This window comes from Telmatherina bonti, assembly GCF_933228915.1.
Source record: "Telmatherina bonti genome assembly, chromosome: 9".
NCBI classification, from domain to species: Eukaryota; Metazoa; Chordata; class Actinopteri; order Atheriniformes; family Telmatherinidae; genus Telmatherina; species Telmatherina bonti.
The window spans coordinates 24,201,282-24,273,370 of record NC_136627.1 but is presented as its reverse complement, the minus strand read 5'-3'; the positions used below and the strand labels follow the sequence as shown (position 1 = coordinate 24,273,370).

General features: G+C 38.4%; 5 protein-coding genes across 7 annotated transcripts in view; 1 reads left to right on the top strand and 4 right to left on the bottom strand.

Moving 5' to 3' along the window:
* Positions 1-5,152, top strand: part of relb (v-rel avian reticuloendotheliosis viral oncogene homolog B) — a 6,251-nt gene extending 1,099 nt beyond the window's left edge. Inside the window, exons 2-8 of the mRNA XM_079246279.1 lie at positions 89-255; positions 358-449; positions 540-671; positions 783-887; positions 1,955-2,170; positions 2,282-2,356; positions 4,033-5,152. Of these exons, the coding sequence (XP_079102405.1) occupies positions 89-255; positions 358-449; positions 540-671; positions 783-887; positions 1,955-2,170; positions 2,282-2,356; positions 4,033-4,424 (1,179 nt within the window). The 3' untranslated portion in view covers positions 4,425-5,152. The remainder of the gene's footprint in view (positions 1-88; positions 256-357; positions 450-539; positions 672-782; positions 888-1,954; positions 2,171-2,281; positions 2,357-4,032) is intronic.
* Positions 5,153-7,543: 2,391 nt separating this feature from the next.
* Positions 7,544-12,032, bottom strand: mrpl28 (mitochondrial ribosomal protein L28). 2 transcript variants are annotated; one of them, XM_079246768.1, is made up of 7 exons: positions 11,930-12,032; positions 11,184-11,342; positions 10,207-10,510; positions 9,847-9,999; positions 9,628-9,762; positions 9,408-9,494; positions 7,546-9,161 (listed from the first exon to the last, which is right to left on the bottom strand). In XM_079246768.1, exons 3-7 carry the CDS (start codon positions 10,489-10,491, stop codon positions 9,066-9,068), a joined length of 756 nt encoding a protein of 251 aa, XP_079102894.1. In that variant the 5' UTR covers positions 10,492-10,510; positions 11,184-11,342; positions 11,930-12,032; the 3' UTR covers positions 7,546-9,065. The 2 variants fall into 2 exon arrangements, with proteins under 2 accessions (XP_079102895.1, XP_079102894.1); XM_079246769.1 differs by lacking the exon at positions 11,184-11,342 and having other exon boundaries at positions 7,544-9,161; positions 11,930-12,012.
* A 1,608-nt stretch (positions 12,033-13,640) lies between these two features.
* LOC306760173 (uncharacterized protein) lies at positions 13,641-17,267 on the bottom strand (the record flags this gene model as incomplete). Its single annotated transcript, XM_079245966.1, has 5 exons — positions 13,641-13,950; positions 15,225-15,412; positions 15,536-15,783; positions 16,057-16,200; positions 16,595-17,267. 5 exons carry the CDS (start codon positions 17,265-17,267, stop codon positions 13,641-13,643), a joined length of 1,563 nt encoding a protein of 520 aa, XP_079102092.1.
* Positions 17,268-24,897: 7,630 nt separating this feature from the next.
* ppp1r37 (protein phosphatase 1, regulatory subunit 37) lies at positions 24,898-58,697 on the bottom strand. Of its 2 annotated transcripts, XM_079246898.1 has the most exons (14): positions 58,552-58,697; positions 56,904-58,467; positions 41,680-41,777; positions 36,975-37,020; positions 36,788-36,888; positions 33,938-34,057; positions 32,067-32,217; positions 31,801-31,956; positions 31,459-31,571; positions 29,890-30,031; positions 29,396-29,562; positions 27,031-28,651; positions 26,839-26,934; positions 24,898-26,041 (listed from the first exon to the last, which is right to left on the bottom strand). In XM_079246898.1, the coding sequence occupies exons 2-13, from the start codon at positions 57,649-57,651 to the stop codon at positions 26,858-26,860; spliced, it is 3,540 nt and encodes a 1,179-aa protein (XP_079103024.1). In that variant the 5' UTR covers positions 57,652-58,467; positions 58,552-58,697; the 3' UTR covers positions 24,898-26,041; positions 26,839-26,857. The 2 variants fall into 2 exon arrangements, with proteins under 2 accessions (XP_079103024.1, XP_079103025.1); XM_079246899.1 differs by having other exon boundaries at positions 26,854-26,934; positions 56,904-58,697.
* Positions 58,698-59,779: 1,082 nt separating this feature from the next.
* On the bottom strand, positions 59,780-60,196 carry LOC306760415 (histone H2A.J-like; the record flags this gene model as incomplete). Its single annotated transcript, XM_079246245.1, has 1 exon — positions 59,780-60,196. One exon carries the CDS (start codon positions 60,194-60,196, stop codon positions 59,780-59,782), a length of 417 nt encoding a protein of 138 aa, XP_079102371.1.
* Between the last annotated feature and the right edge of the window lie 11,893 nt (positions 60,197-72,089).

Below are 72,089 nucleotides of genomic sequence, written 5' to 3'. Positions count from 1 at the left end.
CAGCGAGTTGCAAAACAGTTTGTTCATAGTTCACGGCCCTCGTTTCGATTCCTGATCATTTATCTTTCTGTCTTGTTCTTCCTGTCAGATTCAAGGTCCTATTGATAATCTAAAGAGGGTCACAGTCACTGTCTCCTTGGTGACCAAAGACCTCCCATATCGGCCTCACCCCCACTGCCTTGTTGGTAAAGACTGCCCCGCCGGTTCGGGAATCTGCGTGGTCTCATTCAATCCTAAATGCAACAGATGTCACAGGTGCCCATTAATCTTATGTCTCAATTCTTTTTTCCTTTTTTCTTTTCTCAAATGTTCCAAAAAAGTTCAGCTGTTTGTTTCATATCTTGTCTCAACTTGCAGCTTTGCAAATCTTGGAATCCAGTGTGTGAGACGGAAAGAAATAGAAGTTTCACTTGAAAACAGGAGGCGGCAGAATATTGATCCCTTTCAAAGTGAGCTGAGCGCAAGCAGACACGCCAAGATATTTTAATAACTCCATAAATCACACACCAGGCCTAACATTGTGTCTTTCTGTTCATCAGCTGGTCACTCGAAGGGGATCGAAGACATGGACATGAATGCGGTGCGTCTTTGTTTTCAGTGTGAGCTTGAATGGGAAAACGGCAGGAAAGACTCCCTTGGCCCAGTTGTCTCCAAACCAGTTTATGACAAGAGTAAGACATTGCCAAATGCTGAGTTTCTGACTGTGACAGCATAACCACCTGCATCAAGTGTAATAAATATACTTCTCGACTCTCATGCTTTGCCACGTTTGGCTTTTAAAGAGGCTACAACCACATCGGAGCTGAAGATCTGCACTCTGAACTGCTACAGAGGCTCCTGCATGGGCGGTGTGGAGATCTTCATGTTGTGCGACAAGGTGCAAAAAGGTGAGTAAAGGCTTTCAGTGGAGTGTTTCAGTTAAGTCAACATTATTCCCAGAAGTTGCTATCCTGAATTTCTCTTTGGTAAATGATTCATTATTTACTCAGAACTAGTTCTGTCTTTACAACCACACTTATTTATAAGAGGACGATATTATGTGAGGGTTTGATCAACTCAATTTGAAGTGGATAAAGCAGCATGAAGCACTTTGATGTAAAACAATATCATGTATTTTATATGGAGAAGAAATTAATAATGGGGGAAAAAAAGGGGGGGAAATATCAGAGCTGGAGAGGAAAGAAACCCTGGGAGGGCTTATCCAGACCCTCACCATATTCTGGAAATAAAATATATCTTAATAACAACAAAGGCAATAGTTCAAATAACAGTATATAGATGGTATGAAAATAAAACAAAGTAACCAACCTTAATTAATAATGCATACATCAGAGGACACCAACTACAATAGCAACAGAATAACAGAAATGTACACAACTCCACTGAGCACAGATGTTCTTTCACTTTCCTTTGTCGACTGGTAAGACGGGCGTGGGGGGTGGTGTGGTGGGGGGTTGTTTGTCAGTCAGGTAGATAAACTTTTTCCATAAAATAACACTTTTTGTATGTGATGAATAACTGATCTCTGCTAGTACGACAAAATGGAACATTAAAGGAGCATAAATTATCTAGTAGTTATAGAGTTTGAGTTATGAATAAAATGTTTCTGATACTGAACCTCGAAAAGAAAAATACATTTCCACCTTGTTAATGAAATGTTAAAAACATGAATGAAATGTTAAAAACAGTTCATTTTTTCAGTTTAAGAAAATGTTACATATTGTGTAGGTATGTAGGGATACGTACTAGCTCATATGATATTGCAAAAAGTCAGATATGGACATACAGGACTATAATATAATGTTAATAAACTCGATCTGTTGAGATTTTTGTGGACTTCTCGCTTCTCATAGACTCTCAGGATAAAGACATGGACTGGTAATAACTTCTAAGTATTTTTTTTTCCTTTTTATGGAGTAATAAAGTTTTTGTTTTGTTTTTTTAATATCCACAGATGACATAGAGGTCATCTTCAAGCGAGATTCGTGGAAGGCGAACGGGGTGTTTGCCCAGACAGATGTCCACCGGCAGATCGCCATCGTATTCAAGACTCCACCCTACCAGGACCAAGACATCAAGGAGGAGGTTGACGTCAAAGTCTCCCTACGCCGCATCTCGGACCAGATGGAGAGCGAGTCGGTTACTTTTACTTACCTGCCGCGCAATTGGGGTCAGTCCTGACTAAACTATCACCACGTGTCGGTTAATTGTTGAACAGAGAACAGGTTCAACAGGAAAAGCTGGATGTTAATCAAAGTGTGTCTGAACGATTTAATTTTAGATGTGTATGAGGTGAAGCGGAAGAAAGCGACAATAAAGAGAGACAACAGCTTCTCAGAGAAACCTTGTGCAACAGGTAAGGCTTCATCTTTTGGTTATGTTTGTTTTCTGGTTTTCAATGCCAGAATTATCCCTTGTGATACTGAACATGTATTCAGTATGAAAGATGTGCAAACATTGTGTTGTATAAAACAAATAGGCTATTATAAACTTTATTTACTATAAACTGCTTATCTTTGTTCTGCAATGCAAGAAAAAACCGTTTCATTCAACTTTCATTGTGTAGTAATAACAAGCTACCTACAGTTTATAACACATATGTAACACAATGATTCAAGCTATTTACTTTTCTGATTGTAGTCAATCTCATATAAATTCATCAAAATACGTTGGGGTAGCACTTAGCCTCAGTTGTTTTAGGGATAATAAACAGACACATATTAAGACCAGACTGTATTATGGGTGTGGTTATGCTTTTCTTTGCCAGTGTATTTAGATCAGATATTCTTTCATCGAAAATAAGTGCATTAAAGAAAGAGGACAGACTAGAGCTACTTTGGTAGAGGCACCGTGACGTAACCTGAAATGTTTTATTTTTTAGCAACATTTTAACTCAAATCTTATCACATGCAAAAAGAAAGAAAAGGAAAAAAACAAAATCTACACCAGTAAGCCACAGTATTCCTGCCTGGCTGTAGATTTCAGTCATGGCGATAATCCATCAGGCAGAATACAGACCCCAGCTGACGTTTATTTATCTTCTGACACTATCAGCTCATGGCTGAAAAGCTTACTGTAAATGTTTGCTCACTGATGAGAAGTTAGCATGTAACAATGTTATCTTTAACCACACCTGTGCTCTAACAAACCAACATGCACAGGTCTCCCAAGTCCTCACTTCAGGCTTTGATATTATCTTTAATACACCCCAACAAATTAAATCTTCCTTTTTTTTCTTCATCCTTTTATGATGAGCAGAACACGTGACAGCACAACATTTACCGAAAGTAAAAAGTGGAATGTACAGAAATGTAAATGAAGAAGTCATAAATTGCCACAGTTCATACGATATTACGCTTTGAGGGCTTTTTATGGGAACATAACTGATCATGTACATATGCACGAACAAAAACTCTGCCTCTTGATGTTAAGGATCAAGTTTTTTTTTTTTTAAAAGAAAAAAAAATCTAATTCATATTAAATTTCATACTAAGATAAGGGGTTAAAACAGGGTTAAAAATATGAAAGGGAAGTTAAAGTGCATTGTTTATTTCATGCAAATCTTTAAAAAAAAATTACATTGAGTATGTCATCCTGTAGTCAAACTTTTATTTGCACTCATTGTGTACCACGCACCCTCTCGCATATATTTATCTTATGCAAACAGTAAATATGAGAATATAAAATATAATTAAATATTCCTTTTGCAGGCTTTAGTTTCTGTTTAACTTCACTGCAGATAAAATGTTCCTGTCAAACTACAGCTAACATAAAAAATAAAAATTCTTAAATAAAACAAATATAAAAACAGCACAATAATGATAAACTTGCCTGATTAAAATAAACTTAATTGTGAAGCACATTTCATGCATAAATCAATTCAGTGCGCTTTGTGCAAATAATTGGACACAAAATTGTATTTAATTAAAATGATTACAAGTAATCAACCGTAGATAATGGAAGACAAACCATCACAATTATGTATTTTCTTTGTAACATGACCAGTTCCTCCTCCTCTTTCTTCTTCTGCAGAGGGGGCATCTGCATCAGACTACAACTTCTCTTTCTTCCAAGACATTAGAACCATGTCATCTGACGAAAGGCAATACACTACCCAGGCCATGGCGGAAAGGTTGTACAGCGATCTCGGGGACTCAAACATTGACGAGGAGATGACCGTGGATCAGTTGCTGAACTTGCCTATAATTTCTAACATCCTGTCTGACCCAAACATTGTTGCATCAATGCCCAGCGCCTTCGACCAGGTGCCCGACATCGGCTCCGCCTTTCCTTTTGGCTCATACTCACAAGACTTTGCACAGTATAGCGACTTACAGTTCAACATGCTAGTAAACGAGAACCAGAATTCTCAATCGGAGCCAAAGGAGGGGCTGGTGCAGGTGAAAACAGAGGAGGAACTATGAGGTCCGGTGGACAGAGGTCACTTCTCACCTCTGTTGGATCCAGCTTTGTGTTTTGCATGTGGACATCAGATTGTAAACGACTGTCGTATGCAAGCGACATGTCACATATCACGAAGAAGCAAAATGTCTCACTTGCAACCGCTGCTAGCATTGTGTAATGTATTTTTTTAGACTTTTGTAGTTTTACACATCAAATCTTCTTTCTTCCTAGTAAACCTGTCTCCTTTGTTTGAAAGCCTTGCTGGTCAAGGCAGCAACATTCCTTCATATTTCCCATAAATGCAGACAGCATTAATTCTAAGACTTGGGAGTAAGAGAAAAAAAATATTCTTACAGTCAGCATGGAGTTAAAAAAAAACAGTTATCAATTTCTTTATTTAAACTGGGGAAAATTGGAAAACCACAATTGGAGGAAATTATTGGTGACTGTTTCTGTAAGGTCTGCTTTTTTTGCTTCCGTGTAATTTTGGGAAAATGACCCAACTTCCTACTGAAGTTCTGGGCAGCATGAAAGGTGTGTTTTGTTTTTTTTGTTTTTTTTTATTACAGTCTTTATGACGAGCTACCAATTACATGTCTAATTGCTGTTTTGATGTGGCCGATACACTTGTTTAATATTTAATCTGCTTAAATATAATAGAAACTATTCTTCCTTCTGCTCTTTGCTCTGTGTTTGTTCCTCTTGTCCATAGTTTCACTCGTGCTCAGCGTGTACATGTCAAACTGTGCCTTCCTGGCTCCAAGTATGTGAAAATTATAATAAACCGTCAGCGCTTCGGTTTTGTTGTATCATTGCTTCCTGTGACAAAAGCAAGAGTGAAATAAGGGAAGTAGGCATTTCTGAATATGATCTGTGTTTAGCGACTACCCACACACATTCCTAACCTGCTCTCTCACTTGTAAAAACAACGATTCTTGGCAGCAAGAAAAAAATGCCCCCCCTCCTCCCTTCACATTGCAGCTTTTAATGTCATCAGCATTGTAAGGAAATCTTGAATAACCCATCAGAGAAATAAGAGACATACTATAAATCAGTCTGTTTAACCTCACAAAAACCAACAATTTCATGTTTACAAAAGATTGCAACATCGTGAGAAAATGCTATTTCTGCTTTTCCTCATAAGCTTGTCGGCTCTCGGCTGAGTCGATTAGTCTTTTGTAACCTCTGCCTGTTTTTGCAGAAACTTGCAGATTAGGAAAAAATGGAAAAATAAAATTTTTTTTGATTTCTTAATATGTTTTATATTTCAAAATACTAAAGTTAAGTTAAAGTTGGTAGATTAGGCTTTGAATAAAATTGAATAATTTATTTCAAGGTCAATACTACAAATAAATGACTTCTAAAGAAATGTATCACCAACCGCACCACATATTAGAGAGCAATTATGTTTCTAACCTTTTCACAGCCTGGAAAGCTGTTTTCACTCAGCGGTACACAGCTGTCGCAGTGCAGTGCAGACCATGCTGGCAGTAACTACTATGTTAAACACGCGTTGCCTGCATATGATAGGACAGGTGTCGACTTCAAGCTCCTGCCCTTGATGATATGAACTGAATCCACTCCTTCAAGCCTCTGGGAAACTCCACACCGGGCTCATTTCCAAGACCTTTGATCTGGTGTAAAGAGAGATATGCACTTTATTTTTTTCTTGTGAAATGGTACTAGTGTACCCGATGGCCAATGCCTGCCTGGACATGTCCACACGAACAACTTTCTGCCCTGGTCATCCCCTCTGCTTATTGCACTAAAAAAGATGAGCATTAAAACCTTCATACTTGATGTGCTATAAATGTTAAACAACTACTGTGGCTGATTTAAAGAGACTCGTTTCTCTTCTATGATAGATCAGTTTTTCTTTTAGCTAATCCACATTTAGCTTTTTCCAAGATTAAAGCAAAAGCAGTAGACATTATCAACACAAGTAAATGAATCATGTATTATAAGAAAAGTGACATTTCTTTTGTATTCTGACATTTAGGCTAAACTGGTTAAATGAGCAATTTTACCAGTATTTTCAATCTTTATGTTAAACTGACCAGCCTGACCTTTTGCACCTATTGTTAGCCTCTTTTTTTTAAATTTTACTAACTTGGCTAATTATTTACATTTTATTCTGTCTTAATGGTAGAGAGATTTATCTTTAAACCATTTATTTATTCTTTATTATTAATGCTATGCAAACTGGAGTAGTTCTGAGAAATATAACCATTAGGTTTAAATTTCTTCACGCAGATATACAGATAACTTGTTTTACACTAAACTTTCAACTGTACAAAGCCTTTTCTCGTAAGTGATTCCTCTCCAGATGCCCCTGCAATGTTGGTCCGATTTTGTATTAATCTGACTAACTATATAATAGTAAAATGGCCGTTTCTAAACTGTTCAAGTGCTTTAAAATAAAATCCTTTTCTTCACTTTGTTTTTCAAAGTTTCTCCCTTAAAACACAACTTAGCTTTTCTCAACTGAACAGAACAAAACAAAAATAAAAATAAAATAAAGCTGGGCTGGAAGGGATGTCTAGAGATGGCCCAGAAACAAGGAACCCTGATTTCTGCACTTTATTTTGTTTTTGACAGGTTCTATAAAACCGATTAAAAATATTTATAGAATTTTATAATTATATCAGTTTTGGTTAACTTTACTCTGTACTCGTGTAAGCTTAAAAAGTCAAGTGTCTGCAAGAAAAAAATGGAATCAAATGAAAATCTTAAAAAAGCATTAACAAAGAAACTTAGAAAACTCCAAACGATATGGAAATGCTGCGGAAAGTGAGTTAATAGAATATAAAAAGTAATTAATTTACAATTCAGGACTTGTCAACCCAGAAAATACAAAAAAATTAACGTTATAACAGATATGTATGAAGGTAGTTAAATATGGTATATGAAAGAATAAACAATCTAGTTTTGTTTCCTTTTCTTTTTTTTAAATCATTGGCACTTTAGTTAAGTAAACCTTATTCATCAATATTTCTGCTGATCCAAGTGATCACTTTTGGTTTTCAGTGAATTTACTGTAACCGCATCCTCTGTGTCGTGTGATTAGTTTATTTACCGGGTAGTTACTGACAAACAAAACCCATCCATGTAAATGATAAAAATGAATGTTTCCATATCATTTTTATACACCTAAACATTCCAGAAAAAGAAAATGGTTCTTTTTACATTGTGCTGCTAAAATACACAAAACCTTGTTGGCTGGTTTTAAATAGTTTAACATCTAATGGCCCCCTGTGATCTGCCAAACAAAACAAATATTAACAAATGCGGTGCATTACACACCAGTTTCAAGGTTTATTTACTTAAAACAGCCACTGAGAGAGGGGGTAATTCCATCTAAGGGTGGATCTATAAGTAGTAAAGCTTTCTGTTTACAGGTGCCAGGTATCAATTTTGTTCTCTGTTGCCTGGTTACAACACCCACGGGAGTCCCCGCTACAGTAGGGACTCACCGCGCCACAACAGCAGCAGGCTGCAACCACAAGGCGACGACACCAACTGATACAATACAGCTGAAAGTGAAACCAGTGAAACGAGAAGTACTGGTATTCATTTTTATTGTCTCTGGAAACCTCAACACCTTTTTTCCATTTGTTAACTTAAAGACCGTATAAGGATATTTGGCCATATGCAGCTACTTTCATAGCCTGATGTGCATTTTACAACAACACAACCTGTTGCTTTTTCTAAAGAAAGAAGCCCTGAGAGACAAACACAGTAATTTCACTGATCATACTGTTTTGCATATTTTAAACAGGTTTTGACAGGCAGATACGGGGTGTTATTTGGTTTCATGGATGAAGTTTATTAGTCCATGAAAGTAATTTACCATGTCATTTTAGGAAAGGATTCATAATTAAATGATAAACTGATGAAATTCATTCAGCACATTTTTGTCCTCAAATGAACTTTACCTTACACCACAGGCCTCATTCGCACACATCTCACACCACTTTTTTGTTTTAGTTTTTACAGATTTAAGTCAGGGTAATACTCTTCTTTGCAAAGTTTAATATCTTGCTTGACTACATTTTAAGTGACACCTGTAGAAGCTCCAGAAGGAACTTTCTGGTTTCCAGATGATGATTTTAACCCCTTCAGATCAAATAATTTGAACAAGCTACCATAAGCTACCCACAATCTTTCCTCATCTTTACTGCTTGAAAGGTCTCTGGCGCCACCTAGTGACTAAACACATGCATGATGCCCACATTTTCAGCTAAACATGTTGGGAAACGTGCTAATCCATTTGAACAGTGATGAGAAATTAACTGATTATAATACAAACATGACTGAAACAAATTTTTAGAAAAAAATGGAGACTTTTATTAATTTTTTTTGTCTTTTAGAAACCTTAAATATGTACTTCTAAACACATCTGTTGGGGAGAATTTACATGAATGGACTTTTTTTTTCCTAAACCCTGACATTTCTTATTGACGGCTCTTTCATACGGAGAATAAAATAAGACTGAAATAAAAGTTTTTTGTGGTACTTCCTGCTGTTCCAAAATGGAAATAAATGCTGACACCGAAGCCCTGGTGAAACAGACATGAAGTGGCTCATAGTCCCACCACCATGTGGAGGAGCTTGACAGTTTAACATACTTTTATCTTTATGTCTCTGCCCAGTTGGGAAAGTCACTTATTCTCTATGACATGTGGCTCCAAGAGTTTCTTCATGTGAAGCTCTTGCACCAGCTGGTCCACAAAGACCTTAAACTGAGGCTCAGGCTCCTGAGAGAGAAGAGGAAGAGGCAGACAAAAACAAATTCACTGAACAACTCACTGCAAACTAACCATGATTGATGGCTGGATGTTGTTTTTGCGGTGTGTTCGCGCGATAATCTGTTTATTCAGAAGCTGATGAAGAGACAACATAGCAGCGGGCTGTCATGGGTTATTCTAGTTCATTTGGAGCATCCTGTCTTTCTTTGGGCCAAAAAGACAACTATAACAGGAAGTGTGAGAATGACTCAGTACCTTGTGCTCCAACTGTCTCTGTTTCTCCACAGCCTCGTCCAGACTCAGACCCACCCACTCTGCTTCCTCTTCTGGGATCTCAAACTGCTGCTCAGGCAAAAAGGATTGAGACAAACAACATCTGATTGTTACATTTCCTGATAAACATCAAGAACAAGTTTGTCCCAGCAGACATGCTGAGTTTCTAGCACATTTTACTTCTCAGACAGTTGTGATCTACCTTGTATTTGGTATAGACGCTTTCTCTTTTGACAGGGTCGTTGGGGTAAAGCTCTGTGTCCTTGCGTGCCAAGCGAAGCAGCATTGCCCTTTTCAGGTCCATCCCCAGTTTGGAATTTAGATCTTCCTTTGGTGTCTGAAAGGAGTTAGACATCAGTCACTTGAACAGCTCAGTCAGTGGAGAGTCATTTTATTGCAGAAGGATATTTTTTCCACATACTTTCAGGATATAAAAGTCAAAGCCGAAAGCAGCATCGATGAGGTCTAGCGTGTGAGCTGTGACTGGGATGGTGAACTTGTGATCGAGGATCTCACTGTACAACTCTCTTTTGAATAACTGTGGTTTCCAGATCTTCTTTAAGCGATTGGACATCTAAACAATTCAGACATCAGCAGACATGACAGTATTATAAACACACAGCAGCTGTGATGTCATCCCCTATGTACACGTTTCTTTTTCTACCACATTCATTGGAATATTAATAACTACTCATCAAAAGGGAAATCAGACATGATATTTAACTGGTAACTAAATTAATAACAGTACAAATGTGAGAGAATCATTTTCTTGAAGACTTACTTTGTCATTGTTGGCATATCTGAAGCCTTTAATGAGGCCCTCTCCTCCCCACAGGCCGTCCTGGGACTTTGGAGGGTAGTATATGGGAATTGGGACGTCCTGCACCCGCTCCTTCAGCCCAGTCTTTGGGTTTGCTCGGTACTGGACTCCCAGGGGCTTCCAGTGAACAGGTGTAGGCTCCTTCTGCTCGAGAGACTTGAGGTAATGTTTCGGCAGACGGGAATAAATGCCCTGCTTTAGTTTGAGGGCCTCCCAGATTTTGGGAGGGTATTTATGAAGGGGCATTGTCTTTTTCTTCTTCTGACTGTCAAAGCAAAAAGACAGAAGAGGGAAAAGTTAAAACACTATATAAGGCAGTCGATAGGAAAATATCAGCTTTTCACTTCCACAAAAACAACTGTGTTGGTTCTGAGCTGAAACAGGATTATCCTTTGTACTTAGTGACAAATCTGCTTTAGACATGTGAAAATGTTGATTTTAAAATATTACATACTAAAATATTTGCTTGATGCCGATCAGACCGCAAGATGATATTTAGGTTTACAAGTTAATTTCAAAAGAATGTAAATCAAGAACACATGTGCACACACACACACACACACACACACACACACACACACACACACACACAAATATCTCCCACTGTAAGAAGCAGGCGGCAGTGTTTTTTTGTTTTGTTTGTTTGTTTTTTTTAAAATTATTATTGAAAACATATCTTGAAAAATGTTGGTTGCCAGATTGTATATTTGAAATGGTTCAAACAAATCAAGAAAGCAAGCACAATCGTTTAATTTTTAAATCATAAATGAAATGCTTTGGGTTTGAAATATTTGGTCTGAGCTTTTTCTGTGTGAACAAAACCATTTTTTGGGCATTAAAGAAGGAAGTACTTCAGTTCACAGCCTTTCAGTGTTTGGTTGGTTGCTGTATATTAAACAAACCAATTTAACAATGGTCTGGGATGATGATTCACTCACTGTTGGTTAGTTTGTATTTGTTGGTATTTGGTTGGTTGGTATTAATGGTCAGGAGCTACAAAATAAAGACCCCATCTGAGTCCACCTCTATGGAGCTGCACTTAATAACATCCAAACTGCATCCAGCTTTAGTGGCACCAAAAACCTGGAGGATACACACTGAAAGGGGGGGGGGGGGGGGGGGGGGGGGGGGTGTACACATCAGGCAGGCTGCACAACAGCTGCCAGGACATTTATTAGATCTTATTATTTATAGTTTCTGCACAGCAAAGATGTGCTGCTTCACAAATCCCAAAGTTTCTACTGTTAAATCATTACGAATGAGTGCTCGTTTCCATGAAACCAAAACATACAGAGCAGCCATTACCACTCCTAGTTACAGTAAAATTCAAAGAGAGAAATTCATACGTTTGGATTATTAAATCAAATAATGACACAAAATAGAAACTGAAAAGACAGAAAGAGAGTACACAAGATTTGGTATACACTGATAACATTTCTAACAAGTCTAACTAATATTAACACGTTATTTGTTTTATCCTGAGTAGCTTGACATCAGTTCCAAACATGCTTAGAGAATTTTTTTAATGACGTTTTTATTAATTTATAGGACACCATCTCATCACATTTTATAATGTTACTCCATAGCAAGACCCGGGTGGAAGCAGAACAACAGTCCAGCAGAAGATTGAACAAAAAACAAACTTTATCACACCTCCAAAAGAAGCACTTTTAAAATATCTTACCTGGAAATAATACTGCAAAACTCAGCAAGAGTTTTTAATCCATGATAACCCAAAATCAAACGTGCAAGGACATCATGCACCCCTTGCTACGGAAGACAACTTCCGGTTGGAAAATGATTCGCTGACGGACTGGATATTCTTAAAAATGATTGGGTTAGCAACTCTGTCAATCAATTCACATTCGGGGTAACCCGGATGTACTTTTCAACGTGCTTTTTTTTTTGCAAACAATGCAGTTTTTTATTTATTAAAAACGGTTTATTTTCCAACTAACACCAACAATTCGTAAAAATAAATTTTGACCGTTACTATAATTTTGGTCTTGAAAGAAACATTGTTAACGTTACTATTCCATAGAATACTAAATAATAAACTATGTTATTTATTAAGTTTTCCGACTGTTATCAGTTTCATTTATTATAACTATTTGTTTATTTGTTTTTTAAGTATTTCAATTCTTACTTTTTATACTGTGGGACTTTTGTTGTGAAGTGGAATGTTCACTGGCTAATAAAAAGCATAATAGATATTGCTTTAAAACTATCTGTATACATACAATAGAACATCCAGATTGTTCCGCCCGAAAGGTGGAATTGAACCACTCTGCCGCTAAGCAGCTACGGGTTTGAAGCCCGCACCCCGGACCACCGAGGATCATCCGGGCATTTCAACCCTTCGATTCCAGGAGGTTTTATACCTCACAGCATTGGTATACATTTCATTCACGGTGTCAGTCCAAAGACTTTACAGATATATAATTTTTTTTTTTTTTTTATCAATAGTTAAGATTACACATACGTTGCAACTGCATACTACATACTTTTAATTATTTTTCTCCAAGATTAATACAAACTAAAGAGCGAAATCTCGATGAGTTTTATGTTATGCAACGCTGGTGGAATTTGATTGGTTGCCTGAAAACACTGCTTGTTATTCAGGAAATGGAATGGCCTCAAGATCACGCTAGTATTTATTCATTTTTCCACGTCAGTAGAATGTACTGCTCATATTCAATAAAACATTTCTCTGCAAAACTCCCTAAAATAAATATCCTTAGTTCCAACGGAATTAAAAAGTGCAATTTAAAATGGAAAACTTTATCACAATGGTTACTAATTAAATTTATGCTTTTAGAAACACTGAAGTTGCTCCAGTGGACTAAAACACACACACAAAAAAAATCCCCTTTGTTCTGGTGTCTGTTTTTAAAAAATAGATTCTTTTAAATTCAAAGAAAACTGCTCGTACATCTATATGTATGTATTATTTGTTATTAATACATGTTAAATTTCCAATAAAATTATTTTTCAAAATGGCTCTGTAATCATGAAGGCTTGTGTCATATAAGTTGTACAGTGGAGAATAAAAGACTGTCATGTGGGATCACATTTTGCCTGCACTTTAGAATCCATGTGACATCAAATTAAGACCATTATAAATTTATTTATTTATTTTTATTTCAATACTTACATGTACATAGCTACAAATAAACAACAAACATGGACAAACACACAAATGCTTTCACAGAATTTCATATGAAATTGCATAAAATATCTTCAGAGTAGCACCTCTCAGTGTAGCAAAACTAACAGATCACTTGCCAACAGTGCTTCCATACATGATCCAAGAGATATTTTCTTGGATCAATCTTAGCACCAATCACCATTTTCACCTTTACATCAGGGCCTTGAAACTTAGTTAAAACTGACAATCAGATGAAGGTGTTCTCGATGACTAGAGTCTGAGGATCTTCCTTCATTTCCACAGTGGGTGGTGTCAACACATTCTGGGTATCCTCTAGAAGAGAGCAGCACATACTCCCAGCACAAGCGTTTTCACAGGCAAGGCTGCAGGCAGGGAGAGAAGGTGAGGATGGGTCTTCTCTGTGGATGACAGGGGAGGCGTCCCCGTCGCTGCCTGAAGGGGATCCATTGCAGGAGGAAAACTCTGGCTGAACAGTGCAGCAGCTCACTCCCACATGATGCAGCACTTTAGTCACACCTGACATCACATCGGCACACCTGTTTAGATGTGAAATCATCATGCATTCATAAAGTATTCAGCTTTTACCGACTAAACTTGTATGCATGAGCGAACATGTGTCTCTTTGGTCACAGGCTGTCACCTAGAGTAAACTGGGACTGCTTATGTGATTATGCACAACATCCAGAAAGTTGTGTCAGATGAATAGCTTTAGACTGTAACTGAGAATCTTGAACAAAAAAAAAAAAAAAACAACAACAAAAAACAAACAAACAAAAAAGTAATTACCTAAGAAACATATTTATTTTAGGTAGATAGCATTTTGACTTTGTGCTTGCACAGAACATGAACGTGGGCTAATGCAATTTATTCTCATTAAAAAGGTGTAATTGCATTAGGGAAAATCATGCTGCTTCTCTGTGGAGTTTTATCATTTTGTGTCATATTCCATGTATTGTGAGAGGATGATACTCAGTTTTATACTTCAATGCTAACGCTAAGCATTAAATGAATAAATGAAAGAATGAATGAATAAAAGAAAGAATGAATGAATGAATGAATGAATGATTGAATGAATGTGACAATACAATGTGACAATAAATTGACATTGAAAAAGCTTTAAATGTGTACAAGTGATATTCAAAAATGTCTTAAATGGTGTGTTATTTAAATGTTTTGCCATGGCCTCATGAAGTTAGTTTATAATATATCTGCTTAAGTGTGGCTTAAAACATTATTAGACCTCCACGCATATACCAATCAATTGTAATTTTTGTGTCAGAAAAAGTGTAAGAACATCTGAAATTATTGTGGAGTGTGAGGATTAAAGTCAAGTGTTTTCATTCAAGCCAACAATGTTTCAAGTCACATTTATTAAGAGAAACAGAGAATGGATGGTTTTCACAATTCATGTCACTAATGAAGATCTTCTTAAGGTACTATAAACAAAAGCTATGAAAGCATAAAACGTATTTCAATCCTTATCTTGAAACCTGGTTAAAAGGGATTTTTTTTAATTTAATTTAATTTTTTTAAAAAATTTAATTTAATTTTAAATTAGCTACAAGGGAAATTGGTTGATAAGGATTTAGAACAGCTCATTGGTTCCCAGTGTGGACTATATCCCCAAAACACACACACACAAACATGTTGCATTTACAAAAATAAAATAAAATATCTATATTCTCACCCTTGAACTCGTCGTGATATATATACATGCAGTCTAAGAGAATGATCCCTATCTAGGACGAAGGGGTGAACAATGAGTGGTTCTAATGCTAAAGCTTAGACCAAGTCCAAAAATAAAGCTTACCTGTGTACTGGAAATCCAGTGTGGCAGTGTACATGCACAGAAGCCACCATGAGGGACTCTGTTAACTGCCAGATGTGAAGGTCATGCACAGCCTGAACTCCGGGCACGCTCGCAATTCTCCGTCCAAGATCAGACACACAAATGTGTGGGGGTGAGGCCTGAAGCAGCAGGAGTCCATACCTATACACCTGCAGAGTGATTTCAGCTGTTTTTAATGCTTAATGCTGTATTTACTGCAAGGCACCTTGTGTTACATTCAGTTCATATAGAAGTGTCATTGAAAAGGAGGATTTATTCTTGTAGAAGCTGACCTGTGGCATAGCTGTAGCAACAAGAGTGACCACAGCCAGCAGAGAGAGACCAGGATCCAGGTAAACCAGGACACTACAGGCTTCAGGGCTGTGTGGGAACTGTGGGGTGACCAGCAGTGTCACCAAGCTGTTGATCAGAGCCAGCAGGGATGTAAAAAGTCCCCGAATGACAAGAATGAAGGACAGAGGACAGGCCGGCCGCTGGCTGCTTGGCGTAGGCGTCTCAATGAGGCGGGAAAACTTGCAGACTGATGATGTTTTAGATGTAATTTTACAATCTGAAACTGGAGGAAAAATAAAACTCTGGTATTTTTAAAGCCGCTGCAATCGATGAAAATGTTTTTTTTAATATGAAGAGAAAAGCAACATTCTAAAGAGCTAAACTTTCTCACCAGAATCTCCCACGCAGGTGTTATAGTTATGATTCTTTGAGGCATCTTTTGATTGAGTTTCATGAATAAAACCTGCAGCTCTTGTCTCTTCTTCACAGGAGTCTTCTGGTGGTTGTTTTACGGTTTTACAATCGATGTCAGAGATGCTGGAAGTTCCTGGATTGCTGAAGACAAGTGCTGCACTGTGGAAAAGGTCATGCACAGCAGACTGGGCTTTTGGTTGGACAGTGTCTTTGGATTCCTCCTGACCTCTGGAGTCCTCCTCAGCCAAGACTGTGGGAATCAAGAAGAGGAATGAAAAACAAGCAGTTAGATCTTACAGACTTACAGCTGAATACACACTAAATGAGATACACAGTGTCCTAGACAGACACACCTGTTCTTCATTTGAAAAATTCTCTTATCACACAATTCCTCGCTTTCATCAATGTTTTGCATTTCTTTGCAGATTCCCATACTGTCAAACTTGCTTCAGATTTGAACCGAGTAACTGTGTAAATGTGAATAAAATGATCGTTTGGAGTTGGAAAGTTGCAAAGCTGTAAAGTTTGTAAGACATTCTCTTTTTTCATTGGTTTGAGTATATTTTTATCCATCTTTCTGTAATGTGTAAAAAGCTTTTTGTTTTGATTTCTGCAAAATTTCCACAATTTCTCCTGTATGTTACCTTTGTAGTTCACTTCAAAGTGAGATTCAGTCTCTTCCTGTTTGCCACTCCTGGCCCTTTCATCGTGCAGCTGATCCCAGTTCAGTCCAAACACCAGCATCTTATGGAGCACACTGACGGCTCCGACCACCACCAGCAGCACAGGGTGCTGAACTGGGTGTGGTTCCAGAATAAAGCTGATGATTTCCAAGAAGTAAGAGATGCACAAGGAGGCCAGGAGGAGGGCAGAAATGAAGACGCCCACAGACTGGACCCTGCTGTTGGTAAAGGACAGACCACAGTTTCCAGTTTTAAATGACATTGTAGGGGAGGAGAGCTTGTGCGAGCTGACTAGTGAAGGTGTCTCGAGGTCGGACAGATCTGACATGTCTGACCCTCCAGTGATGGTCTGGGTAGCAGGTCTAGATTTGACAGGTGAGTCTGCTTTCAGAGGGCGAGGAAGTGCTGCTAAAGAGTGGGAGGTATGGGGAGGAGATGAGGGAGAACCCAAAGAGACTGGAGTGGTGCTGATGCTTGCAGACTGAAGAAAAGGAAGCGCCATGTGCATGAGGATGAAGAGGGTGTGGAAGCCATCTACCATGGTGATGAGAGACTTACACAGTTGACTGAAGACAATTTCACACAACAGCAGCAGCATGGTCATTAGCAACATGCACCAATGTGGCACCCCCATATCTGCAACTACAAGATCCACATAATGAAAGAAAATCATTGGTTGAACTTTGTTTCTCCTCACATGTTTTGCTCTTTTTCTAAACATATTTTATGGATGAGCTCTGAGTCAGAAGGTAAAAGCAAATTTGAGATATGTAGTAAAAACCTTTTAGAAATGTGCACAAGAACTTGGTGAAAACATCTGGATTGTCTCCTAACAATCAGAGTCAAACTTCCGTCATTAGGTCGGACCAACACATCTTCTTTACAGCATGATTTTTTATTTAGTAAAATTCAGAAAGTCACGAATAACATCAATGCAAACCATGCCATTGCTGCATTTTTATCACAGCTCTTTCTCTGTTTGACAACAAAAAAAATGCAAATTTATCATATAAAGTTTCTTATTTCTTATTCAGTGTCCTGATAAAACAGTCTCTTGTTCAAAAAAATCTACTGATTCAAATACATAAAACAACGTCAAAACTTGTGTCAGTAGTTTAAATATTTATAAAGCATCTATTCATCAGATACATTACATCTGTTTATCAGCTGCATCCATTCATGTGATTCATCTGTGATTTGTATTGTTCTCATGACCCACTGGGGATCTATCCCCCACCTTTTTAGAAATAAATGCACACATTAAAACATCTATAGATAATATTCTATCATATGGATAATTTTAAATGAACCATAGTGTACAGTGAGTAATTTTATTTATTTTATAACATACCTTTGAGGCTCATTTCATATTATTTAATGAAGATTCTTTTAAAAGTATTTTTCTCATCACATACTGTAAGATTTCAATAAACCAGTTTATGACGTAGAACATATTTCACAGAAAAAAACACAAAAGTAGAAAATGCAAAGCTTTGTTACCCCAAAGAAGAAGATGATCCTCCAAAATGAAGTTGGATTTCTAGATGTGATCTGTGCCGTTAAATCAGAAAAATGTCATACACAGCCCTCCCCATCGCTCCCTCTCTGTCCCAACACCACTCCTCCTCTGCTCTAATCGCAGTCATGTGAATGGAGGGCGGGCTGTATCGTCCTCTCCTCAGTCGTCTGCTTGCATTCCCTCCTCAGCACGTTGGTGGGACAAAATACATTCTGGGCAAAGCCCACCCACACTTCTTACGCTCTCTGAGCAGATGAAATGAAGCTAATTTGCACTAATTAAATCCCCATTTTGTTGTCAGGATTACATAACCAGACCACATAGAAAGGTGAGACGATCCAAGCTGCACCATGAAGCTTTACAGATGGGTTCTGGCTGAAAAAGCTGCTCAGTATGTCCTCATGATTTTAGCATAGTAAAAGTGTCGGCATTTCACCTGCAAGTGAGGTGATGCGGCTGCAATGTGACAAGACAGGAGGATGTGCGGGATACCATAAAACTGTTTATAGGTTATCTCGAAACAACAATGGAAAAGGTGACAAACTTCAGCTATTTTTTTTTTTTTCAAAATAGCTATTTGTATTTTGTTTGAGGCCACAAACAGGTGATTGATTTGATAAGTTTTTTTTTGCAGACTAACCTGAGCAAACACAAGCAGACTTTGTCATCATTGCTGAGTCAGCATTTCTGTACAGGTGTAAGTAGAACAGATGAGAGTTTAACTATTTTCTAACAATGTCAAATGAATTTGGAAGCACTTTTGTTTTCTGTGACTGTTCAAACAGCAGTGGAAAACTTTAATCGTGCTAAAAAGTCAATGTGAAGATCATGGAGCTCTACTCCGTGAAGATTACTGCTGTCTCTGTGAGCCTGAAATCATGAATCACAGTTTACAGTGATGCTTTGATATTAAACTAAAGAATAACTTTGACATCTCCATATCAATAACTGTTGACCCCCATCTAACATCCAGACATGCTGTTGTCCATGTTGGCAGATATGGGGTAATTAGGACTTCCACTTCAGTAATGGCACACAGCACACAAAAAACACTAATATGGTTCCTAGTCTGTGATTGGTCAGATGGTTTACTGTGCACAGAAGAAAACTGACATATTTAAAAAATGTTTAACTCTTAATTTGTGGTGGAAGAAGAAATCACATTTTGCTGTAAAAAAAAATCAACTTCACAGCACCGACTAAATGAACTGTCAAATCAGACTATTTAGTTTTAACACTTTCCACCTTTTCATTAATGAAAAATGCATTTGAGAAATAACAGAAACTGTACATGAGCTGCTTCTGTGTTTTTTAAAACAACTGATCTGTTTGAAAGTGCAAATTTTAGAGATGGTCAGAGACAGTTTGCTAAGTAGGGACAGAAATAAGATGAGTTCGGTCCCCAAATCATTTCAAACTAAAAGTCCAAACAAGTTTTAGAACTGCTGCTTGGTTGACAATTTTACATTTGTTCTCAGTCCTAATGTAGAACTAAGTTAACCATCTTGTAAACACAATCTGAGCAGACAGCTGTGCTGGAGCTCCTTGGAGTTCTGCGGACATGGTGCACCCATGCTGTCTACTCTCTCATGGTCATGAATGATGCTGCATTTCTACCAGTCCCTGTTCCTGCGTTTGTTTCAGTCCACTGGGCTGCGAATCAACAGGCCAGATATGGGCTGACACCACAGATAAATCCCTCCTGTTCCACCAGCATGCCAACACATTCCTGAGGCAAGGCTAAGCCCAAGGAAAGACCCGACGAGGAGGCATTTTAATCACTTGCTGCTGTCCACAAAGAGTGGTCCCAAACACAACAGCTTCATTTTACCTTTAACCAAGCTGCTCTGCAGCTTCAGAGCTAATTTTCATTTTTGTTTCTACAGTCATGCAAGAGTAAATCACATAAACATAATAATTTTGCTCAAAGCACATTTATTCCAGAGCTAGCGCCACACAGTACATGGTGTAAATGTAATATCCCTGCGTATAGTAGTTTTAGCTATTTGGAGATTTTTCTTCAGTGGAATATGTATAAAACATTGCATTTGCAGGCTTGGACAGCTTTTAGTTGAAATGTTAGCTACTGCTAGTACTAACTCCAAAGTTTCATCTGAGCAAACAGCTTGTCGTTGTTGGCTGGATACTTGATGTTGCAACACGCTTTGGCATACAGATGACTTCATGGTTGACTCAATGTCTGCATCGTAACACATGTGCCACCCATCCACAGCGATGCTTTACAGTTGGTTTGAGATGTTTATTATGACATGTGTTGGATTTCCATTCCGTGTTGTAATGTATCAAGTCGAAATATCTCTTTGGTCATGCCTGCCCAGTAGGCATTGCACCAGAAGTGTTGTGAGTGGTTCAGCTGCAAATTTTGACTTAATGGTGCTGCCATGATCTTTTTTTGTAACTTTTCCAAAAAGACATTTGTTTAGTTTTCTAAATCTAATCTACTGTCATAAACATTGACCTTTAACATCTTGTCTGAAGCCTGTAGAGCTTTTTTTTTTTATTTTTTATTTGAACAGGAAATTCTTGGTTTTCAAACTCAAACTGGAGTCCACTGCCTGGTAGATTGACATCACTCTCTTGCAAATTTTCTACTTTTCTCCTGTAGGATGATGGACTCAAAATATTTTGGAAGTGGTCTTATAACACTTCCCACATGGTCAGCAGCAATAATATCTCTAAGATTGTTAGAGATGTATTTCCTCCTCGGCATTGTGTCTCAATGCTCCAAAACAGCAAACTACCAAGGAGCAGAGGTGCCTTTAGCTGCTGCTGATCCATGATAAGCATTTTATTAGCAGCACCTGGCTAATACAGACCTGAACTACTTTGGAAGCAGTGAAAGTAAACTTAGTTTTACACACACTACTTCTAAACTGTTTGTTGCTTAAATATTACAGTGAAATGTCCTCCGTTTTGTTCTTCAGGTGAGGTTGTATTTACTCCAACATAAGTCCTGGTGAGGACTTATGTTCTTTTTAAAAATTTTTTATAAACACCAAAAACATTTGACTTATAAGAAAATTACCTTGATTTGAAACAAAAACTACATTGATTTTGTAATAATTTGTGGCCATTTAAAGTACGACCCCTAGTTTGTTTGTGCACCCCCCTTCGTACATGTTACGGCCCCTGGGAGGGGTGCAACCCGACAACCACAGAGGAAGACAAGACCAATATAGAGGGTTGACACGTTTATTTACAGGCCTTGTATATGGCAGGATTGTGGAACCTGTGGGAGAGGATGGGACATTTAGGCTGTGCCAAAATCAAAGAAAACAATAAAACAAAACAAGGCCTAACTCAGACTGTATCTGTAAACCAAAATGAAAACCAAATAAACTCCTATCTAACTGATCTAAAAATCAGATTGGCCAAAACATTTACAAGGGGTGGCAACAGCCTCTAGCCCTAGTGTGTCTATACATTGTTTTCTACATGTGGAAATGTAAAGGGCGCCCCAACTTACCTGGTCCTCATGCCCCCCCCACATACCTGTTCCACCATGCCATTAACAGACACAAGCAAAAGAAGGAAGAGCCTGATGGCCTCCAGGTGCTGCTCTTTTAAAGGGTGATCTTTGATGCTGATTGGTGCATCTGAATTTCGAACCAGCCAATAGATCCCAGGCTAGGCAGATCTCCACTTCAGCTACTTAGAACCACCTGGAGATAACAGGGATGACAAGTTTGATGATGCACGTAACAGTACACAAAGACAGAACAAAGCTAAATACACAAATAAGTAAATAAATCAATAAACAAACAAACAGAAAAAAAGTAGTTCTCCAGTATGACCCCATTTGACCCTCTTACTTTACATTAAGGAAACTAAATATCTGTGGAGTAATGCAATAAACAAGAAAAGACACTTCTTATTGAAGGACTCTGCAGCTATTTTCCATTGAGGAACACAATTTCTTCATTGTGGAGGAAAAACACAAGTCACAAGATGAGTCTCAACAAGCAGAAAACAGGAGGTCAACAGAACATGAGGTAACAGTAACATAAAGCATCATTTCACAAAATCCCAGACTTCAAACTAAACTGCAGCTGTGGACAGGAACTGGAGTGTGAGTCTGAAAAAAAAAAACATATATAACCTTCGGTTATTTACAGTAGCAATTATTGTATGTTATTAAAGTACATCACAAGAGAAAGAAATTTTTGAGCATGTAAGATAAGATAGCATATAGAAGACTGCTTGCATCAAGGCCAGTAGTTCTGATACACAGTTAACATCACTGAAAGAGGTAGCAGAACAAAACTGCTCCAGCACATTTTCTTGTAAAGTAATCCCATAAGTCTTTTGTGTCTGACCTCTAAATAAAATATGAATAAGAATCTGGGCATCAATTGTAACTCATATATGATATACAAGGTTTCCTGTGTGCACTACTTCCTACTAAATATCTGTAAAAGGGACACATCTCAGTTACATCTGGCTCAACGCATTACTGAAAAATTATCATGATTTAGCTTTGATATCAAAAAAGTGACTTCACTTACTGTAAGTGTGTAACATTTTTTTTTTTTTTGTTACCTGCGAACTCTCTTTTCTAAAGAAATAACACTGGTCTTTAAAAGAGAAAACAGGGATCCCAGTTGCTGTAAATGCCAGAACAGATCGGTTTCCAGGTGAAAATATTTGAGTCTTTGAGTGCTTCACATCACACTGTGATCCCTTTGGACCCCCCACACTTTATAGATTCAGAGCATTAATGGGTGGGGTGGATTAGTGCACGGTGGAATTCTTACAGAAACGCATCAGAACCTGTACTCCACAACCCCACACTAGGAAAGCCTCCTCCCACCTCGTGATGAGGACGAGGTTTATGAGGAGATATCTTCATCTTCTTGTTTCCTCTCAGGTTTAACTGTTTGAAACATAAAATTATTCCAAGTGACTGTAGAAATAAGTGCAAAGATTTTATAGAACTAAAAAAATGATGTGGTTTTGAAGGAAGAAGCATGTTTATTTAAGCCTGTTTATTCATGTTTAATGCCCACAACTAACCCACATTTCTTTAATGATGATTTGCAATAATGATAGTTTTTGTCCTTTTTTTTTTTTTTTTTTTTAAAGATTGTGTTGTTTTCTGCAGCAGTGTCACTTAGATGTGTTCCACACTGACAGAGATCAATATTAAAAACATTGCTTTGATGTCCTTGTTGAAATGGAGTTTATAAGTTCATATAATTTTAAGTCATCCTGTGTTGCATTCTTCCAAACTAAAAAAATTTTTAAAAAAAATGTGTCCATGTTTATGACCATGCTCAGTAAGATTATGAATAAAGCTGAAATCTAGCAATGAGCAGAAATATTTACCTCCCATTGAAAGATAAATGCACATTTACTTTATGATACAGAATTACAGTCAAGTCAGTGAGTCTAAACACTCCTCTCCATAGTACGAGTCTTAAACCCCCCTTCCCAAGAAAACCAAGAAAAAAACAAAAACAAAAAAAGGTTTTTGCAAACCTGTTTTTTGCATTGCCATGTTTGGCTACAACACTGATATTAATAAAGTTATATTTATCATTTAGTTTTCCCCGGGTTAATCAATCAAACATCAAACAATCCTGTCTCACCAACTTACACCATAATGTAAGTTGGTGAGGGGGGGGTTTCAAAGGAATAACTTTCAAAGGAAAGTTTTCAAAGGAATAACAGCACCTCACCCTTGCAAAATACTGAGTAAGCAGCAAAAGCCTCAACACAAGTGGGATGTTTATTTCCTTATAAGAAAGGAATAAAAATAATCCCCAAAGATTCTGCTTATGTGTATCTTTAGAATAGTCTGAAACACGACAAATTATGAACTCTTCCAATACAACGTGTCACTGTACCTTTATGAAAACTATTTTTCTGGGAAAGCTCAAGAAAAGTACAAATAATCGCGTTTGTGGCATCATTTAGCTTTACTTCCTGCCATCTCATCACACAGAGACACCTCAGTAGTCATTACATGCATTTATTTGAGGAACAAATTTTGCCATACATATCTTTGTGATTACCAGCACATTTCAATTAATTTAACAAATCATTATTAAAAATCTCTAAAAATTAAAGCATTACAAACAGTGAGGGCAAACTATCTGTTGGGTGGAGAAAGAGCAGGAGGGTAGAACACTGCTCCGCGTAGAACAAGAGAAAATACGTCGGCCTGCATTTGCTTCAGGGGAAAAAAAAAAATCAGACAAAACGAAGCAACAAAAACTAGCTCTCTTCACAGACACGCATGTTGATATCTAAAGTTAATTTTTTACTGCCTTTGCTTGGGAAAATGGTGTTGGTGTTTTTGCTGACCTCAGTCAGGTCTGCCGGAAAACAGGACATCAGCACCCTCCTGTGGCCCCGGCTTCACCCAGCAGAGCAGCCTCAAAACAACAAGGACATTCACGTCAACATGTTTGGAGCTTCCTTGCATTTGCTTTCAGTATGCACCGCAGTTGTCAACCATTTACTTACATTTACCTCGTCGCCCATCATTATAGCCCCCCCCGCCAAAAAAAAGAAGACCTAAATATTTGCTCTATGTCTGAATATGAAATATACATCAAAAAGGGGTCAGCTTTAAAAGCAATCCCAGATAAAAAATAAAGGATAGAATGTGGATAAAGGGAAAAAAAAAAAAAAAAAAAAAAAAAAAAGGATCCAACAGCTGTAAAATAAAAACCACTGATTTCTCAAAGCAGCCAGATAGGGTAGAAAAAAAACCCCCAAAAGAGACACTAACAAAAAAAAACAAAACAAAAAAAACAAAAACAAAAAAAACCCAGCAAAGATGAACAACAAAGGCAACTGCACGAGGAACAGGGAAGTGAAATTGCACAAAATACCAGTGAAAAACTGAAGGAGAAGAAGAGGGGTTATGATGCTTTTTATCATGAAGGTTTGTACAACACTGACTGCTTTGAACAAAGTAGTGGAATCTGGAGCTCCAGAGAATTTATAAAAAAACAAAAAAAAAACAAAACAAAAACCTTAACCAAAGGTGAACTCTCGCTTTCTGATATTCACGCGTTTTTTTTCTTCCTCAGTGGGGAATAAACGACTAACTCAGGCCTTCCAGCAGCAGTTTTCCAGCAGACGGACGTGGGACGGGGTTGCAGTTCCACCATGTCAGATCTGAGCGAGTGCAGTGATTACTGATAGGCAGAGGACGAGAAAACAAACAGGAAGGAGGTCACTTTGGTAGAGGTCCCTTAGAGTTTCAGTACTGGGGAAAGTCGGGGGACCAAGAGGCCAGGAATGAGGGAGACATACGAAATGTTTACATTTAAACAGACATGAACACCCTCAGCTTTTATGATATAAAAGCCTTTTAACAGCAACATACTCCCACCTCAAATGTTTAAAGCCATCAGGTCAAATCAACAGAGTCCAGCTTTGACACGATCTACTGAGTGAAACCCGCTTTTTTCATCATCGTTATGTCTCCATGAGCCATGAACAACATCAACTGCTAGTCGTTCGCCCAACAGTGTACAGAGTGAAAAGTCTGGGTTCGGTCTTTGGTTAGTGTTACATCCTCCCTCCTTTGTTCCCTGTTTGTCCTCTCTTCTCTCGCAGGCAGTTGTTTGTAAAGATCAATGACAAACAAATTGTAGTGACAACTGTGATTTTTATTTCTCTTTCCCATTTCATATGGATGACGTAGTGTGGATGTAGAGGACTCAGAATTTCATATAGGTGAACTTCTGTAGTTGATTTAGTCTTTTAGTTGTATTTTTCTATGACTGCAAGACCTGATCTTCTGTTCTTCAGAGAAACGTGGTTGTGGTGAAGTCAAAGAAATGACAGAAACATTGAAGACAGAAGAGCTTGATAAACCATCGGAAGGATGCTTTCGCCTTCCCTCAAAGTCCCTGTTGGAAAAGAACATAAATAAATCATTATCTGATAAAGTAGCTGAAAACTATTTTAATCCCCTCTAAATGTAAATAAATAATTCAATAATTTTTCATGTAAACTTAAAGCTGGGGTAGATAATGTTGGGGAGCTAGCAAGATGCGAAAGTAGCACCCGGTCTTGGCTCCTTCCTTCCCCTCTGGTTTTGCTTCTTGCGTCATCCAAGACTTTATTCTTACATCCGCCAAGGAGGTTATGTTTTTACCAGAGTTTATCTGTTTGTGTTCAAGATAACTCAAAAAGTTATGGATGGATTTTAATTCAATTTCCATGAGTTGTTGGAAATGTGAAAAGAAAGAACTGATTTCATTTTAATGGTGATCCGGATCACAGTTTGGATCCGGGAATTTTTTAAAGGCTGTAGCAAAGGTTTGACTCTGAGTGCTTTTCTTGGTCACAGTTTAATCCACCAACGATTTTCTCTTTCTTGGCTGTTTAGCAGGAGGAGGCAAATAAACTGAGCCGGGTCGGGAAACCCTTCCTGCATTTTCTCAGCAATGAAGAAGCTTACGAAATATAACAAGTGAACATCTTTGATTGGGTTCGAACGTTTTGATTGGTCAGAGTTTTTACAGTAAACTGAGGGATCTAACTATATTTCTTATTGTTCATGATTACAAAATGTACAGACTACAATCAGGACGAGGAATCACTTCACCCAGAGTAAAAGAAAATGTCTCTGAGCAAGATTACCTACCCCAGCTTTAACAGCTTAAGAACAGAATAATAAGAGGTAAATTTCAGTCGTATGTACAGATGTTAACTTCACTGGTTCACGGTGCATCTCTCCCAGTGTCCAAGCTGGCCTCAAGGAGCAGCTCTTCCAATTCCTGTCCACAGCTGGCACTCACTGCAGAAATGACACATAACACAACTCAAACTTTTTATGCACAAACAAGCAACATGTGACTTCACCTAAAGAACCACTGTGACTGCGAGTACACACCGTGCTCCATCACACAGCTGCCAGGCTTCGGGCTCTCAGAGTCGAGAAGATGGAGGGAAAATTCAGGTTTCAGGCCATTGGGCAGAGCTGAAGCGACCACTTCCCCCTCCAGAGCTTCAGCAAAACAGTCTTCTGTCGAGCTCTCATCAGCTGACTCCTCTTCTTTGTCTGGGTTCGCTTCAGCATCGGCTTCAGTCCGAGTGGAAGTGGGATGGGGACTCTCAGTAGAGTCCCCCGCCGCTGGATTTGACACCTGTGCTCCATCCTGAGATGGTGTCTGCTGATGAGTCTGGATCAAGTGAAGAGGCTCTACTTCCTGCATATCTGCCTCTATCTGCTGCTTTGGCATGGATTCCTCTTGGTTTGGCTCCTCTGTCTGTGTTAAACCGGATCTTTCATTTTCTAATAAACTGACTGGTGCTTCCTGGTCGTCCTGTTGTGGAGCAGATCCCCCTGTTGGAGGGGCTTCCTCTGATGAGAGGCGCTGCTCTGTAGGCAAACTAATCTGGAGTTGTTGCATTTCATCTGACTGTTTACATTCAGGGCGCATTACCTGCCCACCATCGTGTGCGATACACTCTTCCTCTTCAGTGGACTCAGGTTGTGGGTTTTCACAGTTCTTTGTGTCCCCTCCTGTGAGCTGAAACGGTGCAGCCTGCGGTGAGGAGGGATTTGAAGGCAGAGCTGGTGCTTGTAGACTGGGATCTAAAGTTCTGGCTGTCCCTTCCTCTGCTGACTGTGGCTTTAGCTTGCTGGTTTGTGTCACGTCCAATTCAGACTCTAATCGCGTTACAGGACTTTCCTCTGTCACTTTTCCCTCTGCAGACACAGCAGGTGAGCTTCTCTTCCCATCATCAGGTGTCGGCTGTATTTGTGGGGGTGTTTGAGATGTGGCTGGGGGCTGTGTCTGCAATGTGACTGGTGCCTTTGCAGGCCTCTCTGTGGTCCCTTCTGTCAGGCTGGGAGCTGCAGAAGCACTTTTTTGAGGCTGTAGCTGTTGCTGCTCAGGTGGGCTTTCAACCCGAGTTACCATGAAGATCTTATGACCCCTACCAGGGCTCGAGACGGATATACATCGTCCAGGAGATGGAGGCGTGCCTGGAGGAACTGGGGCTTCTGTGACGGTGATCCCAGTAATGACACTTGGCCCTACAGCTGGTGAAGCAGACGGAGGTGAGGGCAGACATGAGGCACTAAGGGGGGGCAGTGAGACACCTGACTGCGTTTGAGGAGCAGTCGGACTTGAGAGAGTGGAGGAGTGTGAAATGGATGAGGACTTTGTCACAACCTCTTCATCTTCATCCTCGGTATCAGAGTCAGACTCTAGATTTGTCTGAAGAGTACTCGTTTCAGAGCTTGCTCCGGATTGGCTGCTTGTTTGCCCTTCATCTCCGGTCACATCACCCTCTTCCTCTCCTCCTTTTTCCTCTTTCGCTTCTGATGTTGGTTCTTCATCTTCTTCTTCCCCAGTCCCATCCTCTGTGGCGATTTCTGCCATGGAGGCCGACAACCTCATCTTCTGGTCAGTTTCCTCCTTTTCTTTAGCGAGGATGAAATTCCTCTTGCAGCCATTCTGAATCTCCGCCAGCAGGGCGCGCTGTGTCTCAATAAAACTCTTCACCTATAAGAGAAAAAAAACAATCATATACTATATATATTTTATTGATGAAGCTGGTTCTCTAACTGGTTTTTAGTTGCATTAAATACTGAGTCTATTTGTGCTTCAGTAAAAAAAAAAAAAAAGAAAAAAAAGCCAAGTTTACTTTTACTTTAAAAAGGACAATTTGTCAAAACAGCTGGTGACTAACATCTTCAGTCAGTTTACTTACAGGAGTAAACTAGGATTTTAGTACAGGATTAAAGTCTCCACAGTTATTACAATAAAAGGGACGTTTCCACTGCCAAGGAACGAGTCATTGATTTAGACGGGAATACACCTCTGTGGCTCATTTCAGTAAATAAACGTAAACCAAACAAAGTTTAAAAAGGAAGTTTGTGTGGAAAAACTGCTAATGCAAAAATTTTGCATGTCAGGAGGCGATTTATTAAATATTTATTTACAAATTCAGTGTCCAACAAGATGATGAAGACTGTTGCTCTTATTATTTGTTTAACTGTGCTACTCTTGTTCTGTCTTGTTTAAATACCACAATGAACACGTTTCTTTCACCGCAGTGCTTCTCTGAAATCTGAAACCACCTCCAACCAAGATGATGGCAACAGACTTCTTTTTATAACAGGTGTTATAAAAATGTTTCATAAAGTGAAGCTGCCTGTTAGCCCACCTCTGGTAGAAAAATGCTCACCATTCATTCAAAGAGCAAGATTATTTTCTTAGATTAAGTTCAATGGATGAGCGACTCACGGTTTCTTTCTTGGGTTCCCGGTCAAGGTCGAGACGCAGCAATGAAGTGTTGACCTTAAGGGCGAGGGAGAGAGCCATCAGACCACCGGTCTTGATCTCATTCTCTCGAAGGTCCAGACGCAGCAGTCTGGGGCTCTCTGCGATGAATTCAGCCACAGCCACAGCTCCTACACACCCATATTACAGAAACAAGAGAGTCAGAAATGCCTAAATCAAACACAGGACCAAAAAGATCCACTGCTAATGTCTGGTCACCAGACACTCCCAGGACACCCACTGGTAATCTCTGTCCACACACACACTGGGCAAAATTCTTCTGATGACATGACTTGATATGAAGTTGGTGATGAAAATGTTATGAATGATCAGCTTATGCATACACACACACACACACACACACACACACACACACACACACACACACACACACACACACACACACACACACACACACACACACACACACAGACGTATGCACACACACCACTTCCCACCTTCGCAGGACAACTTGGTGGAAGCGAGGCCCAATCTGAGCACAGAACGGTTGGCAATCAGCCCGTCTTTCAGTTTGTGGACTCCTTCGTTACCCACTGAATTGTGGCCGAGGTTTAGAGTCTCCAGACTCTGAGTGCATGGCTTAAACACAACAAAGGAAAAGTAGTCAGTCACAGACCTAAACTCAGGCAGTTCTATCTGTGTTCATTCAGACATGTGAGCGACAGAGCAGATGTAGGTGGGGACTGAAAGAAAAAAGATGCTCTGCTTGTCCCTGTACAACCTTTTCTACTCAAACTCATTTTCAACATAGTACAGCTGAACTACAATGGAACAATGTGGTCATGAAAATCACATTGATTAGAACAGAACAAAGCTTTGGCAGCTGGCATTCAACAAAAGCAAACTTGTAATATAATGAATAACTGGGATTTTTGTCAAATATCTAACATATGCAGCTGTGCAATCTCATGTATCGTATGGTCTGCTTTACATTATGTAAATAAGACTGTCCAGGAATCAACTTCAAATTATCAATCTTTTATCTTGTCAATGTATTTTATGCATAGCTCATATTTATAATGACAGGGGTGTCCAGCTCGGGTCCTGCAGGTTTTCCACGTCTCCCTGTTCAACACACCTGACTCAAATTGAATGAGTCCCTGTGCAAAACTTCCCATTTAAATGTGAGTCAGGTATACTGGACCAGGGATACATTGAAAAGTTGCAGGATTGTAGCCCCAAAGATTGACTTCAGACACAGCTGGCCTACAGCACACAGTCTTATGTATCTTAATGAAGCGACTACACGGAAATGTCGACTCAAATTACACGTCATGACACACACATCACACAGCACATTAATTCCTCACAGACTCAGATGTCACTCCAGGTTTACCCAGACAGTGAAATATGCACATAAATAACAGCTTTCCTTCTCAATGGATGGGAACTAATGCAAAGTCATCTGTGTGTTTTGTTCTTAACAATCTGCTGTAGATCAGAGAAGTCTAAAGCCAGCCCCTCGAGGTTCACATGCTTTGCACCAGGTGCGTCCAAAGTCGGTCTTCAAAAGGCCGCCATCCTGCAGGTTTCTGATGTATCAGTGTTTCAACACACCTGGCTTCAATTAGCCTACAGCAAATGATGTTCTGCACAATGACTGACTGATTTGAGTCAGGTGTGTTGGAGCAGGGATGGATGGAAAACCTGCAGGATTGAGGGCCTTGAGGACCGGAGCTGGACACCCCGGCTTTAGTCTTTTACAAGGTAAAAACCAAGCATTGAGGACATGCTGTAGCTCTAAATACGTCTCCATTGTGCATACTGGTTACTCTTGCTGCATGGCTGGGTTGGTAATAAGAGGATGGTTTTAAACAATGAGCTGAAGATCAGAATAAGTTCACTCAAATCAAGAGTAAAAAGTCAGATAACTCAAATTTCATCACTGAAAATGCTAAAAATTAGGAGAAATTTGAAATTTTTTAACTCCTCCTGTTATTTGCACACAGCATACTAGTGCAAACTAGTGTTACTGTCACACAGCGTGTGTGTTTGTGTGTAGATACCAGAGCAGCAGCGAGGTAGCCCATGCCGTTATGTGTTAGCTGGTTGTTCCATAGCACCAGAGTGACGAGGCCTTTCCTCTGCTCTTTTAGTCCTTCACACAGATATGCCAGACCTGGGATAACAAGCAAACAGACCTGATTTTAGTTTCTGTGTGTTTTCACAGTACTTCTAAACAAATGACAACAGTGAATTTGCCCTCTACTTCAGCTGAGATGATCCCTCGACACGCCGATTTCTGATTTTGTGATATGCTACTAAAATGTATGCACATCAGACAGTTGCACCTTAACAACACTCGTGCAAATGTACTATGGTATAAGTGCTTCATATGTGTTGCCTACCAGAGTCCAGGATGTGATTATTGCGCAGGTCCAGGATCTGAATGTTGCAGTTGAACTTGAGCAAGTTGCCGAGCTGAGCAGAGTCCTGAAGCCCGTTGAGCTTGTTGTCTGCCAGATACAACTCCCGCAGGTTCATATTCATTTTCAGGGCCGTCGCTGTCCGCCAAGGCAAACAGCAGCCAAAGAAAACGGTGAGACAAACAACAAGTCAGTCACTGGAATAAACTCAACTCTCCTCTCCTCTGCCAGCCTGTTTCCCATCTTACCCAGTAACATGAGCGGTCTGCCAGACAGGCCAGCATTCTCCAGGTGGAGGACTGCCAAGCTGCCACTGATCCTGAGCGCTCGTGCAACAAAAGGAGCTGAGTGGTCCAGTAGAGGAGTGTTACGGGCATCAAGATACTGCAGTGAGCTTGTCTGAGGGGAAAAGACCAACACGGAAACTAATTATTAAGCAAATGCTCAGGTGCACAAATCAATTCTTATTGTGAAAACTAATTTATAAGAGTTCCTTGACTGAATAGGTGGCTAGCACATACAGAAAGGCATATTTTGCAGCTCTGCAGCTGCAGTTTTGAGTCCCTTATTCTTTATTTGCATCATTATAAATGTGTATTCAATTACTTCAGTCAACACATAAAACCTTATCTGCAAAAAAAAAAACAAAAAAAAAAAACTGAACATGAAGATGTTTATCAGATAATGTTTTTTTTTTATTTTTTATTTTAACTTAATCAAATGCCTCATCTCAGTATCTCAAAGACTAGAACATGCCAAAAACATTAGCTGATTAAGATCTATTTGCTTTGCTGAAATGAGCTATGACTTTGTATTGGCAGACTACAACACAAGCGCTGCGTAATACCCTGTGTGTGTGTGTGTGTGTGTGTGTGTGTGTGTGTGTGTGTTTGCACGTGTGGTGTCTCCAGGCAGCTCTTCATAAATCATCTTATATTCAATGTTTGTAGACGGCAGCACTGCCTTTTGGTACAAGCACTGATCAAATGACAAATTAGCTGCTAACATGATGACACTTGGACTCAATGTTTTTTATAATGCAGTTCATTACTGTAGCTGCTCCAGTATTGTTGTTGTTTTCCCACTGAAAGATGAAGGCAACGACCCAAAAAGAGAAATTATAGAAAGGCCACAATATTAATAAGTGGCACAAAGTAATTTCTATGTAAACAGCCGACGTTTCCCACTGAGGTATGTTGCAAAGACAAACTGATTCCCAGTGAAATTAAGATAAACAGCGTAAATAAACCAAAAATTAATATAAACAACAATAAGAATAAACACATTTTCATTTACTATGTATTTAAGACTTTTTTTCCATGCATCTCTTTGTGGTTCTACCTAAATATATAACTCTATACAAACAGAAATGTGCAACATCAGTGGCAATACTTTCTCATCTTGTCTGATAGTCAACGGTTCCTTCATAAGGTTTGATTAAAAAAAAAAAAAAAAAAAAAAGCAACAGCTCACAATACTGTAAATACAGATGCCTTTTTTCCAACCATGGTGTTTAAATTGTGACATGTTGTGTTTTTAACAGTAATAAATGGCTAAATAAATGGCAAAAATGAACGGTAAAGGTTGCACTCTTTTGTACAAGTGTTAAGGAGGAACAACATGTTAAAAGCAAGCAGTGCATTAATAGATGAATTGTGGACAGATGGTCTTTTTTTTATTTATTCTGAAGAAAAATAAAACACTTATCTTCATGTTAATTTTGCCAGAATTAAATGTTTCTTCCTTGACATTATTATACTGATGACTTAAAAAGCATCAGTTTCATGCTGCTGACTAATCTATTGCTGTTGCCAGTTTAGTAAATTTGCTGATCATTGCACACATTTAGGTCTTTGAAAATGATTATCTGTCATACAGAGAATACTTTACATACTTAAAAATCAGGACGATCTGACTTTTTCATTTAGTTTGCTTTGCAGTATTGCCGTTTTGCATTTGAGATACTTGATTTTAAGTTATGTTTTACACAAGTCTTGAAATCTGACTCGATATTAAGTATCATCTTTTATGGATCTGTAAACACATTTAGTCCAATCACTACTCTTATTTTCTACTGAGTGATTGTTAACAGACAGCACATGGATGGATGACCTCTTACCTTTCTCATCATGTGAGCTGCGGCTTGCCATCCTCGTGTGCCGATGTGCTTGTTGAAGGAGATGTTGAGATGTGTTGCCGACTCGTAGTACTCTATCATATCGAAGAGGGCCGATGCTCCCTGACAGGCACACAGAAGGGTGACCGAAAGAAAATATTAGTAAAAAATATTCAAATAATTGTGGTATTTTGAAATAAAAAAAATGATTAGGGAGATCAAAATAATATTGCAAGACAGTTAATATTCGTAGGGGTTGCCATGGTAACAATCTCTTAGGACAGATGAGAACTGCTTCAGGTGGATCCCATCAGGACCTCAGGTGAGAGAAGACATTCTACAAGTTCAAGTGTGTGTGCTGCTTTTTCCCTAATGCAAAGAAAACTAAAACTCTGCTAAATTGAAAATAGTGAAACTCAGCTCCTGAACTGCACACACATTTAGATTATAATACTCGTTCTTCAAAGTAAGACTGGAATGAAAAGCGATCCATTACAGCAGAAAACACAGTTTTTTCCATTCAATACAAGTAAATGTAGACAAGTAAAATCAGCAAAATATGCTTCTTCTGCAGTAAAGTGGCCTTTGGCAAAGAGGTATAATTAAATACATCAGCATATTAAGCAGCATATATGCAGATTAATTAGTCAGGCATCACCGCTAATTTTTATTTTTATTTATAAAAGCTGATTTGACTATTGCGTATATGCTAGGATCTCAGTGAGCATCAGTATTCTATGTGAGAGTGGGGTCACTGTTGTCACCAAATTTACTGATACCAAGCAAAAAATGTTGTTTTTATCTTAATGTTCAAAATCTAAAAATATTTACAGTAATCTAAAGCACAGAAAAGTAGAAAGTTTTCAGGTTTAAGATGTGGACCAATTGACAATTTATTTAGCATAAAAAACTAAGCAAACCAAAAAAGTCCATTTCATTTTATTATTAGGTAATTGGTTGTTAATGAGTGGTTTCATCTAACCAGAAATAAAACGGTAACTTCATTACTAGTTGGAAATGGTGCATGAAGGCTGTTTGGCCTGCAGGGAACCAAACTGCACGTTGTTTATGGTGATGCTGCGGATGTGCAGCTCTATTATCTGATACAATACATTTACTAATGAAGGTGTTGATGATGAAAATAAATTCTTGTTTTTATCTTTAGGTCACAAATATCAGCTAAACGTGACAGAAAAGTAAATGTTGAGGAACTCTCCTAAAAGAGGTTTAGTTTTGTTTGCAGGACAAAATCCTGATTATCTTCTCAGGCTGGTAAATTGTAACAAAAGCACATGGACTACGTGCTGAATAGCATCTCCGAACCTTCAGCCCTGTCTGTATATCTGTGTGTATAGCGTGAGACATGATTGAGTATACACAAGTGTGTTTATCTACAGGGCGGACGAAGATGAGTCACACCTAGTCTAATAAAAACCAGCTTGTGACGACGCTCTCCAAACCTTCTTCTCCACAGGCTTCTAACAACGTCTTCCCAAAGCTATTTCTCTTCTTTCATCTTCCCAAATCATTCCCAATAAGACATCCCCGCTGCAGGTACAAGTCTGCCAAATCAAACCTTCAAACTGTATACCCTTCACACCCACCTACAAAATAAACCCATCAGCTTCCTACGTTGTGTACGCTCAGTCCCTTTTTCGTTTAATCTCATTTCAACCAGCAGAACTCCTCCATATTTTCTCCTTTCACAGTCTCAGCTGATCTGAGCTCAAGGCGACAATCTGAGACTGAAATGCTGCTCTTTGGTGACTCATTTGCTGACTCATTTAGCCACTTTATTCACATTGTTGGGGAGGTGTTCCAAATTGGTGTGAAAAAAAAAGTGTGTATGTCTCTCTGCACTGCTTTGGATTTTTTGAAGATCCTGTTAAATTAAACACTGATGCCATTAAAAAGTCCACATGCTGCGTCATTTATCAAAGTACCAGGATTTTCTTATCTGAAGGAAGCCTCACAATTTTCCAGGACTCCATGAGTCTTACTTTTTAATATAGTCCTTTGCTTGAGGTCCCTCACATTCTTAATATTGCTTATAACATTTAGTTCACGTTTTGCAACACGCTGCTTTTCAAACCAACTCAGTAAAATCTGATCTACTGATTCAGATGTGTTGATTTGTCTTTGTTGCCATCTTGTGGAGCCGAAACTGCGTCAGTGAAGCAGTGTAAAAAAAACACAAGCTTCACAAAACACCCGTATGATGACTGATGCAGATAATGAAAAGGCGGTCAAAGGCCCATTTACATCCAGTCACAATACCTAGCTGGTCTGGTTTCATCCACAGTACACATTAGCCTTATCGTATGAATGATGGAAATGAAATGAAACAGATCTTTCTTTTTATGTATCTTCATTAGAAAGAAATGTAACAGAGTGCTTTAATGAATATAAGCAAAATGAGTCCCTACATGTACGGTTGTGGCAGAGCAGAGAATGATGATTAGAAACCTCGGAAAACCACAGAGAATTTGACCTTAAATTAAATGTGCAGTTAAAAGGTGAAGCCTTGAAACTGCTTCGCCAAACAAGAACTAAATAATGAGCCGTAATTAAAGGGAACCTTCCACTCAAAGAAATAGACCCAGCCTGCCTGGCTTGTGTCCGTGTGATTCAGCACTTTACAGCATAACTGGAGTGGGACAGGAAATGCGCAGGACCACCGTCCCAGTGCGTTACATTTCGATACCATCTATCTGCATGTCTACAGTCAAAACATCGTTGGAGTTTACGCAAGTGGACATTTGGGGTAATTAGAGACTGAATGTGGACAGCAACAGTAAAAGACGAGTAAATGATAGGACAAGAAAAAGGCTGGTTATTTCTAAGGTGTCTTACATCTTCATCGAGGCTGGTCTGTTCCAGGTCTATTGTCTTAAACTGGACTCTCTTCAAAATCTCCTCCAGAGATTCACAGGATTTGTAATCCAGCTTCTCACCTGAAGACACACACACAATGATTTGTTAACCATTAATAACCATTAACCATAAATATACATTACTGTTTGTGTGTTTTTGTGCTTACCTTTTAGATCTAAGCATTCATTTCGCTGTGTCAGGTCTTTCAATTCCTGCCAAACCAAAAAGAAACAGGATCAAGAAGATGTTCTTATGTGCACTTCAGCACTGAAGCCAACTTTAGTTCCATGCTGAAATGCTCAACTCAATAAATCAAAACAGAAGATAACAGAGATCTTGTGCAAACTACGATAAACCTTTGCTGCAGCCATCAATTCAAGATAATCGGAGTTAATGACAGCAACTCTGATGAGGACGATTTATTATGTCAGGGGCAACGTCATTTCTATTTCAGCTGTTGAATAAAAGTAGGATGCTCTTGCATGCTAAGCGTTTTGTGAAATCCTGTTTTTTTAAGCTTTTATCTGCAACTTAAAAAAAAAAAATTAAATCAAATAGCTCATTGTGACTGCTTCTGTGTTTTTTTTTAAGAAAGCTCTGTGAAAATGATGAAAAACAGCATTTACTATGGTTTCTGAAATTACACTTTTGAAGCCTGCTTCATTGTAAAAGGCTTCCTGTGGTTTTATTAAGCAGATGTAGCATGAAATATTTGATTTGTATCAACAGGAACTTTGCCCAGTGTAATTAAGCTTTAACTGTGCAGTAGACTGAAAAAACAGGGCTTGATATCCAGAGTTTAAAGAGGCCTGTTGGAGTTCCTAAGAGGGATCCTGGGCTGTGTGTCTGTATGATGCAGTAAAAACACAGTATTCACAGCAAAGCAACTGTAAATTATATAAATGCTGCTTTAATGTAACATAATGGTGCAACCTGTTTTTTTTTTTTACCTTGCATATGCACAGATGTTCATCTATAGTCCATAATATCACACGACAAAAGTCTGTATCTCACCTCTTACCCTGGTCAAACATTAAACTCCCCACACAAACATGACAACACGTAGCATGCTGCCCACAAAACTATGTGCCAGCAAATCCCTGCCTGGAGGTGACTGCCCAGTCCATTCAGCATGAACTCCATAACCCCTGCCCTGCTGCCTCACTGCCACGGCTGAATGTAATGATGCTGGTTTAGTTGTACTGAAAGTTCACGGCCTCTTGCATGACTCAACACGACCCAAAAAGATTATTATGCTACGTGACAATTGCAAGTCACGTCTAAAAGGCTGAACTGTCACAACTCAAACAGCAGGAGAGGCTGTGACACTAAATAATACGGATGAAACTAAATATTCAGCTTTCGTAAGTCGTAGACTGAATAAACAGAACCTGAAAACTTAAGCTAATTTATCAGCATGTCGTTTTCCACTTACAATGAGTTTGGGCACACAAGAATGACTATCAGTAGAAATTCCTCACAGAGAGCTTCGCCTGCACCCAGAATAGCACATGACGCACAAACGGCTGCTATATGAGAGGTGGAATTTGTGTATGTGTGCTCTAGATGGGCAACATGGAGTAACTGCTTCACTTTCTGAATATATATCTATTTAATCATTAGTGCTATGTGATGTCCTCGTGCCATAATGTATGCATGATACACCAGAGTCATGTAGCTCGGTGGTCCTTATGTAAAGCAAATTTCTCAAGTCTGAAATCAAACAGTATTTTTATTTAGAAACTATGTTTTCATATTGAAAGGTACAGTTGGAAATTAAATGAAAAAAAAAAAACCCTCCTGCAGCCTTCATCTTCTCCCCACACAGCAGTTACAACAGTCTTGTTTACTGACACCAGCCAGGGATCATACATCTCTTTTTAATTCAGACACGTCAAGCACTTTTATCACTTTGCTTTAGTGATTAAAGACATATGCTTAGAAAGCAGAAGCTGTAATGACTAATTTCACTTTCTCATTAAATATAATTATGTTTCTGTGCTGTAAAGAACCTTTTATATTTTCTAAAGGTTTTACATCGAAGAGTGACAAACAAAAGGTGTCATCTTTAAGAATACTTGTATTCAAAATAAGCTGATTGATTAACTATCAGTAAATTCCAGATTTTATCTGCAACTCTACAGTCTTCTTTTACTAAGAAACAGATAAGCATTTTAGTCTGAGGAAAACAGACCATCAGCTCATTGAGCCATAGAAATGAAAACAAAATAACTTAAGTTGACATACCTGCAGTTAAAAAAACAAAAAACAAAAAACATTTTCTGTCTACTATTTATCTTGAAGCCTAAGATATACATGTAGCAAAATTTAGTAAGTTGGTTCTTTTAGCCTGAGTACAGCTGATAGCAATCATAAACCTATTAATTCTAAACAATAAATGAATGCTTATAACCCAAGGTGGTTGAAATACACAAAAAGCCTGGAGTGGTAAAGATATAGGTGCCTGTTGCTACTCCAGTGGCTGCCTGCAGTACCCTGGCTGTGCTATTGACTTGGACATAGTGGGGCTTCTTCAGACAAAACAAATGCATTTCTATTTTTAGGCTCGAGCACCGAAGACAAAGGGCAATTGAAAAGCAAGTATTTATTATCGTTCTCCCAAAAAAATTGCCTGTTTGAGAGCCTGAACTTGCCTCAAAACTCACCGAAGTTAGAATATCAGCACCAGTCAAAACCACATCACCTGGTAAGTTTCTGCAGAAGTCTGCTGTTCTCTGGGATGTATTTACTGCACCGCACCAAGGCGCAAACACAGGATAAAAATCCACTGGTTAACTTCCTTTCTGTGTGCTGATCATGAAACTGCTGCTGCAGCCAAGTTTACAACTCAGGGAAAAAAAAAACTTAAAAGATGAAATTCTGAATAAGATGGAAGTTAAAAACACAAGAGCCACTAATGAACCAGTAAAAAGGGATCACCGGTACTCCCAAAATGGCAAATTACTCCCACAATTCTGTGCGTTGATGACGTCTGTGTGCATTCTCCATACTGCCTCATTTCACTCACTCATGATTGCTTATAACAACCTTAACAAAAACTAGGGTGGCATAAGGGATGAAAACGTAATGCTGCACATGTGTACATGCAGCCAAGAGCAGAAGCATGGCTACTAGGCGACACGGTGGCGACATAGGCCGAAGTAACGCTGGAGGGGTGAGAGCAGTTGTTGCTGGCTGTGGCTTTAATTTCTGTCTGATGATTAACAACATAAAATATATCACATTTTTCTTTCTTTTTTTAGAAGCTATTTTAGGATTATACCATGTAACATCCCCAGACTTTAAGGTGAACATCTTACTGTGTAATAAGAAGACATGTACGTTTATTGTACACTGCATAATAAAGGAAAAACACTTGCTCTGAGGAAACTGCAACAAAAATTTAACACAAAGATAGCAAATGTCCAAGCTTTAGAACTCCAGTGGGAGGTAATGTTGAAGTAGCATTCAACATGGAGCTGCTAAATAGTGACCCTCACAACCGAACTGTGGCATTAAAGTACATAACCTGTAAGGCCATTGGCAAGGAGCCACGTGTGCAAAGCCGTTAGACTTAATAAAGAAAGCATTTAGAGCGAAGGAGGAGAAAATAGTAAATGGCTGAGTACGTCCTGTCAGCCCACCTCTCACTGGCCAGTCATTTAGTCCATTTATGTGGCTGGTTGTTGCAAAGATAACTAAGCAGAAATGAAAAGTTGCTGGAGTGAGTACCCAAATGGCCAGCCTCCAGACAATAAAACTAACTGTGTAATTGTTAGTTTGTAACACAGCCTGACTCCTCTGGCTGGAAAAAGCTCAAACTACAGTTCTAACATTAAGAGGTTTGCTTATGGACAGCAATGTTTCTCGAATAAAAAGGGATAATACAACAAAATCTGCTTCATAAAATGGCTTTTGAGTTTTTATTAATCTCAGTCTTGAAATTCTGAGAGTAAATCTGATAACTCTGACATGTGGGTGACTGCTTTCCACTTTGTACTTTTGTGGGAATGTTTCCTGACCAAACCATTTACCTCAAGTCAAACCCACGGTACGCAAGAGTTGGTATTGCTGAACTCTGCAGCTGAAACACACAATTACTTTCTCCTGGTTGCTGTGTCGATGCAGCACACACACCATTCAGACCTTGCCCAGGCCTCTCCCTGAGCTTTGCACATTTGTATCTGCAGCTTTGTGAGTAATGGTGTTGAAAGAATCAAGCTGCAAGGGGAAAAAAAAAAAAAGCTCATTTAACTCTGCGAAGGATTCACCACATGCCTGGTCAGCTGAGATGTGCACACTGGGATAACATCTCAGCTACTCGAGGAAATGCACACCACAGTGCTAAGCTGCTGTTGTAAACGTCATTTGGTCTTGTGGTCTGGCTGTGATTGGCTATGATCATAATTTCAGCAGACTAACCTTATATCATCACACATGACGGTGCATGTCGACAATTTATCAGAAGATTCAAAATTCTAAAAGCGTCCTTACAAAAACCTGCCTTCATTATATGGTGACAAAGAATTTGATTTAGCCTTTTAAAGTGAGAAGTGATTCAGGAAGAAAATCCTTGAGACTTAAACCGGCAATTCTGTGGGCTACAGTAGCCGTTCAAGGCTCGGCAGGGTAGGAACTGGTTATATAAGGCAGTTCAGCATCCTGGATATGGGAGGACTTCACGGTGTGCCAAACAGAATAACGACGTGCCACCAGAGGCAACAAAAAATAATTTCACTCTAAAACACACTTTGTTCCCCCATCCATTATTCACAGCGCTGAATGAAATGTCTTCTTTCTTCAAATAAATCCGAACAGCACATGTTGCCAGTATTACAGCTATGATATGTCTGTGTGAAGTTGGTGCTTACCTGTATCTGTTTGAGCACTTTGGGTATTGTTTTACAGTTGAGTTTCTGACAAGCCTGTTTGTAGGAAGAGAGGATCTCTTCCACAGTCACATTCTGAGCTGAAAAACAAAAAAACAAAAGACATTGGATATACTCACAACATAAGGGATGCTGTATCTGTGCACATCTGTTTCTCTGACATACAAATGCAGGCACACTTTAAAAAAAAAAAAAAAAAAAAAAAAAAAATCACACTAAACAATTGAATTGAATAAAAAAAAAAAAAAAAAAAAAAAATACCGCGATTGGGTTTCCTTTGCAGGCAGCATTAAGTACAGTAACTACAATCTGCTGGACTTAATTACTCTATGCCTATTTACATATAATACCATTGGACAGTTCTGACATTAAACTGGGAACATTGAATGTAAAATGCATAAGTTCAGGAGGTTTATTAAGTACATGCAATCCAAACACGGTTGTGCCAAAATTACACTCTGGCAAACACTGCCAAGTCATTAAACAAACTGATGTCTATTAATCTAATGAATGATAGCAGTTCACTCATTGGTCACACTAATTTATGAAGCTGTGACACCAGTACAAACACAGTAAGTGGTACTGTGGTTCTAAGAGCCATCAATTGGAAAGTAAACAGATAAAACAGCTGAAATAAATGTATGTTGCTTTTAAACATGGTCAAATTTACTCTGATGCTGATTATACATTGCAATACATAAAGTGATGGGCTGGGAAGTAGTTAAATGGATATACTTGTTTTATTGTGACCTCACAGACCTGTTACAGCCTGAGGCAGCATTTTCCTGACTGGAAGGATCAGAAATTGTACCTCCTTTTAGAGTGCCCCTACTTAACCCAGCAAAAAGGAGGTATTGTTCTCGGTCTGTGTGTGGGTTAGCTGCCGTTGCAGGGGCTAACTCCAGTCAGATGACTGGGCAGCATTCAAAGCCACTGTTCTGGCTCAGAGAATCAGCTGAGAGATGAAGTGAGGCAGTCAAGCAGAGAAAAATAATGACTGAAACTAATGCATGTATGCAGGAATTAAAAAAAGGTAAAGACATTAAACAATACAGAGACAAATAACATGCTATGCCTTCTAGTTCCATGAAGAATGGCCCGACCAATGCATCAACTGCGTTGCTGTACTAACAACTCGGCAGCAATCCTTCTATGTGAACCTGACTTTAGCTGCAGTCAGCAGTTTCTCTGGCCAAGGCGAGAACTCGTCCCCTTTATTGTTTAACTGCATTCATCTCCTGCAGTGTATCTGACTAGAAGTCCATCATCCACTCCTGCCACCAGCAAAGAGGTACAAGGCAGTGCTAGCCCAGGTTTTGGCAGCAGCAGAAGCATGCAAGCAACGTTTTGATTGGTCAGAGTTTTTACAGATTTAAAAAGGAAGACCTGATTTAATTTTGGCGGTTTCACCGTTTGGATCCAGGAATTTTTTTTCAAAGGATTCTTGAACATCGTGCTTGGCGGAGGTTTCCGCTCTCCGAGTGATTTTTCTAGATTCATATTTAACAAGCAACTTTGTCCACGGCAGGGCGGGTTGTCCATGCGGCTGGGTCCGAGTGTTTTAATGTGACATGTTGTAAAAATGTTTGTACTTTCTCATCACCTCGATCAGCAGTTTCATCAAAACAATCCATTTTACTTGCAACAGCAAAAACGCGGAAGCAGGAGGTTATGTTTTTAACAGCGTCTATCTGCAGCGTCTATCCGCTTCATGCTTTTCTGTGTTAACGACGTCCACCTCAAAAGTCCGACCAATCACACAATACTTCTCGGAGCCCTGCAAGAAAAAAGTTCTGCCAGCCCGATGCGTCGAGAACTGTCTTCAAACTCATCTGCAAGAACTACATGACGTCATTTTCTTCTGGAGGCCTCGAGAACAAGAAAAAAGTTCTCATTTTTCGTGGAGTATGTAACAAGCTTAACTGCTACTGACCACTACTGCTCTGGTGTCTCTGAAGCTGTTTTGGGTACATGACATATAAGTGTGTGTGAACATCACATGAGTATAAGAAGCACTGCATTGAATAAACTGTCCAGACTGAGCAGCTCCTTTTTATAGAAATCTTTCTGGACAAGGATCCACTGCATATGCAGCATGCGCGCACGCACACGCACACGCACGCACACACACACACACACACACACACACACACACACACACACACACACACACACACACACACACACACACACACACACACACACACACACACACACACACACACACACACACACACACACACACACACAAAGCTGGCCGGCCGTAGAAAACTAATAATTAAGCTCGGTAGAAATCCAAACTATCACTTAGGAAAAAAGCCAGAATGAACGCTTTATCTTTCATGTTGCATGTGACAGACAGCAATAACAGCTAGTAAGTCCACCATTAATGACTGGTTTACATGGTAATAAATCAAACTGCTCAACTTGCTGATTGTGTTGGACAAAACAAAGCAGCAGCACTAAACCACTCAATTTAAAACAATTATATCATGTTTACAGAATGCCATCTAGTGCTAATATAACAAGCAACAGACAAGTAATTATGTAAAAGTGAACGGTTTCATTTCCAAAAACTAGGCAAACCTGTTCCCAGTGGTGCTGTCACTAAATGACAAATTGAAAGTAATACTGTGTTGGAATTTAAAGTTACTGTACCTCACCCACAGGGCCCAAACATAATTCACCGGGTCCAGCTGACTAATCTTTTGCTTAGGCTGCTCTCAGTGGTGGCCATGATAAGAGCTACAGAATAGTGCTTCAATACTTCCTATAGTGTCTCGTCTAGCACAGGAAGCACTGGACCTGCCTCCAAGAAATAAAAGATTATTCTGCCCCACATTTCCTTGATACTGTTTATTTTATTATAGTAATATAAAGCACACTGCAACACCTATTTACAGGGCTACTTGCTTTATGCCATTGATCACATGACTGGTGGGTTTCCTTCCATGGATCAACTCGTCTAAAGTGGAGGATGGGACTGTTAGTTCTGATAAAACTTCTGGGCTCCTGGACAGTTGTTAAAAAAATTGTTTGTGTTTGCATGAAGGAGGGCCTTTCATTCCCTTCAAACTGTCGTTTGAGTCACAGAAGTATTAAAGCCAAACATTCATGCTTAACGGCTGCACTGGAAACTCTTGCATAGAACAAACTGGTTTGGCAAACTTGATTTTTGCTTTTAAAATGCTAGCTAAAATGTGAGAAACGGATCCTTCAATGGTTTGTACACATGAAAAGACAAAAAAAAAAAAAAAAAAAAGATTTAATTTATTCAGGTAAATTATATCTTGCACTTTTATGAGTGCTTGGATTAATTATAACTGTTGGTGATGTTCTTATCTGACCCAGTCAATGCTGATTTGCATTTGTGCTTCACCAACAAAAATCATCTGAAGACAGCTCCGTAGCTTTAACCTAAATACGGCTTCAACCGGTGTGTAGGAGAGCAGGTCTTGTAAATTTGTTGAGTACAGCCTGTGCATTCCAGCGAACACAGTGTCCTTGGAAAAGTGTTATTGTGCAGAGTCGCTGTGGTGCAAGTGTGTAAACATTTCCTGAGGGAAGGTGGGGTGTGGGGTGCAGAGGTCTCATGCTTACTACACAGTATTTTCACTGAGCTTATTAATTAGAGAAACAGAAAAGAATGAGGGAAATGGAAACAGAATTGGAAAGAAACAAGGATCTGTTTGTTTCGATTTGTAAGTAATCTAACACTAGTGTGCTCAAAAAAAGCTGTGGAAGGACACGTGAGCTTGATCACGCCAACAAAAACAAATGCACCATTAAGCTATAAAACAAACTGCCAAAGAGACACAGAGTGACAAACAGAAGTCAGAAATGAGAGCTCTAACGCTGTAGAATCATTAAAAGCGGAGCAAAAGCTCCTGCCTGCATTTCTGCTTGCTTGAGCTGTGTTTAACTGCGCTCTGTCCAGAGCTGCTGCTACATGTATGGAGGGAGTGGCAATGAGGAAGCATGCAGGAGGAGGACTAGAGTAGGAAAAATGATTGCTTCAATCCACATCTTTCAAAATCAGGTTAAGAGTTGATAAGCTGAAAAAAAAAACACATGGCAGAACAAAGTGCACACAGCAAGCACACGCACGCGAGGAAATGGTGTACACATGCAAGGAGACAACAGTCACTGGATGTGCTGCAGCATGTCAGGAGAAAATAATTGCCTTAATTTAAATTCTGCAAGTGTTTGAAACTGAACACTCAGGATTTTTATAGTTTCCGTTGTAACGATACGCTTCCATCCCAATGTAACTGACAAATTTTTGGGAGCTGATTTGAATTAAATTGCAATTCTCACGATTCTTTAATGATTTTTTTGTAGAGACTAAAAACAAACAAACAAAATGTACAAAACCTTTTTTCCTCGTGATTTTTCTTAATTTCAATTAAGAAAAAACAAGATAGTAGTCAGACCACCATTCTGCTGCTACACTGCCCAATAAGAAAAGTAAAAAGATCAACAATAAAAATGACAACAATTTTATAATGGGTTATTTTTATTTATTTGAAAAATATAATCTATTTTTTTAACAAAAATATCAATATTAAAATTGTGAAGCAAAAGAATCCCGATATTTGATTTTTTTGATTCGATTCCCCAACCCCTATCAAATTTCATTATGTTTATGGCAAGTAGATAACTATTCTGAGCTCAAATATGTGGACAGTACAAGTCACATGCAATGGAGTGGCTTGTTTGACTTACTCAGACTTTTACTTGCTTATTTCTCTGCCCTTTCACAACATTTCTTTTTGACCAACTCTATACTCAAGAAGAAAAAAAAAAGTCATTTTATCAATATAGCACCTGTCCCCCACTATGAAGAAACTGCAAGTCAGGCTACATGAGTTGCTCTTCTCAAAAAATAAACACCTCACATCTAGAAATGACAAACGAGAGAGAACATACACCTTCATTAATCATTTTGATGCGGAGAGGATAGCAAAGGAGAGGCATTTCTACTCTAACCAGCAGAGTCATATCCCTTGTTATTATTGTCAGCTGCTGTTTGCAGTGTCACAAGAAGCCACACCATTGGATGTGGCTGCTAATGAGCAGAACAAAGATCTTCCTTTTTATTTTTACTCAGGCTGACTAAAGAAACTTGCATTATGTGGACCTGGTAGTTAGAAACAATGTGCTTTTGAAAACAATGCATAACAATGACTGCAAGCTACAAGCTGTCACATGGATTAAAGTTAAACATTTTATAACAAAAATAAAATATGTTAAGTTAAAATCTAATAAATTAATAATCATATTGAAAGATAAATACAGAAACATCTTCAAAACTTAATTAACAAATGTTACACATGAAAGTGTCAGCATATTCAGTTAACTCTGTTAAATGGTGGGAAACATGACGTTTGCTGGTGAATGAGGGCTATGAAAAATCCATGCACATAACAACTGTGGCGTGACATCTAAATAGCACATTTTAAGAAGTCAAGCCAGAGCCTCAAACCGGGAATTTATAGATAAGCATCACCTTCTTAATATTCAGGTTTCATAAATGAAGCTAATGTAAGTGTCAAGTAATTCCATTTAACTCTTCACATATGCTATTTTTAGCCACAACCTCTTTCCCACCATATGTTCCAACAACATAAACATCCAAGACAAAAGGCTGCGTGTGGCTTACGGCTGTTTTTCAACCCATAATTATACAGATTATTTAAACAGTCACAAAAAGTACTCTTAAATGTCCATATTCTCAGCCAAACTGGGCATACTGGGTGCTCATGTAGCTGTCATGCTTGAGTGGCTACAAATGATTTCAGTCATTACTGACTGTGTGACTGTGTGTATCGGAGATGATAAATAAATTTCAACGTTAAGTTTCTTAAGTGATAAATGCGCTTTACTTATGCTGGTAAAAGACTGAAAAAGAGCAGCGTCGTTATTAAATATTTGATATATTTTAAAGTTTATACTTGACAGTGATTCTTGCCTTGTTCACTCAACTCAGTAAAGGCACAGAAAACAGTTCATTTCCACCTGTTTTATAGCACACAACTAGCTGAGTTGGTGTGTTGGGGCAATGAAAAACTGCAAGCGACAGGCGAGCCATAACAGTCATAAACTGTAAATCAATCACTTAACCTGAACAACAGGCAGAGCAGCAACGGGTACAAGCTCATATAGAGGTAACTGCTGCATTCAGGTTGACCAATATTTTATTGGTTGATGCAGATGCTGAATTTTATAAATCAGGGTATGATGACCAATGAAAGTATAAATATCCTGGTCCCTGCTATTTGGCTGGTTTTCTTTTTACTTCATCTGCAAACATAATTGTTAAATAAGTGGTACATAATATTTGAAGAAAAATAAATAAATACACATAAAAGTGGCCTCCAACTTTGTCTACAGGATGATGAAGACCTTTAGATACAAGCTATAATTGAATCAGAACATTGAGTAGTCGATTCACACACTTTTTTTTTTTTTCAACTTTCCTGTTAAACACTTTGTTAGAAAACAGCATGCTGTGAATCTAATAAATTCATCAGTGTTGAACTAACTTCAGTTATTTACTTATATTTTACCTTTATGTCATTTACATTCAGTTAACATTGTCTAAGAAGCCTCTTTCCATTAAAGTATAATGACTAATCAACTAATATCTATTTTAATCATTATTAAAAGCAGCAGTTAAAAATATAAAACAGATCTTCTTCTTTGGACTGAACATCATCATAATATATCTGCAGTGAAGCCTGCCACCACCCACAAAAGGTCAAAACAGAGCATGGATTGCCCACAGTGGTAAGCACAGGCTTTAGAACAAGATTTCATTTGTATAACCGTAACAAATGAGAAAAGTAATACATGTATATCATTACATGTAAAAAATATGTAGTTTGAAATAACAAAATTAAAAAAAGCACAGCATTAGATGTTTATCTTGAAATTTTTTTTCTTTTTTTAAAATCTTTTTTTAGTATTAAAACTTAACTTATTACACAGATTTTATTTGGTAACATTAGTTTATTCTGCAATAATCAAATCCATTACAAGAATACCAACTGCTGGACAGTTTGAGAAATAGACATGATGGTTTCCCTGGATCTTTATTACACGTCAGCAAATATATGGGAGTACTGTAGCTTTTTTTTTTCTTTTTTTTTTTTTTTTAAAATAATTTTTTGTGCTTTTTGTTCAGCAGATGGTTGATAAATGTGTTTATTAAAGAAAGACTTTGTTGCACTTCTATGGAGGCTTCTTTCCACTTTCTTTAACTGTGTATTCCCTGTTGTGTAATGACTTGATTTAAAATAAGTTGAGAAAGTACTAGAAAGTCAGTGAAGGACTTGTGCCCAGGCCTACTTTACCCTTACCACTAATCACACCTGCTTAACTGTTGCACAAACAAGGCAAACATCAAACTGATATGTTTGCAAAGGCACACCACAAAAGAATGGCAATCCATTTTCCAAGTTAGTGAAGTTTGACAGTATAAAGTCTGAAAAACACCAAGAGGAACATGGAGACACCTGAAAAAGCAACTTATTTCCTTATGAAGTTAATCAAAAGCATTTTAAGTTGAAGCCAAAGCCTCAGAGTCTGTATGTAAAGCCTTACTTTTATAGGTGTAGAAAAGAATTCAGACGTCACATAGAGGGATACAAATGACACAACAGCAACATGACTTACAGCCGGTTCTGACAAGCCTCAGGCAAACATTCGATTTTTGCACATTTCATAGTGTTACCCTTGAGATTTATGTTACAAAATCTGAACATCCAGCAACCCCAGGCAATGTTAAAAGCTACATAACACAGATGCCACTTCTACCTTATTGCGTTATAAGATTGGACCAAAACTATTTGCCTTACACGAACATCAAACTCAGAAACTGGAATTATTTTATATTTATAAAAATGATGACAAAATAAGTTTAAATTAGTTGATAATAAACTTATGCATGCATTACATTAACAGTAGCCAGTGAGAGATCCATCTCTCCAACTACTTCATGATCAAAAATCATGAGGAGAGTAATAAATATGGTAATTTGGCTATAGACCGCTGAGATGCAACAACATTCACAGGTCAAAAGTTGTAACTAAGTTTAGAAAAGCAAAGAATCAAGTTAGTCAAACACAAAAAAATAGCTATTTAGTGTTCAGTGCAATACTGCACAATTTTTTTTTGTTGTTTTGACCAAACAGTATGACCAAATTTCCAAAGCAAATTTAAAAATGCTGGCTTTGAAAGATGGAAATACTGCCAGCACCTCCTTAACATGCAAGTGGCAGTGCCGAAAATAGCTTCCCTCTCCCATTCTCCATCCTGTTCACTGCCATTTCACATTGCGGTGCTGTGCTGTGTGTTGTGGCAGCAACGTCATTCACACATGACAGCTGGCTGCCCAGTTGTCAGAGGTGGGGCAGAAAAGATGGGGTCCGTGGCACTGCTGCCAAGTGGGTGTAAAAACCTGTAAATGGTGATAATAGTTCAAATACAAACCAGTAGCAGAAGACTGGCATTTTAGAAAGATGCTACTAGTTGCTTAAAACCGGTTAACTAAAAAAAATCTTTAAATTGCAACACATCATCAGCATCCAGACCTGGTATGGTTTGCAACTCACTGCATGCAGATGAATAATTAACAAACAGCAGGCCGACGAAGAACGTAAAAATGTGTTAGCATCAGCAATCACTACACGATACAAACAGCCTATTTGTAGTGAAAGGCTAAAGTCTAACATGGATCCTATATATTAGTTTTGTTTGCATATTAACACAGACAGCACTTCTATAGGCAGGTAGACACCAAATGAACTGACATCCCCATGTAAAGTTTTTTCCATCTCATCAAGAATAATCCCTTTCTCTCTCAACCTTTCTTATGCCATAAATGAATGATAGAAGGACTAGTTGGATGGTGAAATGAGAGACCTACAGTTTTACTCTCCTTTTACATAGTAGAATGTCATGGAATTTGGAGACATCAAAGATACTATCTGGAATTTCCATTTACTAAAAGTAAGAGGAACTGGTTTGTAAAGGAGGAGCTGGCAATTCCAGTTTGACGAGGACAGAAAGTCCAACGCAGACATCACATCAGTTCTACCTCTAAGGTCAAGTTGAAAACAGACACAAAGTCAACAGGCAGGGTTCAGCATAAAATAAATGTAGATACATGCCCACTTCTTCCTCCAATTTACAAGACAAATAAAGATCCATGTGTTGTAGGGATGAGTAGAAATACTCATAGTTGTTTTGCATAAACTCCAGACAGCCACGATGGGAGGAATACCATCAGTGAGGATTCATCTTTGGCCTTTATAGACACCAGAAAACAGATAAGTTCTAGAAAAGGTCTCTAACGTTGAGTAGATCTATAAATAATGTTTATAAAACTTTGCAACATTAGTTAGCGTCTTAAGCTGGACTTAAACACATGTAGATGATACTTAGTATTTTTCATACTAAGTTTTTCATATAATAGGCTTGAATCAGCTGGATTTATACTGTATATGGTAGGGCCAGAGCAGCTCACATTGATGAGCGTAAAGTGACCGCATCATATTGCAGCTTTTCTTCTGTGGTTACAGCATAAATTCAATGTGAAGTGCCAGGTATCCATAAGCAATCTAACCAATCACAAGAGAATACTTGCGCGTAACTGCACTACAAGCAGGGTGGCACGTCAGACCTGAAAGACGTGCGCGACCAGCCTCCATGTAGCATAAGGCGGTGAGGCATAACCAAGCTCACACAGATTCAGTATAAATCCAGCTTTAGTTGTGATTTTTAAGTGGGAGTGTAAGAAAGCACTGATATACTGAAATATCACAGTATTTTGTGTAACGCTATTACAACTAATAGTTAAAAGCACTGTAACAATTTTTTAAATAAACAATTTACAAAGTATGCAAATATCAACAGTGGTGGTTCGTCATGTGATGCTCATAAACTTAACTTGGTTTTTTGTTGTTTACTTAAAAACTTCTAAGCTCTTTGTTTTTATGTAGATGTAAATATTAAAAGAATACTATTGAAAGTGCTGTGATTAAATGTAGCACTCGATTTTGTACTTTCTTTTGACAAAGAGAAAAAAAAAAGTCCCTCTGCTTTTATTTGTCCCCCTAGAAATACGGTAAAACAAAGTCGTGGCATGTACAGTTACGTTATGATGTTATGGACATGATGACAACTTGGATGGCTGTTTTTTTTTTTTTTTAACTCTAACTTGTGCTGTGATTGGTAATAGCATGATTAGGTTAATTATGTCTACTCTGACTTTTAGATCAATGGTTTTCCTTTAAAAAAAAACTCAGTGCTTTAGAAAGAAGCTGGTTTTACCTTTGACATGTTTCGATTGTCACTTCAAAAACGTCATAAAGTAACGTGTCTATCAGCTGGTGGTGGAAACCTGGTGGATTGCTGGAGGCATGGCCCACCTGGCAATCTGACCGAATTGCCTGGTGGGTCACGCCTCTGCCGTGACTAAGGTGGTCGCTTCTACTGCCACTTTCAGGATTTGGAAGGAAACCTATGACACATCGCAATAACCCTACGTTTGAGTAAGAGAGTACATTCACCTTTATCAGCTTCACCAGCAATCCCAAATGGACCCTATGCGAGTGTAAATCCAGCTTAAAAGCAACAACGATGGATGACAAAGAAAAACAACAGATCTAACCAGCAACACCTTTTCCACCCATATTTTCATCTCAGTGACAATGTCGGCGCATATATTTTCACAGAAAAGTTTATATTGATGACACAAGGTATTTATTACGAGCTGGTATCTGATGTCAACGTCCGCAGTTCGAGTCTCAAAACATTTACAACAATTTGATTTTGGTCAAATAAAAAAACTATTCCTGCAATGCAATTTAAAACACAGCCCGATTAACAAATACTCTGTTGAGATGCCTTAAAAATAAAAAACAATGACATAAAGCAACAATAAAATAAAAACTACCAGTTTAATATGTTGATAAAATCTATTAGTGATCAGCTACCTATACATGCTGAATTAACTTCCTGCTTGTCAGAGTCTTACACTCAACCCTGAAAAGCTCTTCTTGTCAGTTTATCACTTGGTGCAGTTACAACAAGTAACATTTCACAGGTCAGAGGGTCTCTTACAACCAAGTGGCTCCAATAACATAAGACAAAGCAGCATGTCGGCAAAAGACTTTGCTTTCTTCTAGGATAAAGAAATACCAGGGTTAGACTTATTTACAAAAACATGAATTGCCATAAAGTTGCAAGTGTACTCACACTGTAGTCTATGCTGTAAAAGAAAACACTTTCTTGCTGTCTGGCTTGACAAAACTGAGTTCCGTGCTTTTAAAAGTGTGTCCTATGACTTATAAACCAGACTAAAACAGATTATTTTTTAGATTCGTCAGAGGAGAAGTGAAGAGGGGAAGCTATGCAGCATGTTGGGAATTCTAGGAATCTCAAGATATGATGCAGACTATGGTTAAAGTGTGTGAACAAGCCTCCCTGTGGAGGTTTGTGTGTGTTTGTGAGGGTGGGGATGTCTCCCAAAAAAATTATGTAACTAAATATTATGTTGCTGCTTGTTGAAATTATTTTTATGAATTTTTGCCTCTCACATCAAACCCATATTGATATCACAAAACCAGTCAACACTTCTGCACAAGATCAATGTCGTGGACATGGAAATTTGACACCCTACCTGCCTACTACTGTTCCCCTGCGGCGACTCCTTACTGGATCCTAAATTTTTTATTTTAAATGGGAACTCATAAATTCACTCAAACAATATTCTGTGAGACTGACAAGATTGGACAATAAAAGTCAGACATGATCATATGTTGTATTGTGGCATTGTCCTCATTTATGATGGGGTCAGAAGAGCCCCTCAGATATACTCCTAAAATCAGGTGACAGGAGGTCAATAAAAAGACCTAAGAGGTGACTGGTCACTGATAGGATTGTAACTCTGCTCAATGGCCAGTTAACTTTAGTTTAAATTTATTGACATTTAAACTGGAGTAATGGCTTAGTATTGACAGTAACATTACTTTAATATGACAACAAGCTTAGTTAGTCCAATAGTTATTTCATGGACAGAAGTAAATAACAATTTTGTTATTCAATTACTACTAGTTTTTGTGACTAAAATGGGCCTTTTTTAGGCTGGAAAAACTTTGAGAGATAGTAAGAGAATTGGGCACTGCCAGATTAAAAGCTTTGTACATACTGACAAAAGGAGGTCAATAAAAACATATTTTTGAATCATGTCAGAAACTATTTTTGAGTTTCTAAATCAAGCTTAGTCAGGTTGCTTGATTTACTGATGATAAATACACATTTTAACATCAGATCATGACAGCTAACAGTGATTTTTTTTCTTTTTAGGACAGATGCAACAAAGATCAACCCCTAAGGCCGATATCCTGCCTGCAGGTAAGCTCATTTAAATGTGATTCATAGTCAAGACAGAAACTGACACGAAGTGCTGAAAGAAAGCAGTGAAAAAGTCATTCACCTGAACTCTCAATTTGGCCAGTTTTGTTTCACTCAAAGCCTGAACCTCATGCTTCACTGAAGGCAGAAAACCCATCAACAATAATATTGGACAACTGCAGTAAAGAAATGTTTAAAACACCACAAAGGAAGAAACTACTTCTGGTAGCTATTTCCATTACCAAAGAAAATAATTGAATTAATTATGATTATGTTTATGTGTCCAATAAAACCTGGGTCCCCAAACGCAGGTATCTGTGTATAAAAACTGGCATCTGTTCGATAAATTTTCGGACCCACTTGTCATCCTCTTAAATTGCTGCCCAGTATCTGGGGCCATATGAATTCAAGTTATGCAAATGGAAATATATATATTCAAAACGTTCATGCTTCAGTCTCCAAGGTTTACATTTCCATATCATATCCTAAATATACAGCCATCAGTTTGGTCTACTGCAGTGAAAGAGGAGCAATATTTCCATCAAAGAAAAAAGCCAAGCTGTTTTATAATGTATATATGGGAAATACTTTTTCTTTTACTGTCTGATATCACTTTTGTCTAATCTGCAGCTTCTGCAGAGAAAACTTATATTAGTTTTATAGTTATATTACAATCAGATCTTTCTTAGGTGTTGAATAAAATCATAATTTTAACAAATGCAAGTGACCGAATCTAAAAAATATTATAAATACATTAACTGATTCAAAAAGCATAAATGGTAAGTATAATTACATCAACTTAGGTAAATAGTATCGTGATCGACTGGTGACCTGTCCAGGGAGTAACCTGCCTGTAGCCCCCCTACAACCTTGCTTCTAGATAAGTGGGCATAGTCAACTGATGGATGGACCAAAAATAAGAATGAATGAGATCAATACGGATTATTAATGTACCAAGTATTTTCTTGATTCCAAAATAAAAGCATAAAAATGTTTGCAGAGCAAATTAAAACCTTAATAGAATTGCTTTATTTTCATCCATAAAAAAAAAAAAAAAAATCTATGAAACCCTCATATCTGCGATGCCAGATCCACTGATTTCTTCATGATCATAAATAAACTCGTAGTCTAATTATGGGTGCCAATGCTGTAAAGCATTGAGGCACACATATTACTATCGCTTTGCGTTTATTAGATCTTCTATTAAGGTTTCAGTATTTATCCAACAAATTGAACCAAACAATAATTTGATCTCAGTGTTATCTCCATGTAATTTACTAACAGAACATTCCACATCACGTGATTAACTTCACTGCCATCAGCTGCTTTTCTACCTTTTTATCGAAAGCACAATCAGTGGGACCTTTGGAACTCAAAAGAGATTTGTGACAAATGCAACTGATAAATCCCCTGAAGCTACTCTACAGTCAACCAGAAAAACTCTGCAAACTTACTTGGACTTCGCTCCTGAGGAGTATAATATATTTTACAGTAATATACAGCAATGTGCTTTCTGATGAATAGGGAGAACTTCAGTCATTCTGAAAAACTGACTCAGTCATTAAAATAGCAAATGGAGTACTATTTGTGCATTTTAATATGGAAAACTTGCACAACTAAACCGTACCATGACCTGACCTTAATTTTGATTTACATTCACCATGAATACTGTTACAAACTTTTAAATCCACAGTTTGTAACAGTAATATACTAAAACACACTGTGTCATCTCCTCACACTGCTGTCAACCATGTAACTATGATGACTGTTGTTTCAGTACTGGGAGCAATGGAGTCCATTCTAGATGAAGAAATGCGTGATCACACACTACTATCCAGCCTCATTCACCATACTGCGAAGAAAAAAAAAAAAAAAGCTGCCATATATCAGAGGAAAAATATGCTCTAAAATAAAGCAGAAATATAATATCCTAATAAGGCCTGGTAACAGCTGAACAACTGAAAATAAGCATACATCAGAAAAAGTGATGGAAAAGCACAAAAAATATATATTATATATAGAGAAATACTTTTCAGTGAATATGTATTCAAAGTGAAATCAGTTTACTGCTTTTCAAAAATGGTTGTTTTATATTGTCCTTCTGTTCATCTGCATAGTCCTCTTGCCTGTTCTGCTAATATCTTTATTAGATCCAAGTTACAGCTCACATAAACAACTAAAAAAGGTAAAAATTTCTCTCCAAAGTAAGATTAAATACTGTCTTCCTTACATCAACAAAGTCAAGGCAGTGCCACATCTTCCATGCGCTTTCCCAGACATGTTTTCATTGTACAAACAGGAACTTACAGTGGTAAAATGGCACACCTCAGGGAGTGGTGGGATTTACTCACAATAAAGCACAGGCCTCGACCTATATTTAGAAATGCAGTTTTAAATTGACTAAAGGGGGTAAGGGTGGGTGTATTTATCCAACAATTTAGAACTTCTGTATTGCAAGTTAATGGTTGCACAGGTGCTATCTATGGGCAAAAGGCATTGCAGTGTTAGATTACAAGTTTAGAAGAAAGACACAAAGGAAGTTTATTTTCAAAGACCTGAGCTGTAACACACCTATCACACAGTGTCACCACCCAGAGACAACAGGGAGCATTTAAACCCCAGTCTCAACAGTCAATGGACTTTTAGATTAGAGCTGGACGAAATTGTTAACGGTCTTTTAAGTATCCATTCTGGTAAACCCTAATGACTTGGCATGTTCGCACAAGCACAACTGGCAAATCAAAGAAAAAAAGTCATCCACACATACAGAAACAGACAAGTATTACCATGTCTCCAAGGGTCCTTGGGCTCCACTGCTCCAGAGACTATATCTGAGGGAAATGTAACCCTTTTGCCACCTGGTTTGTGTTTATCATCCCCCTCCTCCTCCACTGAGGGATACAGTCCAGCTTGATCAGTGGCAGAGGCCACTTTGCTGCATGTCTGGTTTGCATCTGACTGGCTTTCCACCACTGTGCCAGCTGGGACATCCTGAGGAGTGGACTCTGGGTCCAAAATATCATCTGAGAGTGATTGAACATTTGTGGATTCAGCCTCCAACACTCCACTTTCATCAAGACTCAAATCCACACCTATGTCCATGTCCCCACCATCATCCACCACTTCTGTTACAAAGCTTGCAGAATCACCGTCCTTATCTTCTTTCTTTTTCTCCTCCTCAGTATTGCTCTTTTGCTGCTCATCATTAGATAAAATCAAGTCAGTTGGATTAACTACAGCCGGGTTATCCTGTGCACAGCTCTTTTGATTTCCATTGACTTCATCAATTTCCAGTGTGTTTTGCTCCTGGTGGTTATCTTCCACAGCAGCTTGAAGGTTGTCAGTGAGCTGAGGCATCAGGTATGTTTCAGGGGCCTCTGTGGGAACAGCGTTTTGTTTTTCTGTCTTACTCTCTGTCATCAGTTCAGAGATCTTTGGGGTGACTCCTGTGTTGTTAGTAGTGTTATGATGATCATCCACATTGCTTTTTGTCTTGACATTGCACAAGTCTAGACATTGTTCTTCGATATTCATGTTTACATTTCCAGTGACACTCAGCTTTCAGCTGTGTCACACAGGTAGGAGATTAAACAGTGACTAGGAGCCAATTGACATTGATAAGGCTGTCTCTGCTAACTGCCTACCAACAACGTGTAGCACTCATTTTGGTCCTTTTCAATCTTTAACAAAATTACTCCCAAGTGCTGGAGAAATTCTCCCTATATTTTCACTTGAATCTTGTTTTTTTGGGGGGAATATTTGTTAGTTTTCAAAACTCCACGTCACAGGTGACTTCGGTGCATTCTTATAAATCAACTCATTAAAGTGCAATTTCATACATCAACAACGGATACGTGTGATATATGTGGATAACATACACTGTTTAAGAAATTATTAAATCAACCAAACTAGACAGCTTTGCTATTAGCCGGGCTGGTGAGCACGGCTTTATAATTTCTACCAGTCGTATTAGCCCAAGTGGGGACCGAGAAAAGGTTCCCTCGTCGTTAACACATTACCAGCAGCAATAAATAGGACCAAAGCAATTTACTGTGACGAAGAAATCACTCAGGGTGCCTCCATTACGTTAGCAAAATGAGCTTATTTTCCGACACTAAAAACAAACTCAACGTGAATTAAAGCGAGCTAACGTTTGCTAGCTTGCTAAAGTTGTTGTACAACAATGACATCCAGGCCAGAGTGCGATCGCATGACTGCTTCTTTACGTGAGCCCGTCCGCTTTTCCTCGACCAAGTCCATTCTTCCGTGAGAAGAAAAATATTCCCTCTGTAGCTCTGGTCTCACCCTCCGCCGTGCTGCAACTCTGCTCTCATCACAACCCTCGACCAGCTGCAGCGAGGAAAAAAAACAGGCGTCACAGTCCGAGCAATGAGCATGATTCAGTGGCTAACCTCAGCGCTGTGGTGGCCGTACCGGAGCTACACGTGTCGGTAGAATAGAAATCCCATTTATTTCACGATTACAGTTGTTTTCCTACCGCTAAGGCTTGTGTGTATCTATGGCTCCAGGAAGTCAGTTGAAGCTTTTGACCAGCATTTCCCTTCGCTAGCTTGTTGAAGTCCAACTGTTTGTTGTTCGTACGTCCTACGTCAGCGCGTCGTTTGCACAGAAGGTAGGTGGGGGGGGGGGGGGGTCACGTTCAACAGACGCAGGCTTACTGACCAAGTGATGCGAAAACGTCTACACATTTAGGATGGAGATTTTTTTTATTTTTATTTTTTTAATTTAAATAAGTGCATCGTTAAATCTTGTTCACAAGTAACTATTCTCACAATTAACCAAAGATTTCGAAGCCCTATTGTCCTAGTGTGATTTACTTAAAATATTTCCCTAATTACCAAGGTGACAGATTTTGGCAATCACTATGTATTGTGCAAGGTATTTTAGAAGTCACTTAAAGAGAACTTGAATATTCTTGGAAAGTATCTAGATTTTCCAATAGGAATACATAGGCTATGTTCTGCATTAAAGGGATCAATATACCAAAGCATAAACTAAGGTTTGTGAAGCCTCATGGAGACAAGACATGTGCAACATACCAGAGGGGCTTGTGGGATATGCTGATATAAAACAGCTTCATGAATAAAAAAAATCAGGTGCAGAGAATCTAATTGAACAACCCTGACGGAGTTGACATTTCAAGATCTGGGTACATCATGAGGTATATGTAAGAGGAAACGCAGTTCCAGCCACCAATGCAATTTTCTCACATGATCATTTGTTAAAATCTTCTACAAAAACCGCATAGATTTAATATTTTGGTTTTGTGTAACTACATCCAGTTGTAATCCAATACATTCTTGGGCATTAAGGAACTGAGTGAAGCTAAAAAGTGAAGTCTCATTAGGAGCAAGATTGTATTGCTGGCTGTGTCCCAAATATTAACATTTGGTGGCTGATTGAAACCTTAAAGATTTTTTACAAGACACCATTTGACCTGAATTCTATTTACACACAAAGAGCAGCAAGTCTAGTGGAGTGAAATGTTCTTGGCTACCTTATGTTGAGGACATGAGCTTTTCTTAGTATCTGCTTCCTCCAGGTACAAATATTTTATTCCCAATTGAAGCATTTTGAAGTCATGTATATTAAAAAAAAAAAAAAAAAAAAGTGCTTTAATAAAGATTTATACATTAAATTTCTAAAACTCCTGGGATTGAACGTCTTTTGCAGATTCAGCTTCCTTGGGAGCCTTTGTCCTCTTTGGGAGCAGGCTTGCCTGGATGTTTGGAATCACGCCGCCTTCTGAGATGGTGACTTCTGCCAGTAGGATTTTCAGCTCCTCGTCATTCTTCACAGCCAATAGAATATGGCGTGGAGTGATACGCAGCTTCTTGTTATCACGGCTAGCATTTCCTGCCAGCTCCAGGATTTCAGCACACAGGTACTCCAGAACAGCTGAGAGGTACACTGCAGCACCGGTGCCGACTCGGTGTGCATAGCTGCCTTTCCTCAGCAACCTGTGGATGCGGCCCACTGGGAAGGTGATCCCTGCCCTGGATGAACGGGACACTCCAGATGTTTTCTTTGGTGCAGCTTTCTTTCCCCGGCCAGACATTATTAGCTTGGGTTGAAAAAGAAAAAGTGAAATTAAGCATTTTTTTTTTTTACATGCTTCTGGTCAGGATAAGACAATTTAGTTTCCCCAAATTCACTGGCTAAAGCTTCTCATTGCAAGAACAGATTAAAAGGCTAAGACCATTTTATAAAAACCTACAGACATCATACACCCATTCCATTACTGCAACAAAAGCACTCACTTGAACCACACTTCCACCTGAGACAGCAGGTATGAAAGGAGCGTGAAAGCTTTTTATATGAGATGAACAGTGATTAACAGATTACTGACACCTGCCTCAGCTGCTTCACCTGTAGGAAGTTCAACAAAACAACAATAATGAAATATATATATGTATATATATGTATATATATATATATATATATATATATATATATATATATAAAAGGAAAATTAACGTTACACTTTAAGTGAACTCTTGATTTATAAAATCTTAAGATATTAACTATGAAAGTTTAAATTGTATGCTTTAAGAGATATTGTTGACTCTCAGCTCTAATGATGAATATAGACCACTCAGGCACATGTGCTGAATCATGTTCATTTCATCATTTCATGCCACTGCTTTTTCTTTTGTTTGATTTTTCACTCTTAACCACTTTCTAGTAAAAGACAGTTTTACATTAGCAGGCGGTTTATGAACTTACCTGCCATCAGACTGAGATAGCAGCATAGAAAAGGCCCAACAGCAGGTGGCAGCAGAGACCTTAGCTTGTGCCTGTGGCAGTCTGTCTTTATTATATTTTCTAATCTTATTTGGCTTTCTTAACAAGAGAGCACTAATAAATTTATGCTTCGTGATGTCATGGGTCTTCTGCTTCTGTTTGTTTGCCCTGCCTGTGTTTAGAGAGCCTGATATGCTTACTAACTAACTGCTTGAGCCAGGGATGACTCATCTCCCATAACGTGCTCAACACAGTATCTATCTATCTATCTATCTATCTATCTATCTATCTATCTATCTATCTATCTATCTATCTATCTATCTATCTATCTATCTATCTATCTATCTATCTATCTATCTATCTATCTATCTATCTATCTATCTATCTATCTATCTATTTATTGCTTAAATGTAGTAATTTTGTGCCTGCTAACCGACTGAAAAACTTCTAAAGGCAAGACTTTGGGAGTTTTTACTTCCAAAGAAAAGAGTGCATGGCCCTTTGGTGGTTAGGACTTATTGTTGGGTATTTGTTAATTAACAAGGAACATATTCTCATGTATCTCTCCCTCTATTTTTGTACACTCTCAAATAAAGCTGGTTAGATGAAGCCCCTGCTGCAGTTTAACATTATATATTCATTTAAGCTGCTTCAGGTCACCCTGAAATGTCTTAAAAAAACGGCACAGTTGTTGCATTTTTCTTCTGCCATATAGCTATAGTTGCTTTAATGATTACATTTCCACTTTTCTCACAATGTGATGATGCTGGCGCTCACTATTTAATTACTCTGACAACTTTAAATGTTAACAGGGACAAATACGCGTTATTAAGAAGGACAAGGAGCTTGTTAGATAGGGTGAAATGCCAATATCAAAGCAATTTAACAAGAGTTTGCAAGTTCAAACCCTGTCCTGCACTGTATTTCCCACAGTCCTTTCACTTTTCTAGACGTAGACGTAGAAAGTATAAGGTTTGGTGTTCGAAGTGTAAGGTGTTAGAAGTATAAGGTTAGGTGTTAGAAAACTCCACATCAGCATAGACTATACAGTTTAAATCTTGTTGGCAACATTTCCATGCTTATGTGCTATTGCTCTTTGCAAATTATGCAGAAAGACTGGCATATCAAAAAAGTCAAATTATAGTTTAAACACACTCGGGCCGCAGTTCTCACAGTCCTGGTTTGATACTGAACTGGTGTTAGAGCCAATTCATATACAGGGCTGGTGTTCTGCACCAAACCTGCAGGACACCGGTCCTCGAGGACCAAGATTGGGGATCCCTGCATTATGGTAAGGTCTGAAGAAAAACAACATAGTAAATTAATAAAAGTTGCCATGACATTTTAAAATTAACCCATAAAATTATGCTACTTAATATATTTATGAAGGTAGGATGATCCAACGGTCTAAATGACCTAAAAAATAGGCTACCTTATATCCATTTTCTTAACTGCTTAATCCAATTCAGGGTCATGGAAAGTTAGAGTCTATCCCAGCGATCAGTGGGCAAGAGGCAAGGTACACCATTGACAGGTCACGAGTCCATTGCAGGGTTGCTACCTCATACAGTAACCTATATTTGTGCATGTAGCTTGCCTTTGCAGAGTAAATTACCCTTTCCAAGTATGAAAGTAGGATGCATAAACAATATAAATGAATGAAAGCTTCTAATATTAGGCTTTAATAAGAATGAAAAAACTCTAAATGGTTTAGAGGCCTACACTTTTTATGAATATGAATATGATATATGAAATAAAAAGTTATTAGTTTAGGCTTTCCTGGGCCTGGCACAGAGCTTTGACCACTGAAACAGAAAGAACTGACTCTAAGTGCTAGGATTGTTTTGGTTGAAAAGGAGCATCAGATGACGACACTACTTTTACTTCTTTGTTTATATTCAGTGTTTCCCCACTTTTCTTTGGACAGCTTGACCAATCAGAGGAAACTGTGCCTCCTGAGATGACTAAGACAGAATTGGGTATCATATACAAAGGATAGTGAAAGAAATGCACAGACTGGCAAAAATACAGTGAAGAAAACACCTATATGAAATCATAAAAACGCAAATGTGTACAACTGTAATAAAAGAGTGGGTTGCTTGTCATGTCAGTATCCTCACTGCCAAATTTGGAGATGACTCACTGTACCATTTTCCTTCTACCCCACCTTCTGACAGTGAGAGATGAAGAAGAGAAGGAGAGACATTTTGACTGTTCAGGTTCACTTTAAAGCGTGGCAAAGAGCCAATCGCAAAGCAGCAGGAAGACAAATTAAGCAGGGACCTTCCCAACAGGTCGTCCTTGGACAGATTGGATGTGATTCTGCTTAACCTCTCAACATCCTCTTCACACTAGGAGGACAGGACGGGAGTCACAAGCTATTAGTTACCAGAACATATCTCTGCAGCCTGACTTTCAAGTGTGCAGCTTAATGCCTGCACACACACTGAGCTGTTTCCAAACAAAATTTATTTCCTCTGAGCTGGGACCAGATCAGTAAATATAATTTTAAGTTGCAGTTTTTTCAGCACATCAGTTGTCATTATTGAGACAAGCCATTTGTTTTCACAGAGTTCTCTTGAGGATCCTTGTCTGGATACAGGCTGAAGGCGCTCTGTATTTATTAGCAACCATACCTACGAACAGTGAAGTTTGCAGACTGCTGCCGAGAAAAGAGACGAGATGAAAGAAAGAGCAGAGGAAGCTGAGAAACGAGCCAAACATACTCGAGTGTTGAAAGAAAAACCAGACACCAAAGCTTCTAACCAGTATTCTTTGTATTTTCCAAGTCTGAAATGGATTCCTGGCTGTACAGCTAGTTGTTTGACTCTATCTTTTGACCTAGCACGTGGACAGGTAAGTAGTTAAGGCAGTCAAACTTTCTTTAGCTGAGACAGAGATCCCTTCCTCTCTTCCCAAAAGAGCAATAAATCTATATATGTGGCTTTTAGGAAGACTGTGCTGTTAGTTTGACATCTTGTTTTTTTCTCGGCTTTATGGAGACATCAGATACAACCTAGAGGAGACTGTTCCTGATCTTCAGAAAGCCATTAATTGTTAATGACTACTTTCATATATGCGGACACACTTGCTTCAAAGTGATGTGAATCTTTCAATTTAATTGGCAATGATCCAAAAATAGTGACCACATCTTCATGCAATTTTGCCATTACTGACATTTTCTGTCAACTGTTAATAGCTCTTAAATCTTCTTTCACTTCTCTCTCACTCATAAATTCTTAAATAACAGCGATTCTAACATGACACAAAGCCTTAATAGTCGAGCAAAAGTGCTGAAAGTGACTTGCCCCTTTTACAATTTGAAGTTCATAAAGAGTCAATTAATGTGAGGTGTCCACAGTAACTGGACAGTGAGTCACTCACTGAGTGGATCCACTTTAATTATAAAACCTTATGGGCAGACAGTGAATCCAGGTGTTCCGTGGTCCCAGCATCTTTAGGAGCTTAAAGTCTGTTGTCTCTTGAGATAACCGCCTGTGAGGCTGTGATTATTTTTCCATAACTGCTTTTGCAACTGTCTGGATTCACTCCCATTGAATAAAAGAAAACCGCTTTGAGAGACCAAGTTATTTCCTGAGTCAAATCTGTGTTTATGTGTCTTATGTAAGCATCTACAAATACAATCTCACTGAAGTTGCATTTGGAGAAAAAGAGTTATCTCGAGAACCTCAGCATTGCATGCAAGGTGTTTAGGTTTGGGTTAAGATTTAGACTGACAACGGAGAAACCCAGGCTTGTTATTGCCTTTTATATCATGAAGGTAAAGTTAAACTTTTTACAGTAGCTGTAGAGATGTGAGGGAAATCCATTCTGCCAATTTACAACAATAAAGCATATGTTTGTTTTTTTAATATCTCATACAGCACCTAAAGTTTGATAAAATTTTTCAGCAAGCCATGTGGATATATAAATCACACAATATAATCTGCCTAAAACAAGGCAAAGCCACTAATCCTGTTGCAATGCTGTTCAGTGATACAACAAAACAATCAAAGTCAGGGTAACTATGGATACTCAGGGTAGATTTTCTTTGTCTTGAAGTAGGGGAGGTTATAGTCAGAAAGCTCAGTTGTGGCATATGTTACATAATTGTGTTTTTTCTGTTTGACTAGGATCCAAATGCAGACACAGAGCTTATTTGGAGTGATTGAGGATTTATTGGAATTAGCTATAAACCAGATTGGAGCTGAGCAGCTGGACAGACAGAGTGACCGGAGGTGGCAGACAGAGTGGATTTCCTGAGGAGCACAGAGAGAAAAATGCTGATATAAAACAGAGTTGAGCCATGGTCTCTTGCAACTTGAACAGCCCAATTTTAACAAAGAGATAAGGTTTATGTAAAACTGTTACAAATTGATTTAAAGTTCTTCATTAAGTTTATGCTTAACTAATCTAATAAATGACAAATATTCCAAACATGTTGATCAATACATATATTTTGTTTTCTGGTTAAGGTTACAGATACGTAATTCAACTGGATGGAAGTTTTTCATCTAATTGAAATACGTAGAATTTAGTAGTTGGACCAAACTATTTTTTCAGTGTACAGATCTCTGTCTGGATTGCCATAGAAATCAACTAAGCTTCTTAAAAATAACAAAACACATACTAAGTAATATTTAAATTTTTTGTTGAGCAAGAATGAGTGAACAAAATAATCTATAAGAAACCATTAGGCAAAACTAACAGCGCACATTGTACTAATTAGGAAAAAACAGGAACCTAATAAAGACCTTGTGTACTGCTCAGTATTATGCAAAGGGAGGCAGAAACACACTGAGACTGAAAGGAGACAAAAACAGAAATATCCTGTTGTACCATCCCCTCAATTCCACCCTCTATTCATTATTTAGATTATCTTACAGCTTCATCAGTTCATAAGCCAGTGGTCATGGATACCTTGGCTACAGCATTTCCCAATAAAAGTAAACAAAAAACAAACAAGTCCCCTTTAAACATACTGGAAACAAGGTGAACCCTGACAGATATTAAACAGGGCTGGATTTGAGCGCCTACGTCTGGGGATTGACCAGAAGAGCCAAATCTGCTGCCACGTCATTAGAGGAAGAGGAAGAATGAAGGACAAAGGATTTTCCATCATCCGCCCAACTACCCATCTGTCCATCCCACCTGTATGAAATTCCCATCCCTTCCTACTTTTAATTTCTCCATCTGTTTTTCCTCTCTTTCCTTTCTGTCTCTTTTTTCTTGCAGCCTTAAGTTATCTTGGCTTCCTCTCACACTGATGTCTAGATTTCTTTAAAGTGTAATTCTCCTCCCGTCTACTTCCACCCTCCTCCATGCACCCCTGGTCTCACACACACACACACACACACACACACACACACACACACACACACACACACACACACACACACACACACACACACACACACACACACACACACACACACACACACACAAACAAAAAGGCATTTACACACTTAATTTCTTTAAATATTCATTTCCGTCTGTCTGTGATGTGTTTATTGGAGTTTCCTGTTCCCATCCCTCCCATTTCCCTGAGAACTGCCATGTAGGAAGTGGTGACTCTGGCAATGGTTCCTCCTGCCTCTCTAACTAGTTGGACTCCCAGCTTATGGGAGCTGACAGAAATGGAAAAAGGAAGAAAAGGACCTCTGTCATTGTGGTTACTGTCCATTCTAAAACAGCAGTTTCTGGCTTTGACTACAAAAATTTACATGCAATACATTTTCCCAGATGATATCACATTTCCTTTATTAGACAATTTATACAACTCGGTTCACCAATGAAATCTGCATTATTCCCAGCTGAGACTTCAGAATTTCTCTTTTTGCAGTAACAATCGCCATGCTGTCACTCAGGAATGTATCAGTTGTTATGTCTACTGCAACTTTTAATCTGTGTGGTTTATATAACATAAAAAATATCCAATTTGATCTCCATATAATTGTGCCATATTAGTAGTGGTTACGTTTCCAAAATCTGTGCGCTCACGCTCTGTAAAAATATGCAAATGAACATCCTGAGGATAAGCAAGTTGGCTGTTTGGAGAGGCACTAAATTATTTATGCCCATCCTCCATCCATGTCAGAGTGGGACTTCTGCGGTTGTTTTAATGTTTTGTAAAGACTGAATTGTTGTTCTATCACATCCAGTACATAATGTCAGTCAGATGGCAGAACATTTTTGTGCTTTAGGCTGCACAGCCACAATCTTCCTGTTTAAATTTATAAAATGATAACTAACTGATAGGATGGTGATCATACCGGCGCTTCTTCTGTGAGATCTGGCAACAAACAGTTATGTTACCTTCCCAAAAATGATCAGGACTAGCTGGCATTATGTTTCACTGTAAAATTATATGGAGTGGAACATGGTGTGTATTTAATATGGAGAGAAAAAGGTGTTCAGAATCTCTTACAGTTTTCACAGGATGCAGCACTGTCAACATGATAAAAACTGAATGGCCTTTCAGTCCATGGCAAATTGAAATGAAGTTGTGCTACACTGATGAGATTACACTCTGGAAATGTTTGCAATTATTCAAGCCAGCTGTTTAGTATGATTCTGAGTGTGTTTGCTTGTCTTATGATGAAGTTTAAGTCAGTGCAACAGTACTCATTCGCAGCTCAGAGCAATGAAAAAAGTCTCTACACAGCATTTATTTAGAAAGCAGTTGACAGACTATTACGTATAATTGAGAAAAATCTTAACATAGAATTAATTAAAAAAAAACTATTAAAGTGGAGCTGGCATGATCATTTTCAGAGTGAGGAGGAGCTTTCTCTGGGGGAAACAACGCTCGTGTGAATAAGTAGATTTCAAATGTTTTCTGGACTGATTCCAGTAAAAGACTCATTAATTGACTTCAGCAGAACTTGACAACAAGCTGTCGGAGATCTATTTTATTTGAATCAGACGTGTTACAATGAGGAAAAAATCAAAACATGCAGGCCCCCAAGGACTGGAGTTGGTGGTCTCTGGACTTGCACAGTGATGATATGCCTGATGGCAACATGTTTATAGGAGTTTTGCTTTCCACTTGAGGTTCATGGCCTTTTAGTGCTGGAACAGCCTTAAACCTTTTCTTTAGGCTCCCTGCAAAGCCAGGTTCCTAAAATTATTGTATAAGTAGTGTGATGAACAAATCCAAACATGATCTTGACAGTGTTGCTGGCCAGGAAAAACAAACCGCATCATAGCCTGATCCAAAATCTCTGGCTATTTCGAAGAGCACAGAATGTTTTCATGTTTCTTGTTTCTATGTTTTAGTTCGAGGCATCGCTGAAAAAATCCAAGGTGCCCCGCACTGTGAAGTGTGGTGGACCACTTGTTATTTGGTTTTATTTTCTAATTACTGTTGAGAAATCAATTACTCAAGTCTCCCAAGTTACAAAGAGCTTCTCTGTGAAATGTTCTGTAGCTGCATTTAACTTTCTTTTCTTTTCTTTTTTTGAAGAAACATAAAGAATATCCCTTCGTCTGTTTTGCTGTTTGCTGATCCTACAAGTGTTGTGTTCTTCCTCTAATTTCTTTTCTCATTCAGTTTAATCCTTTCACCAGTTATAAATGCACAAAACTTCCTTTATTACTTTTCCCTCCATTAAAAAAAACATCCTTTTGCAGGTTTTGCAGGTCTCTGCTGACAACCAAAGGTTGTTCTCAGGCTTGTGTTTGTTTTTGTGTGTACATGTGGCTGTTAGTGTGTTTTTGAGGGTGCAACAGATGCCCTTCAGGGCTGTTTTTTCTCATTTTGGTCATAAACAGACCAGTGATTTATGTTGCGGTGCTGTCGCTTTGGTAAGGGCATGACTGGAAAGGGATGGGAGGACAGATCCAGGCAAGAAGAAGCTGTTCAGGGCTCAATTGTAATTTTGCAGGAAGCTTTGATCTTCACTATTAGTCCATGGTTTGTTCCCACTAGTACACAATGTATATTTATTATTCTCTGAAAGATTTAGTAATTAAAACTTTGGGCAGTTACTAATGTTAAAAAATTATTATATATGACAGATAGCTGAGCCTGATTGTTTTTGACATATATTTTTCCTTTTATGGCAGACAAACAATTATACCTGGAGCACTCTGACAAAAAAAGACCCCACTAAAAACCAGACATGCACAGTAAAACTTTTATTTATTAAAGTCATTCATACCAGCACTACAGGGTTAGCAGGGGAAACTTTAGGCTTAAGGCTGGGTTTCCAACATAACAAGACATCATTTCCCACATGAGTGAGTAAGGGATGGTAAACACCAACTCTTGAAAAGGCAATACTTGTGCTGCTTACACATCACTGCCTGGAAGTGATCACTGGAAGAACTGCTTCCTGGAAATCATCATTATTAATATAATCTATTGTAATTCTTAGATATAACTCCAATACTTCTTACTTTGAGCCTTGTGGTTGTTACTGTTATGTCATATGATTTGCTGTTAGTTACCTCACTGGCCAATTTAAATGATTTTTTTTACATTTGTTTCCTCTTTGCAGAAAAAAATGTAATGCATCCTGACTGAAAGACACGCTATGTTAATTTTATAAACAACAAGATAGATGAAACAGTTAAATTCTTGTTAGTTTGTTATTGAATTATACTGTTGTTGAATTGAACGTGAACTGGCAAATTAATCAGCTGAGAGGATTCATTTTAGGAGTGTTGCACAGATAACAGGGTTGTGAGTGCTTTAAACATCCTCTGTGACTGACATTTGATTACCCTGCAGCTGATTTTATTAAGTCCAGCATATAGAACAGTACTTTCAAATCACACAATTATTTTCTGCCATGGCTGGTTTTCTTAGTATTCTTGCCATTTTTCCTATTGTATATGTTGATATAACGGCTATACTCACCCTTCCTGCTGTTGTTACCATTGTTGGTGATTTAATGGAGTCAACCCTCCCAGCCTTGAGTTCCTGAACAGCTTCCTAAATAAATGAATTCAAATGGAGTGTGAGGGATGTTTATAAGACATGTTTTTAGTGTTTCCATCCTGTTACTAAACCACAATCAGGATGTGTCTCTCTCTCTTTCCCTCCAACTAAAACATAATACTATTTCATGATAAGTAAAAGTTTAAAAGTGATTTTCACCGAAATCTGCTGCCAGGAACTTTAAAAAATAAGTATAATATGGACACCTGTTACAGTACTCACGATTACAACAGGCTTTGTTGATATCCCATAAGCGTTCAAATGGAAATGCTCCATGGCCTCTTGGCTGGCTTCTCTCTGCTTCCTTCCTACTAGCTGCTGTTGCAATTTGCCAAAAGTGAGGTACATAGCATCCCCACACACTCATACTTACACACAGGCACCTGATCTTGACTGAGACCTGATTTTTGGGAATCTCTGTGGCGGCTGGTTTTTTGTTTAAAGTAGAAGGTGCATGCTTCCAGTTAAGCACTGATCTCAGCAGGACATCTGGTTGAGAGTGATGCGTAAAAGGTGGATTTTGATTTAAAGTGAAATTTATGTTACAGTATAACCAGAGAAAGGCAGATATTAACAACGGGGAAGCCACATTACAGCAAGAAAAGTAGACATGTAGCAGGCCATATTCTGTTTCAACAAAACCATTAGTTTCAGGTTAGTCAGCCTGAAGCTAATCTGAACTTTGAAATGGGGCGATTTGTACCAGATTGTAGCTCCTCGAGCCAATTTCCATCAGAAATCCCTGAGAAGAAACAGATTGCATAGTATTGCAATATACATTGTGTACTTTTTGCTCATTTGCTTCACCTGTTCCCTGTTAGTTCAAAAGTGTGTGTGTGCGTGTGTGCGTGTGTGTGTGTGTGTGTGTGTGTGTGTGTGTGTGTGTGTGTGTGTGGGTAGGTGTCTGTGTATGTGTGTATGTATGTATAACCATTGGTTTCATTTATCTATTGACAGTTTATTGTCTTGTATTGTCATGTGTCCTCATTGATCTTCATAAGGTCTGTTATTGATATGTCACTGGCTTTTCCTCCAGCTTGAGTGTTTTAATTGAGCTTTTAATGTGTTTATATTCTTATATATGTGTTATGTTATTTTGATGAATTTTGTTTATTACGGTATTTTTTATCTTTATTCTTGTAGATGTCTTGGTTTGGTTTATTTTAATGATGGTTCAGAGATTTGAACTGTTTTGTTTTGAAGAGCACTTTGGACGACTAAGGTTGTTTTTAAATCTGCTTTTTAAATAAATTTGACTTGAATTGACAAAAAACTGCTGCACGGCTCCGGCCTTCTCATCCTGTCGTTAGGTCCTCATGTCTGCCCCACTGTGACAAAGTGTTTTGCTAAAGCAGTAGCTAAAGGTTCTTTGTTTGTATAAGTGGAGGCAGTAGAAAATTTGTTTCAGAAGGTTATTGGTTGTGGCAATTAAACAGCTTTGAGCTTTATGCTGCTCATGTGAGAAAAAATGACATCCAAATTTGTTGTTTTGGATCAACATTCCTCTGGTCCCTCCAGAATTTCAGCTTGTCTCTTTATTATCAGACAGAATAACTGCTTTTCTGCAGCCCACCAGTAGAGATTATAGGGTATACATATCAGTCTTTCCATCATTTTGTTTTGATGCTGTTCCCACCCTTCCTCCCCTTGGAATTACAGCTGGTGCTTCTAGAAACAAGTCCACTGCTGAACTGCTGAAGAGGAAAAGAATTAAGGAAACCTATTTCCTCACACTTACTTATATTTCCTCCCTAGTTGGGAAATAATTTGATGTAAAAAGAGTTAGGAGACATGTCATCTACCAGTTTTGCTTGTTGGATTAGCAGGTTGGAGAGGGACATAACCAGAAATTGTGATTAGGATGGAAAAACCTAAAAGTATGCATAGAGTGTGTGAACTCATCACAAACATCTTTCATGTTTAAAACTTCTGATGATGTTCATTTTGTTAAAAGCTTCTGATAGAGGAGCATACTGGTAAATACTGTTTAACATAGTTCTTTTTTTTTTTTTTTTACCAACAACTTATTATTTAGTTACCATAATAATATATTCATTGTTGTTTAACAGCTGAGCTGACAAACAATTTAAACTCAAAGGGAAGGAGTTCTTTTAAAAAAAAAAAAAAAAAAGAATTAATAATATAACATTTTCAAATATCCACAAAGAAAAATGATCAATTTGTCATACACTGCTCTTTTTAAGGAAAAAAATCAAGTCATGGAAGCGACGGATGCAGTTTCTCAAAGATGGATGAATGGATG

Excerpts from the sequence above, each read along its gene's own strand:
- ppp1r37 (XM_079246899.1), bottom strand. The coding sequence starts at position 57,651 with ATGAATATCGAAGAACAATGTCTAGACTTGTGCAATGTCAAGACAAAA. Across the intron at positions 41,778-56,903 it reads CAAGGACCCTTGGAGACATG|CTCAGAATGTGACTGTGGAA; the intron begins GTAATACTTGTC and ends TTTGTTTTTCAG. Across the intron at positions 29,563-29,889 it reads CACCAAGTTGTCCTGCGAAG|GAGCTGTGGCTGTGGCTGAA; the intron begins GTGGGAAGTGGT and ends ATGGGTGTGTAG.
- mrpl28 (XM_079246768.1), bottom strand. The coding sequence starts at position 10,491 with ATGCCCCTTCATAAATACCCTCCCAAAATCTGGGAGGCCCTCAAACTA. Across the intron at positions 10,000-10,206 it reads GATATGCCAACAATGACAAA|ATGTCCAATCGCTTAAAGAA; the intron begins GTAAGTCTTCAA and ends TGAATTGTTTAG. Across the intron at positions 9,763-9,846 it reads TTGACTTTTATATCCTGAAA|ACACCAAAGGAAGATCTAAA; the intron begins GTATGTGGAAAA and ends AACTCCTTTCAG.